A 72,089-nucleotide genomic window follows, 5' to 3' on the forward strand; every position below is an offset into this window, starting at 1 on the left:
GATAGATTTCTCAGTTAAAACCAAAAATTAAAAAAACTAAACTCAAGGTTTTAAAATTTACTTTAATCGGTAGCTGTTTCCAAAATTATAAAATACACACCACAAATTAATAAAACAGGGTCTTCTTATGCTATTTTTAACTCTTTCACTTCACTTCTGATAGATTTCTCGGTAAAAAAAAAAAAAAAAAAACCTCAAGTCAAGGTTGTAAAATTTACTTTAATCGGTAGCTGTTTCCAAATTTATAAAATACACACTACAAAGTAATAAAGCAGGCTCTTCCTACGCTGATTTTTAGAAGAAGTGGCGATTTAACCCAGCGGACTTGCTAGTCCTTCAATCAATAATGCAAATGTACATCACATGATTTTTTAATTCAATTCAATTCAATTCAATTTTATTTATATAGCGCCAAATCATGAAACATGTCATCTCAAGGCACTTTACAAAGTCAAGTTCAATCATATTATACAGATTGGGTCAGATTATACAGATTGGTCAAAAATGTCCTATATAAGGAAACCAGTTGATTGCATCAAAGTCCCGACAAGCAGCACTGTTTTTTTTTTGTTTTTTTTTACTGTTTAGAAAATGACCTTGTTTTATTAATTTGTTATGTGTATTTTATAATTTTGGAAACAGCTACCGATTAAAGTAAATTTTAAAACCTTGACTTGAGTTTTTTTTAATTTTTGGTTTTAACCGAGAAATCTATCAGAAGGGACGTGACAGTGTTCAGCCCAGCCTCCCTTGCTGCAATGCGCGCTCTCGACACAGGGGAAACAGATTTCCATGGGGGAACAGAATTGCGCACAACACCGGCCGCCCACTCACCGCCTCGCCTAAGCAAATTCCTGCGGGAAACACCGCCTTCCACATGTCAGCTTTGTTTTTTTCCGGCCAGCACCTTTCTTCCTCTTTGAATCTTAGGTTTGGCTGACAGCGAGGTTATCGGCGAATTATCGCCACCTACTGTTCTGTTTCAAACCCCTACAGCGCAGCAACAGACCTTCAGAAAATAAAAGCGTGTGAGCAACATGCGTTAATGCGCGTTAAAGAAAATATTGCCGTTAATAGTCTAATGAGTTAACGCGAAATGAACGTGTTAACTTGCCCAGCCCTAGTGTATTTATATATATATATATATATATATATATATATATATATATATATATATATATATATATATATATATATATATATAGACAGAACGAGCCTGCCTGCCCTTGTTCAGTCTGTCTGCTGATCTGTGTATCGAACCTGGAACTGTGACCTGACTCCGTCCTGGATTGTCCTTCGGTACCTCACTGGCTCTCTGATCTCCTGCCTGTCCTCCGACCTCTGATACACCTGCCTCTGGGACTTTATGAGCGGCAATCGCCGCACCGGATTGACGACCCACCAGCTGGGATCTACTGGATCTGAACTGAACATTAAGACCAGGTTAGTGACCGACACGTTTGTGTGCAAATACCTTCAGATAAGTGTGGTCACTAACCTGCTGTCTCCTCCTGCAGAGGATCCCACTGTAGACGCTGACGCCTCCCGCTCTGCGTCTGATCTTAATAAACTGTTAAACCCTAACGGTTTGTCTGCCTTGAATTATGGGTCCACCTGTTCTGAGCCTAACAGAAGATGCTTGAGGAATGGAGATGTTTGCTGGTACCAGTCTTCAAAAAGAAGGAAGATATACAGAGTTGTTGTAACTACAGTGGAATAAAGTTGATGAGTCATATAATGAAGTCATGGGAAAGAATAGTGAAAGCTAGACTGAGGACTACAGATGCAGTATTTGCTTTGAGGATGCTAATAGGAAAGAACAAAGATCCCAGTTCTACTGGTTTATATCAGCCATGCACCGTACGGATCTACACACTTACAAGTGTTTTTTGAAAATAAGCTTTTTTAAGGGCCAACCCGTGTTCCTCAGGCTCTGCTGAAGGTTTTCTCCAAGGAAGTCCATAAAAACTGAAGAGGGACACATTATTATTATTATTAAGCACCACTATGAATTGAGTAGGTCAAACCGTAATACAATTTTATTATTTTTAAACCATGAACTACGCCTGAAGAGGAAAAAAGAAAAGGGAACATTTCAGCTTTATATACCCAGACAGGCTGTATCAGTTCTGTTGATTTATCAATACTTTTGCTCATTTTACAATGAAAGCTGTTAACTTTTGGTACAAGGCAGGGGCTGTCTGCCTTTCCCTGCTGCCAACCCATCTTTCTGTGATGTCTCAAAGTACCTGGAGGGGAGCAGTGAGTTGCTCCGCTGAAAAGGGCTTGAGCTCGGTCAAGCCTATTTCTTAACCACTGACAGAGCAGCCTACAGCCTGTTAGTAGGTACACAAAACTATAAAAAATATCACCGCTGTTAAAATCTTTAAGGTTATTAAAGATTAAGTATTAACGTACTCTCCTCACTTCCGCCATGGCTGAGGCAAAATATCTAATATAAAGCTTTATATTTGAGTACGTGTCTGATTACCCCAGGAGAGGCGATGGCTTTCTTTGGGAAGGCTGCCCACTTTACAGATCCTTCAAACTGGGGAAACGTTTGAAACACATTCTGCTCCCCTGGGACAGCCGGGGATTAAGCCTGAAATTAAAACCATAAAAAATTATTTCAGTGCGGCTAAAAATCCTTACAGGAGGCATTTCCCTCTGTCAGGCCTTTCTGGCCTATACGAATGACTAAACAGGGTAAGAATATTCTTACCAGGGCAGGGCGGGCCAGTGGAAATGCGCCTAAAGAGGATCAGTGGGAGCTGCATTGTGTTTTTATAACTCTAGAGAAAACATGCTGACTGTTGCAAGAGGAGTGGTGGTATTGCATGAGGGAGTCTGGAATTGCAGAGATGGATGTTAGAGTTGTGCAGGACATGTATGAGAGCTGGAAGACAGTGGTGAGGTGTGTTGTAGGTGTGACAGAGGAGTTCAAGGTGGAAGTGGAACTGCATCAAGGATCGGCTCTGAGCCTCTTCATGATGGCTATGGGGATGGACGGGTTGAAAGATGAGGTTAGACAGGAATATCCATGTTTGCAGATGACATTGTGATCTGTGGTGAAAGCTGGGAAAAGGTGGTGGAAAATCTAGAGAGATGGAGGTTTGTCCTGGAAAGGAGATGAATGAAAGTTAGCTGTAGCAAAACAGAACAAATGTGTGTGAATGAGAGGAACCCAAGTGAAGCTGTGAGGTTACATGGAACAGAGATAAAGAAGGTGGAGGAATTTAAGTACTTAACGTCAACAGTCCAGAGCAACGTATCCAAGCAGGTTGGAACGGGTGGAGAATAGTTTAGGGTTTGTCGTGTGATAAAAGAGTGTCAGCGAGACGGAAGAGAAGTGGTGAGACCAACAATATTGTCACTGAGGAAGAGACAGGGGCAGAGCAGGAGGTAGGAGAGATGAACATGTTGAGGTTTTCTTTAGAAGTGAGAATAATGACAATGATCAGGAATGAGTATATGAGACGGACAGCTCATGTTAGTTGTTTTGGAGATAAGGCCAGAGAAGTCACACTCAGATTGTTTGGACAGGTACAGAGTAAGGATAATGAGTGCATAGAAGGATGTTGAGGCTGGAATTGCCAGGCAGGAGGCCTAGAGGATGACCAAAGAGGAAATTATGGGTGGAGTTAAAGAGGAAATGAATGTAGTTGGTGTGAGAAAAGATGTGCAAGAGAAGGTTAGATGAAAAGAGATGACTCACTGTGGTGACCTCTATAAGGGAAAAGCCAAAAGAAGATTGTATCCCATACACCAAGTAATAAGTAATAATGATATTGATTAACTGAAATGATTTATGTATCACATCTATAGGATGCATATATTTTAGTTTCACTTATTGTTTTCTCTCATATGTTTATCAGCATCGATTGTGTATGTGCATCATTTCATTACTTATAAATACAATAAAAAAAACTAAATAGATAGAGGTAAAAGCAGCTGCTTATCAAAAGCAGTTGTTAGGTGTGACGACCATTATGAAAGCAAAAGTTCTGTCAGTTTAGCAGTGAAAAAGATTATTGACAAGCAGGAAACATTTAACACACTTTTTCATTTTTACATGAGTGCATATTCAACCCAAAGTCTAACTCCAGAATTTACTTCTCAGATTCTATAGGCTTCAGTCGACCTGTAAAATCTTAAAATTCATTATGGCACAAGTAGAAAAATACTGAAAAATGAAGACTTGTTTAAAAAAAATATATGGAACTATCACTTAAGATTTTGAATCTTAATGTTTGACCATAACAGCCCAAGAACATGTTACATCAGACTAAGATAATCCGTAAACAGCTTTCACCACCTGGTGGGGGAGGACTGATGATTTGGGCTTGTTTGTGAGTCAAAGGGCCCTAGGTTCCAGTGGTGCAGCCCCAGAACCTACAATGGATTCCACTGTACCCCTGCATACACCTTCTTGAGTCAATGGTGACACCATCTGTCTAACATGTTAAGCTTGGCCGAAACTGGACCAACAGAACAATGATCCCAAACCAAGATAATCTAAGAAAATCAAGTGATCTAGACAGAAGTTCAGCTTCTTGGAAAAATTGAAAGAAAGGAGGAAAGGAGCACTGAAAATGTTATATACAATCAAGCATAAAAACATCAGGACACCCTAGGACAGCATTTCTTTGTCTGACATATAGCGCCGACAACACATGTCTCAGGGCACATTACAAAAAACGTTGATTCAATCCAATCATATAACGGAAGACAGCAAGGTCAGAATGATGTATGCACTGTAGTAAGGCAAGGCAAGTTTATTTATAAAGGACTTCTCAGTAACAAGATGATTCAAAGTGCTGTACTGACTGCAGCTAATTTTTTCTTACTTTATGTTTGAGTATTATTATTAGCATGTGGCACCTGTTATGGTTTTTCAAATGAATAAATTTAAACAGGAGCTCCTGTAACAAAGATCCTTGACATTTATTCACACAACCTGTGAATCCTGCTGTAAAACATTTAGAACATTGTCAGCAGGGTTGCAAAAAGTGAACCAAATCCATCTAATCAGGAGTGATCAGCGGCATTCCTTAGAAACGTAGAAATCTACCAAAGTGAAAGATGTGGAGCTGTGTGAGGTCAGGGTTCTGTTCTTTGAAAATCCTCTCTCTCTGTGCAGAGAGAATATAGGGAAGCTGCAGTTTGAAGCATGAAGTGGGGGGGAAATCACAGGATGGCCTATTGTAAATTGTGCTGAGCGGGAGATGTGGGGCTTGCATCGTGACACCATTATCTTTCCATCTGGCACAAGATGGGCCACATTATTCATGGAGAATGAATAGATGGAGGATCCCAGAGGGTTGGGTGAGACGAGATCGCCAAACAAAACAACAGATGAGTATTTATACAGCCGCGGTAGTAGAAGTGCAGCCTGGAGATTACTTACAAACTGTTGTGTAAGATGTATTATACGGCACCACTTTGGTGATGATTAGAATGTGCCGATTTCAAAAATTCAAAAGACAAGCAGCAATAGTTAACATCTGTCCCTCGCCTGATTTACTTTGTGCACATTTGCAGATTTGATTCTGCTGCCTCTCATATCAGGCCCACTTTACAGTAATTCTGATGGTGGTAGCCTGGTCTCAGTGACAAACAGCTGCGCGCCTGTTCTCTCACAGGAAGCTTGAGTTAGAGAAACACAGCTGATAAACAGCATACAGTAATTACTAATAATAACAGTGCATATGGTTAGAATGTAGGAGATGGTAAGAATATATATAAGGCACCCCTTTAAAGGATGCGGCTCAGTGGAAAGGGATGGCCCGCTGTAGTTGGTCGGATCTCTCCACACCAACTGCAGTGGATGGGTCGATGCTTGGTGGCTGGACCCAACAGGGGTCCCTAATGGGACCTCTATCGATCTTAGCATGGTGTTCACCCCATGGGTCTAATGGAAAACTTGGCACAAAAATAAAGAAAAAGTGTTCCCCACTCGCTGAACTTGAATGACATATTGGAGCTGAAATGTTCACTTTGTCTTGTCTTTTATATAAACCCAACTGCTGTGGAACAATTCTTCTGGTCAGTGGGAGCAGGAATATGTTTGAAAGAGGAGCTAATATAGTAAAATGGTAGCTATGGGGGGCTTATTGGAGAACAGGCAGTCCTTTAGTGCTTCATTCTACATTTGAATAAGCCCTTCAACTCACCAGGAACATGTTCCTCTAATATACTTGCTGGGGTAGATTGAATATAAACTTGTTTTAGGAAAATGCTTTCAAATGAACAATGGTACACAATGCTAAAGGGGTCATCATTGGCCCTGAGGGTAGATAAACAGATAGCCCTTATGGACCTGGCCCTGGCGGCACAGATGTGGTACTAGACAGAAAGTAGTTTAACCCTAGTGACAACCAAACAAAACAACCTGAGGTGTGAGCTATAGATCGTATTAGCTGAACCTCCTAAACAGCTCTTCGTGGGATGATGGCTGATGATGTGGTGAAATTCAATGAAGGCAGAAAAATGGGATTAAGTCAGTTGTACGCTTCATTGCAGGGTTAAGTTCCTAGAGAGATTGCAAGAATTTTACTTTCTTATTGGATGAGTTTAGCAAATCCCTGTGATTTTCCCCACAAACTTGTAAAAGCTTTATAAGTTAATTATAGGTTTCAGTTTGCAATAAACTGTACAGTACGTTGATTACATGGTGAATCAACGTACTGTAAGTATTTTACAATTGATGCAGCAAAATAACTGTAATGTTTTAACTAGGTTACCGTAACTTTTAAAATTCTAATTGTGGCAAGCATTTTTGTACAGTAATATTTTAACAACTCTACTGTCTACACAGAGGAAAAAAAAACATTGATTCAAGGTGCACAGCCAGGCTCAGTCAGAAGAAGCTTCAGGAAGCCTTGTCCACAAGGACTCCTGATGTCATGGTGGGTGCGGTGTGAGCTGACCTGCAGGTGAAGGCTGAGCGTTCCGGTTCCTTGCATCATAATTTGGCCTAAATTAATACAAGAAAAAAAAATCCCTCATAATGCTTACATCAGGAGTATAACAGTACCCTTTTCTGTTCTTAATATTAACTTATCCATAAATTTACAAAGCTTTGGAAATAATCTTTGCTTTAGAGTCAAGCACAAATGTTTTAAATTGTCCTAATTCCCAGCAGTGATTATTATTGCAGATTTGTTGATTACCAAATTAACCTTCAAAATAATTCAAATGCAATTGTCATGTCGTTGAGTGTACTTACAATTTCTCCCTCTATTTTTGCCGCTGGTGCAGCTGTCAGCTGCAGAGCACATCTGCATAGAGAATACAGGACAAAGACGATGCATGAAGTAACCAAGACAGAAAAGCTCCCTCATCCCTGACAGGATGTTGCATTATATCTAAAAGTACATACTCGATCATTACTCTGATAACTGATTTACTTTTGTCTGCTCTTTCTGTATATGCCAAATAACCCAAAATAAGTTCATCTTTAACATCTACTCGTTCCATTTTAGCAATGAAGGTCTTTTGGCATTTACATGTCCAAAACACAACTGGTAAGCACTCAAGGTAATCCAACTGACTTCAATTTGCTGTTACATGTGTATGTGTGTTCATGAATGTCTTATACATATCTGTCTCTATGTGTTAGCCTGTCCTGGATGTAAACTGAAACTCACCCAATGACTTATACGATAAGCCCAAGCCCAGGGCTCTGCAGCCTTTATGATCCAAAGAGCTAGTTTTGCCATTGGTCTAGCTGAATAAAACTTGTTTAGAGACAAATATCATACGACCTTCAGAAAAAAAAAAAACTTGTGGTTTTCAAAAAAGTATTTACTCTAGGACATTTGTCATTCTTAAAGAACCCACTTTTATTAGGTGTTAAAATAAAGAAAAACATTACACTTTTGTTAAAAAAAAAAAACAAGCAGTTTAGATCCTTACAAATATTATTCACACTTTAAGTGTCATGCTGTTGTGCAATATTCAATGAGAGTATTACATGAAAAACTGATTAAGAACCTACACTTGCTCTTAGTTGTTAAGAAATATTGTGGAAGGTGTCTCTTAATATCACCTCTGGAGCTGCAAGTGGCCCCCACTTGCAGCTCCAGAGCCGCAGGTAGCAGATGCTTTAGCCATGGTCCAATTTTGAAAAGACAGAACATGATTGCATGGTCAGATGTCAAAAAGGATAATTTCAGGTAAAACCATAGTAAATATTTGAGTGAGACGTTATTCCAATCAGTATTCATACCGTAGTATGCACCCAGCTTTTGCTTGTGGTTTTTTGTCATTAGTGATTCTTCATTGAAGCTGGAGTATTAATAGCCAAAGATAGCTCCTTCAATAGGTACAGTATAATCTGAAGTAAGGAGCTCTCGCCACACAAACTACATTTTTGAAACATTTAAAAGGGTTTATTACAAATTTCCTGAAGCTGGTGATAATTTGTATGTTTTAGTTGTGTCCATCCATCCATCCATCCATACATACATACATACATACATACATACATACATACATACATACATACATACATACATACATACATACATACATACATACATACATACATACATACATACATACATACATACATACATACATACATACATACATACATACATACATACATACATTGTCTTCTGCTTATCCTAAAATGAAGCCTAGGCGCAAATTCAAGCTGGAAGACTTCCGCCTACCTGTTACTGCGTCATCTTCACCTCCGGACCTCGACCCACTTTCTCCAATCTTCAATCAAGCTTCCGTTTAAAAGGCTCCACACCCACGCCGCCTGACGCTTTCCAGCCGTGCTCGACCCACCTCCTCCCCTTCTCCACCAGCATCCCAAGACGTCATCTTTTCCAACCTCCACCACCAGTGTCGGGCCCCGGGGGAGCATCCCTATTCAGCGTTGATGGGCTCATCTGAATTCGTCGGAATTCACTGCTCAAATCTTCAGCTGGGGCCCGAGCGCCAAAGAACTGTTATTCATTTTGTCAAATAAATTTGTTAATCGTTTTCTCTTTCTCCGTCTGAGTCTCTCCAGATTGAATTGGGTTGTGGAGCCAACAGGTCCATGAGAGAAACCCAGACATCCCTCTCCCCACTGACCTCCTCCAACTCATTCTCCAACACCAGAACTGGACTGGGACAAAAATTGAGCAGAGATAGGCCCACCATGTATTAATGGAAAGATGTTAAAGCCTATGAATTAAAACAAACTTTCTTGTGACAGTGCTTGTACACTGTCATATTGGTATATATTTACTTGTCTAATAAACTTAAAACTACACCATCCTCCCAGTCCAATTATTGTACAAAGGACAGAAACCAAAAGGCTGTTTGGTCTAGTTAACCTCCTGAACAATCTACAAAATATAACAGAATCCTGAAAATTGGACAGAGAGCAATAGAGACAAGGCATGATTGTTGAATATTAAAACATATATCTGCCTCGGTTATCTGCCTCAACCGTTGTAGATGACCGTTCACACTTAGCCTGGTTCTGCGGGAGGTTTTCTGTCCACTGTGGCTCTATGCTCTTTCAGGAGAAATTAATTGAATAAATGAGTAATTGATAGACCATGCACTCATCATGTCAGTAAAAAGTCACTCTAAACTTCCACAGTAGCAACATTAACCGTAGCAACTCAGAATATTTTGTCAAACATGGAAACCTTTAGGAAGTGAAAGGAGTAAGAAGAAAAAAGTGAGAAAGAATGACACTTGATGGACTTGTTCAGATGATCACAGTAAGTAGAAATAGTTGAATCATGTATTGTATACAGTACTTAGAGCAGTGCTTCTCATATAGTGTGGTCCACCCTATAAGGGCCTGATTTAAAATAAAGGCCTTTTAAATCATTCTAAATGTGACAACAGCACCCTTGCTGTTTGGTATGTACCTGCAGTCAGTAGCATGATGGCTAAAAACCTTTTATATTGTTGTTAATAGTTTAATTTGAAAAACTCACACGGAAAGAAAAAGACAGAAGAATTTTATTGATACAATTATTTTAAGACTTTGGTGCTCAGACTTCGGCAAGGAAACATTAGCACTGAATTTTACTTTAAGGAAGTGTATGAGAAGAGGGATGTTTCCCCCCAGGCCTGAAACTGGTGGTGGGGTGGAGATAAACGAAGTTGGTTCAGTCTATAGACGCTGGTTGGCGAGACGATCTGCTTGAGCTGTATTGGTGAGATCCAGTAGACTGCGAGAGCTGATATTAGTGCTTCACTCGGGGACCCAGAAAGATAGATGTCCAGCTTGGATAAACACAGGTTTGCATGAACCTGTCCATGATGAGCAAGCATGAATTGACAGTGGAGAGGAAAAACTCCCCTTTGGAAAGAAACCTCTGGCAGAACATGGCTCAACATGGCTCAACATGGCGGTCTTCTGCTGGACCGATTGAGATGTGACAGGGAATGCAGTAAGAGTCCGGGAGGAATTACACTCTTATAGGGACGAGGTTGAAGGAGTACCATGGAAAAACCCAATAGAGCTTAGCTACCATTGCACAACCACTGCTTGCTCTTTGGCTGGGTAGCAGGCTAAGTCATGGATTTGAAGACCTTTTAAATTGAACTCTGGATGCTGATTGGGCTTTGTGGAAGTGTGGTTCAAAGCTGATTGGCTTGTGTCGGAGGCGGATGAGCCTCTGATTGGATGAAGGTAAGTAATTCAGTTTCTTCAGTTGAATTTCCGCCTAGGCTTCATTATAGTTAAAAAGTGTGGCAATGTTGAAACATTCTATTTTAAACCATTGTTATATATTACAAATTAACCCATGTATATGTTGTAAATTTTGAAAAGGATTCTGGGTAATCTTCAGATAAAGTTACATCTTGACCCATTTTGTTGGGATGGGTGGCCTTAGAGTTTTTCCTTCTTCAAAGGGGCTCGCAACAGAAAACTTTTGAGAATCACTGACTTAGAGGAACCCACAGCAGGCTTAAAACAATTAGTGATGGCCTCCAAAATATAATGAGAGGTTAAGCTTGGAAGAAAACATCTTATATAGCTCAGTTTATATACAAAATACCACATTCTTATATTTATATCACCTAATGTCTTGTGCATCAAGACCTATTAATATGTATTCTTCTGTCTTGTCTCTCATACAGTGATCAACTGGGATCATGGATAGTGGGCCTGTTTCTGAGGTAAAAAGGAATGCATAGTACGCAGACTCCATATGCGACTCCATATGCAATCTACGTGAACCTCATAATATGCATGAACATGTCCAGCTTGAACTGCTGCTTGAACAGTGTTTTTAAATATTAGTCGCGTCTGACCCAAGTTGGCTTGGTTTTAAAAGCCCAACTATGTACTTTATGACAGTAATTTAAAATAAGTTTTAGTTTGCAAATTTTAATTAAATCATTTTGATCAGTACCATATAAGCAAATTAAGCATGTACCTCTATTGTTATTCCTTTTTTAATTAAACTGAGTATTATAAACAATCAGAGCCCCAGGAGTTGCAGAATATGATGGGTTGAAGAAAACATGCCCTGAAAACCCCAGAAGGGAGGCGTCTAATCCACTTCCACTGACTCCTTTCAATGCGGTGAAGCAGCGGCTCTATTTTGAGCTCACCACTGATGACAGAGCTCCTCACCCTCATAGGTTGAGCCAGGCCATCCTCTGGAGAAAGCCTGTTTTGGCAGCTTGCATTACAGTTTCACAGTCAATCAAACAATTTCACACATGTTCTGATGTTTAAACTGATTCCATTTGAGTTGGTTGATCCAGTCTTAAATACTTGACAAAGCTTTAAGCATTCTCTCCAGGCAGATTGCTCCAACTCCAACCACAGCATGGAAGTCTCATCTGTCTACTTAGATGTGCCTGGCACAAAACCGCTTTGAAAAAATAAAATAAAAAAGTGAAATTTTACATTGAGGGAAAAAAGTTACCTGGGAGACAGGTGATGAAATGAAAAAGTATAACTTTGACACAATTAAAACTGTCTTTGTATAGCATCATAAAGTGTACTGTTTGTTGTGTTCATAGAAATATGTCTGGAGGATCAGTTGGTCTGTGCTGTATTCTTTTTACCACAGACCAAACTGATAAAAACCCACAACTATACATGAACACAAACATGTGATTTTGGCATTTGTGCATTAAACTGGAATCACATTTCACATGACAAGCTGAACTAGAATTGCAGAGGGCACAGACAACCGAATTAACACCCCATAATTGTACAATTTATCACACACAAAGGGTAAAGGATAATAGATTCCATGTGAGAAGCAGCAAGAGTCCTGATCTGTGCTTCTTGCTTTGAGAATAGGTGAGGAATGGATGCAATTAGAGCTGTGTCATTGCTTGCATTATCATAACTATTGCAAGGTTGCAAGGTGAGGGGACAATTTATATGACTGATAGACCTTTCTGAACAAATGCTTTTCCAAATATTAGTTCCAGCACTGATTTGCAGTGGAATGTTTGTCAGAGTGCTGGGATACTTCTTGAGCAACTTGTGAAGGAGGGTTTGTTGTTACCTAAAATTGATTGTCTTCCCAGCCAGCATATTTTGTCAAAAATGCATCTAAAATGTCGAAATGAGATCTACATTTTTTTGTGCATGTTTTGGTCTGTCTAAAAGCAGAAATAATTTAGCTGAAAATAAAGAGCGCTTAAAAACAGGGCCTCTTAAAGGGGCCCAGCCATGTACTATGACTTTACGAATGAATTTCTACATCAGCAGCTCACTATGGTTGCATACAAAGGTTTTCTGATTAAATTATTGCACCCCGTTAGCCTGTTATATTTTATTTCTGCGTTTTACACTTTGTTTTTATCTATTTGTTAGTAAACAAAGCGATTTTGTGTATATTTAAAACAACAAAACCACGTAATGTTATATATATATCTATCTATATATCTATATATGTAATGAATATGGATGGACCCAAGAAATACCCGAAAACGAGTGAGTAAAACTTTAACAGTTTATTAAAGATGGTGGTGGCGCGGACCCCCCTGGTTTGTGCAGCAGCACACAGCCTCTGGCGGTTCCTGAAGGCAGAGTGGTGGGTTAGTGACCAGCGGGGCACAGAGGGAATATTACTCAGAGCTGAGTCACTAACCTGGGGCACGAGGACGGCTGGTTTAGCAGCGTCTGGTTTACAGGAAGCAGCAGGGTCCGTGAAGGGGTTATCCAGTTCTTTGTCCAGGTCCAGTCCGGTTCTTTGGCGGGGGGAGATCCGTTTAATCCAGCAGAGGTATCCAAGGGAAAATCCAGAGACGGGTCCAGGTCCAGGTCCAAATCCAAATCCAGAATCACAATAATCAAAGGGAAGGCAATCTCAGAAACTTACAGGCTGGCAGGGTCCGAAACACAGGGAGGCAGTCCAAATCACTGAGGCTGAAGAACAGAACTCAGGCGGGCAGACAAATCCAACGGGGTTCAGGCTGGCTCAAAAAACAGGGGCAAAACGGGTCGACAGGCAGACAGGCAGACAGATTCTCAGAAAAGATGGCTGGAAGTTCTCACCGTGAGGCTCGAGACGTTCTGGCACTGGAGACTGCGAGGAGCAGAGCTTATAAACCGGTAGAGGCGGAGGCAGCGCAGGTGCGCTGATTGCAATTAGCAGCTCCAGTGCCAGAAACGTTACAATATATATATATATATATATATATATATATATATATATATATATATATATATATAGATATGTATATATATATAGATATATATATAAATGTGATGTTCATTCTCACCTGTGAAAGATAATGGCAGCACACCTGGTTTGTACTAGGAATTGGTGAGTACAATTTCATGCAGCACATGAATAGGGCATCTTATCTGAATCATTCCACTATATGCCACTTCCAATATGGCAGTGACGTCAACATGTGATTCGCCGCTCAATGAGGTGTCTAAGTAAATATGTCTGTGATGGAGCTGAGCAAGTCAGCAATGCCCAGCAGAGGTGCGAAAAGAAAAAGGTAAAGTAACCCTAACCCTGTACAACGGGTTGGTCTTTGCCCGCGCTGAGCTGTCACTTTACTCTGAGGCATTGCAGGACAGTCTACTGGCTCTTACAGTACCTGCGTTAATTGTTGCCATCTTGCTTTCTGATTGTTCCGAGGTTCTGCTGGCCAGGCAAGCAGACACAGCAATGTATACTGTATGTTTATGTCTGCTGATCATCCCTGGTGCAAAATACATTTCAGACTCAAGAACTACGTAAACTATCTCAGGACAAACGCTTGGGGTATATTGTTTTATTTGAAGATGAACATATTTTTTGTTTTCTTTTGATGCTCAAAATATGTGACTAGGCCCCTTTAAAATCATTATTTTGTCTTTAGTTAATCAACTACATAACACATATTTTATAATGCACAAATTATATTCAGGATTTCATGAGCTTGGGACTTCTTGTGGGTACCACTTTTTTAAATTGTGAAACTCTATTTTTTGTTTAAGTCATATTATTATATTATTATAATTGTGCGGGATGATGGACCAATGAGTGTGTATGTGCATTCTTACAGTTGTGGCTGTCATTGCGACGTCACGCTGGTCTCTAAGTGGTTAACTTAAAGGTTCTCCTTAGGGCACAACTCTCATTTGTGGCCAATTCGTGTTTTCTGTCATTCTTCCCCCAATTAATTCATGATACTGTTGTTGTCACATGAAGTCTACTTTACAAATATGGAGAAGTAGTATTATATGCTCCACAAATCTGGAATGAATTTCCAGAAAACTGCCAAACAGCTGAAACTCTGAGTTCCTTTAAATCAAGACTGAAACCCCACCTGTTTAGAGTTGCTTTTGACCCATAATAACAGGAACACTGACCAATATATTTGATGTGTATTGATGTTTTTCACTTGATAAAATGTAATGCTTGTTACTGGTCTCACAACCGATAACTGTTTCAATGTGTTTATGATGTTTTATGTTTCCATGATGTAAAGCACTTTGAACTACCTTGCTGCTGAAATGTGCTATACAAATAAAATTGACTTCACTTCACTAGCTTCTCATAGCCTGCTTCAAAGTGTCACACTCTGCTTCTGATTGCAAAATAGTCACAGAGTAGCCTTAGCAGCAACTATCCTTCACAACCCACACTCATTAATGGCTACTATTCCTCTATTTCACAATGTGCGCTTCTTATCTGAGCTAGAAAGATTTTAGATACTAGGAATAATTAAGTCCAAGGGTGTTGTTTTAAAATATTTGGTCAAAGGCAACCCTTAAAACTTCCTAATTTACCACTATCAAAGACCTCAATAATGACAATGACTCTAATAACTGAAATTCCACAAATTCTTTAGAATTGTATATGCTTCTTTAATTAGTGCTGATTAGTTCTAATTAAAGATGTTTACTGCTGAACTCATGCTGTTAAGCAACAGCATGAGTTCAGCCATAAAGAATAATCAAATTATAACAGAATTAATCTAATCAACATAACTATCAATGATGCTGATACCAAGGGACTCTAAATGGTGGCTTTAGACAATCTTCCATACCCCATATGGATTGGCTCTTATGACAATTTTGTAGATTACGTGGATGAGAGGCCAACTGTGATCCACGGTCTCCTTCTTCAAACTGAAGTGTTCTGATGTCCCATTTATTGATGATCAGGGATCTGCTGAGTCCCAGGTGTCGTGAGGAATTTTGTAAGTAGGCAAGAGGCTCACCCAGACAGTTGAGGGCTTGTGGAACAGCAAACTTTGGAAAAGTCAGGCTCTTTCTACTGACCAGTTGCCTGTCTTAGGAAGGTTTATCTTTGCAAAGCTGCCGGAAGAGAGTAACCCAATCTGGAACCACTGCTTTCTTACATAATCTGTCCTCCTTTGCTCCAATGTTGACTTGATGTCTGCCCTTAGGAAACAACCACAATCTTTCTTAAGCTGCTCTCTTAATACCCTTTTTCAGCAGCTGTAATTGGCCTCCTGCCCATCCTACTGTCCACTTGACAGTCACTGATATGTCAGTTTTTGCTACAGTACCATGGACTTGTTAGCTTTTATTGCAAAACCTTCTTTGGCTTTCCTGCCCTCAGAGGTGACAACTTCTTTAGGATTGACAGCTTTGCTCCTCTTGGACAAAATGTCACTTTCAGGCTTGCTGTTGGGCCTGGAGCCTCTTATTATATTGTTTTGGTTAACTCCTTCATGTCATCGGAGTCCTTTTCCAAAATATAACCTTGAGCTACGTTTTTATATTTCAACTTGTTGCTTGTACAGAGAACACTGCATTAGAATATAAAACTCATTATAGATATTTTCAACCTTTCTACATATAATTTTGATTGATAGATTTCTTGATTATATGGCTGATTTAATTCTGCAAAAAAAGAAAACAAATTAATACAGACAGCAATAATCTATTCCTAAAATGAAAGCCTCACCCCACAGGCTTCCATTTCAGGCCTTCAAATCAGTGAGAAAATGATCAATTCAGCAGATCAAACAGGCTTTTTATCTCAGGCTTTTAGATGATCTTAATGTAACTATCATTACGCTTTAATCTTTCATTTATTTCTGCATGAAGACATGGAACACTCTTACCTCTCTGTGGTCATTCAAAAAAACCTGTCAACCAAAGTCACATCCCTAGTAGTTTGGATGTGCGGGTGCAAATGTCACTCAAACATACAGATGCAAACGGAAGAGTCAGTAAAGAGCAACAACAAGACAGAAGAGAATAGCACAGCAAACAAATATTTGGTCATTTACATACAAAGGAATGAATTCACAAAGCTTATACTGGAGGAAAAAACGTGTACAAAGGAATTTAGATCAGACAGACCAGACTAGCTGCAGGCAGACAAGTGGCTGTGGAATGATTTATTTTGAAGTTGAGTATATTGTTGTGCTGTACACATTAATCTCTTTTTGCAGACTTTATCTTAAAATTGTACCCTCTCTTACCCAATCCACCTGAACAGTGATTACACATGTAAATGAAGACATACTTTGACAAGCACAGTGAACATTCAAATTGTGTGAGGAGCCTGCTTGGGTACAAATCTCTTCTTAAGCTCCATCTGTACATGAGACAATATAAACGTGTCTCCCAGCACGTGTTCAAGCTGCAATTAATCCTCTGAATTTAGTTTTCCATATTTGCATATGGGATTTCATCAGCCTGGAGCACCCATATGTACCACCTGTAGTAATTGCATAATAGCTCCATAGTGGGTTTTGGACTCACATAACATACTTTCTTGAAGTGAATAAGATAATTGCAATGTCGTCAGCAATTCAGAGTGGCATTTTATCTGTGTATGTATCTTCATCAGTCGTCTAAGGCCGACTGATAAGTTGAAGTTTAAGAATCCTACACCCTGTGTCAGAGTTTTAGCACATTTCCCATGCAAAGTCTTTTTAATTGTGCAGCCAGGATCAGTTTTATTCATGTCACATAACCTGACACTGCTGTCTTGTACTGAGTCTGGCCGCTCCATCCAGCTGTCAGATCAGTCTAAACCACCCATGTGGAAAAATCTCCAATATTTTCACCCCAGGTCAGTAATCCTGTAGCTTCTGACATGTTTAAAACGACCACTATAATATTTATATGCACAAAAGAATCTACAGCACATTTTGTATACTTCCCTGTCTAAACAATGGTTTTGGTTCAAGTTTTTCATTGTTGGATTAATCTTTAAAAAAAGGAACGTTTTGACATTAAGGTTATCTGAACATTCTTTTATTGTGTCCTTTAGTATAAAAACAAGAGCAGAGAAATGCCTGCTTCCCTAATTGATTATTTGAATGCCAAACTTGTTGACCCCTATTATTCACAAATCAATGTTTGTTACCTGATTTTATTTCTGTTACTCCTATAAACGCTCACTTAGAACATCTGGTCCATGTAGTCTCCCCATGTCAACTCCTTGCAAAGCAAATTTGATACACAAATTTGCCTGTGTACCAAATCTGGGTAATTTCTCCTGGCTGTTTTTTTTATTGTGGTAACTATTGTGTGTATGACTTTGAATAGAAAATCACAAATGCTGTAGGACAGATTTTCTTTGAGAGTCAATAAAAAAGGAAGCTTAAGGGTCAAAATTGTAAAAATTGAGTTGTCTCGCTGAAATGTTGACAGCATATAGGATGTAAATTATATAGATTTAAAGGTGGCCTTGCAAAGTGATGCAACTATATGCTTTTATCCTCTTAACAGCCCAACTAAAACCACACACTGGGGCATGTGAAGTGGTGATAACTATATCTCAGTGGCCTTTTGTGTAAATGTGCTTTGCAATGTGAGAATCAAACTGGATGTACATTAATTTCTACCGATGTCTGCCATACTGCGCATGAGCCAGGAATTCCCTGGAAAAAAAGTTCCATCTTTTCCTGTTTACATGACAGCAGAAACAGTGCACAGCTGTGTGAACCTAACCCTTTAATTATTTATTTTATTTATTTATTTGAATTAGGATAATGCACATTTATCAACATGTCAGCATAAAGCATCAATGTAAATATGCCAGAATTAGCACAACAACTAATTTGCATCCGCTGTCCTAAGCCAGGTAAGAACAGTGAACATTAAACAAGACACTACAGGAGAGAACAGAGTGGACACAAACAGATAAGATACCAATAACATAAAATCACAATAAAATTCGGTTAACAGGCCCATGGAAACAGATCAATTTAGCTGTGAACACATGTCTGGTTAGTTTTCAACCAATGTTTCATGAGCTGGCAGTGTGTTCCATAACTGTGTTCCTCTGATGGATGCAACCATTTGGCCAAATTTGGTTACTTAAAATGTTACAATAATGATAATGTACAGGTTTTTTATCTAGAACTTTCAGAGTTGTCTTGAAGAGAGACTGTAGGGGTTTCAGAATGGCCTTTGAAGTGTGAGACCATGTGGTATGGCAGTAGTTTATATGGCTAAATATCATGGCATGCATATAGGTTTTTGCTGATTCAGAAGTCAGAGAGGGTCTTCTATGTTTAAAGTTTGAAAGATTAAACCTAATTATATTTGAGATTCTCTTTACATGCTGCTTGAAATTTAAATTGGAAACAAAGACCACTCCAAGATATTTAAAGTGTTCAACCACACCCAATCTCTCTCCATTGATTAACACAGATGGTTCATCACCCTCTACTGGCTGTCGGGAGAAGAACATACAGACTGTTTTTCTAATGTTAAGGTGTAGGCAGGAGTCCTGGAGCCATTGAGACACTGATACCATAGCGCTGGAGAGAACAGCAGCAGCTTCACTTTTAGTTTTTGCATGGACATATAGTACAGTGTCATCAGCATATAATTGCATTTTTACAGTTTTGCAGATATTGGGTAAATCTTTGACATAAAGGCTGAATAAAATTGGTCCGAGTATTGATCCCTGTGGAACTCCAGCAGAGCAAGTGAGGAAGGTGGGCTGTGAATGATCAATTTGAACTGCTTGTTTTCTGTTAGACAGATATGATTTCATCCAGCAGATGGTACTTTTCGAGAAATTAAACTGAGTTATCTTAGCCAGCAGAACATTATGGTTGATTGTATCAAAAGCACATTTCAAATCAAGAAATACAGCACCCACAAAGCCGCCCTTATCCAGCTGTTGTTTTAGATTTTCTAAGAAGTAACAAGTGGCTGTCGCTGTTGAGTGATGCTTCCTAAAACCAAACTGCCTGGGATGGAGAGCATTTGAACAATTATTTAAGTATTCCACTAGCTGTGCAACAACCCATTTCTCTGCAATTTTTGAGATGGTTGGCAAAATACTTATAGGACGATAGTTCTCTGGTTTGGTTTTGTCTGCTGTCTTTACCTGTCTTCAAAATTCTTTCAGGCCTATTTGTGAATATTAAATCAATTGCTGTTTGTGACCCTATTGTTATCCTTGTTAGCCCATTTATGACTTGTGTTAAATTATACTTATCAGTCAGTATTTTAAGTTTTCTCCTGTCCAGTTTGTTGTTCCAGTTGATGTTTAGGTCACCCATGAAAATGATTTCCCTTTTAGAGTTGCAGTCTTTCAAAAATAGTCTCCAGTTGATCATAAAATTAGTCTTTTGTAGATGGGGGTCGTTACATACAGATCAAAGTAAAGGACATTGTGGTAGACAGTGTTATGTTCAGACCAATACATTCAAGATCATTGCCCAAAGGCCAAGTTATAAATTCACATTTAAGGTGTTTTTTAACATAAACTAATATACAGTACCCCCACCTCTCCCTGCCTCTCTATCTCTTCTAAATACATTGAATTCTGGCTTATACACAGCTGCAGATGGTGATTTTGCATTCAACCAACTTTCTGATATGCCAATTATATAAATATTTGAGTCACCTAAAATATGTTCTATTTGTTTCCTTTTATTAACAATGCTGCGAATATTAGTATGTCCAATCAAAATTCCTCTTGGTTTAGATTGTGGATCCCAAATTACTTTTGCACCATTGAGAGTTTGGAGAATTTTGATCTTTTTTTGTTTTCTAATTGCTGGATTCAATGACTTTAGTTTTACAGTGGATGGGAATTTCCTTATGACAGTTTTTAAAAATTTAACCTCCACTTAGCTATCTGTGGTTGCAGGCCAACAAGTTGTGGTAGACTCTCAGGTGACTGTGGTTTTTGCCCATCTTCTGGCCCAGGTTGCTGCAGAGGAGTTGGCCCAGGTAGCTGCAAAGGCTAACACCTTTGCAGCTACCCACTAAAGGTGTTACACAATTAGTAGTGTAATTAAGCTTTCTGGACTTGGAGCTGCTCTCTTGGGTCGCCACATGGCTCAGCTGACTCTTATTTTTCCAACACTTCTGCAGAAAACCCCAAGCTAACCTGTGGCATTCCTTTAGGGTCATTCAACCAGAATGTGTAGGATATGAAAACATGTTTCTAAATAGCAATCAATCCATCCATTTTCCTACAGGCTTTATCCCTTTTGGGGTCGCGAGGGGTGCTGGTGCCTATCTCCTACACAGCAATGACTAAACCAAATTTTATTTATGCTTTTGAATTCAAAAATAGTGCACAATAAATATAACAATATTGATGTTATAGCAATAAGTAACCCGAAAAGTCATGATTTATTGCACCTTAAAGAGCCAGAGGGGGAGAGGAACCTCAGTCCAGTGTTCTAGGCTTCCAGCAGTGTTGCCACTTCCGCTTATTATCAGCAACTGTGGGCTTGTTCATTTACACTGTTTACAAGGTAGAGATAATTGAGCTGGTTGCCTGTTTCTCTTGCAAGTACTGGCAACACTTGCTTTCAGCACACAGTCACACTGTTTATTTCTCAAATGGAGCGGCCTGGGCACAGAGGTATAGAATAGTCTTCCAAAATGCTTCCATTGCATAAGTTTAAATTTAAAGGCAAGGCAAGGCAAATTTATCTATATAGCACAATTCAGAACAAAGACAATGCAAAGTGCTTTACATGATTAAAATATAGCAAAATAAAACAGAATAAAAGCAAGTAGGAATAAAATGTAGATAGAAAAAAAGAACAAAAAAGTGGTGGTTCAGTTTGTCATGGTTTAGGTTTTGTCTGGTTTCTTTTCTTGTCATTTTTTGCAGTTCACTCGGCTCACCCTCCTTCAGCAATTGGTCACACCTGTCTGGACACTAATTAGCCTTCATTCTCGTCACCTGTCAGGCTCCCCTTATAAACTCACCTCGGTTGTTTCCTTGTCGCTGGCTCGTAGTGTTTGTTCCTGACCATCATGCCTGTCTGCTCCAGTTTCCCCGCCTTGGTTCCTGTCTCGTCAGGTTTGGGTTTTGTTTGCCTGCGCTGCTAACTTTTGATGACTTCGTCTTGGTCTCGTTCCTTGTTTCGCAGCAGCCCAGCTCCACTTTGCCTTGGGATTATTGCTCATGTTTTTGGACTCTGTACCTGCCAGCCAGCTCTTGCATCCTTCACCTCCGACTGGTAAACTCTGGTTTCTCATGTCACCACCATCCACCTGCAATAAACTGTCTTAACGAACTCCTCTGTGTGTGCGTGCTGTGTCCGGGTTCATCCACAACAAAATCATGACACAGTTAACTAGAACAGTTGAAGGCAATCCTAAACAAATGTGTTTTTAATCTTGATTTAAAGGAACTCAGGCTTTGCGCACCTTTACAATTTTCTGGAAGTTTGTTCCAGATAAGTGGAGCATAGGAACTAAATGCTGCTTCTTCACGTTCGGTTCTGGTTCTGGTTCTGCAGAGAAGGCTGGAGCCAGAAGACCTTAATGGTCTGGATGGTTGATACACTGATAACAAGTCTGTGATGTATTTAGGTGCTAAACCATTTAGGGATTTAAAGACTAACAGAAGTATTTTAAACTCTATTCACTGAGATCCAGGGAGCCAGTGTAAGGACTTTAGAACTGGGGTTATGTGCTCTACTTTGTTAGTGATAGTGAGGACTCGAGCAGCAGTGTTCTGGATCAGCTGCAGCTGTCTGATCCACTTTTTAGGCAGACCTGTGAAAACACTGTTGCAGTAATCAATTCTACTAAATATAAATGCATGGATTAGTTTATCCAGATCCTGCTGAGACATTAGTCCTTTAATCCTGGAAATGTTCTTCAGGTGATAGAAAGCCGACCCAGTAACTGTCTTTAGATGCTTTTAGAGGTTCAGGTCTGAGTCCATCACTACACCCAGATTTCGGGCCTGATTAATGGTTTCTAGCTGAAGCGACTGAAGCTGGGTGCTAACTTTTGATCTCTCCTATTGGTCCAAAAATTATTACTTCTGTTTTGTTTTTATTCAACTGAAGAAAATGTTGTCACATCCACGTATTGATTTCTTCTAGGCATTTACTCAGTGCTTGAACTGGTTCAAAGTCACCTGGTGACATGGTGATGTAGAGCTGTGTGTCGTCTGCATAGTTATGGTAGCTGATGTTATTTTTTATTATCTGAGCTAGAGGGAGCATGCAGATATTGAATAGGAGGGGACCCAGGATGGACCCTTGGGGAACCCCACATGTGATTTTTGTCATCTTTGATGTAAAGTTACCTACTGATACAAAAAGTCCCTCATCCTTTAAGTAGGATTTAATCTAGTGGAGAGCTGTACCAGAGAGGACGACCCAGTTCTCCAGGCGTTCTAACAGAATGGAGTGATCGACAGTATCAAATGCTGCACTGAGGTCCAATAGAACCAGCACGGTGGTTCTTCCACAGTCTGTATTTATATGGATGTCATTAAACACCTTGATAAGGGCGGTCTCTGTACTGTGGTGAGCACGGAGGCCAGACTGGAAAACGTCAAAGGGGCTGGTCGTAGTAAAGGTGTTTAATTGTTGAAACACAGCTTTTTCAATAATCTTACTGATAAAGGGGAGGTTTGAGATGGGCCTATAGTTCTGGAGTAGTAGTTTGTCTAAATTTATCCTGAACCTAAACAGCTATCCCCTCAAACATGCAGCACTGCATACATTCTTCATGCACTGTGTGTAAATGCAGCACATAAGGTGCATCTTTTGTCTGAAGACGTGTGACATAGACAGAGTGACAGCTATTTCAAATTTCCTTTAACAGCCTAAAATATTCCATATTTATCATCGGTTTAATATTTTTGTTTGCAGAATATAAGGTTCTGAAGCTAACATTTTGGTTAGCTGTGCTCATCTCTGCTATTGCTGCTCTATATGTTTTCTCAGGAGGGAGTTCAACAAATTCCACAAAAAAGGGGTTGACCTCGGTCATCCACAATTAGGCCTTTTGTTTAGTTTACATTTTGTACAGTTCTTCCAGTTGTCTTTGCTCTTTTATTAAGAAAAAAAAGTCCAAATGGGTTGTTTTAAGAATTTATTATAGAACTTGTAAAGGAAGTAAAGGAATCACAATTGTTCTTTTAGTAATAAAAACACATCAGATGTGGTATTTCAGCTCTGGTTATTGACACTTTTACCAGCAATGAAGCTACCATGACCTGTACCTTGCACTGTAAACATGCACCAGGCAATATCCATATTTGTAATACCATGATCACCTGGAACTCTGAAAAGCGAAATAGAAAGTCATATTCACATGTAATGATGCTGTGAAAATGGATGTGAAGCTGTTCGAATATATGAAGAGGATGCAGATGGAGACAGAAGAAGTCTGAAAGGGAAAACCTGAAAGAAGACGTAAACAAGAATTGCAGAGTTTGTTGTTCCTATATCTATCTTTTGTATTATTGTTTTCTATTATCTATAGTTTGCAAATGCAACTGATATTCAAACAAATTATCATACAATTAAATCATACAATTAAAGCAGCTATAACACACTGCTTCTCACAAGGTGAGAAGTAAATATTCCCATCGCTTGTGCAAACACCAGCAATCAAATATGTCATTTAAAGCTGTGAATTGCTTTTGGTTTTGTCTCAGTACACATTGGTTAACAAATTAGAAAATCAATTTGTTAACCGATGTGCTGTTCTGGGTTTTCAAACACAAAAGGTTTCATTGAAGAAGAATCATTGTAATTAAAGGACAGTCTTCACAATCTGTGTCATCTTCCAATTTTAACCCTACATTAATTAACTTGCCTTGATCACCATCCAAGTTTTTGAACTCCACCCATGAAGAAACAAAAGTTGTCTCAGCTTTGTTGTTGTTAGCCATGTCCAGGTAAAAGATGTGTAGGACACTATCATTCTGCGGTTGTTTTTGCTGACATGCGCAATTTGTGTCCATGCTGACCAATAGAAAATGTTGCCAACACCCATGGCAACCGATAGAAATGCATATTCGCTCCTCAATCAGAAGAAGCCCTGCACAGAAATTGTAATATGTAAAGATAATTTGAAAAGAATGGAGCTCAAACAACTCAGTCATAAAAATAAAAACATAAATACAATAAAATCTGACAAGAAATTGCTGTAGTTTAGATAAAATTAGAATTTCCCTTTTCTACTGAATGCACCTTCCCACTCTCAAAGTTTTCTCTGAGAGCTCTGATGAAATTAGCTGCTTAACAGAGCTGAATATGGCAATTCCAGCAACCCGGAAAACTGCTGGTGAAGGCAGGGAGAAGGATGATTATCAAAGATAGTCTGCCTGCTGGCCTGTGTAAGGCCAATCCATTTTTTATGAAAATACAATACTGGCAGCCCCATCAGCATGCAGCGCAGCATGCAGCAATGCAGGCTTCTGATCTCTCTGCTATTTCTGTCTTGTGTCTTGTCTAAAGCTGACTTTCTAAAGTACTCTACCTTTTGCTCAGTGGTGTAGGTCAGTCCAAATATTGACTCAAAGTGTTTTCAAGCATATTAAATCCAGTGACAGTTCCTGCAGCAAGTGACTAGAGAAGTTGTTGCATCCTTGTCACATTGGATGATAATACATATCTCTTTTCTTTTAACCAGTGACTTTTCATCTGCTGAAACAATCTCTCACTGGAATATGAATTTGCTTGTGTGTGTGTGTTTGTACTTGTAGCTAAGTGAGAACATATTTTTTATATATTACCACCAAAAATAAGGAGCTTTTTTGGTTCTCATTTTCTTTTTAAGCGATGGTTTGGGCTTAGGACGAAAGTGTCAGTTAGGTTTAGTCTAGGGTTAGATACAAATATGTACTGGTTAGGGTTGAGGTGTGGGGTTAGGGTCAGAGGTAGGCCATAAAAAGGGTTGAAAAGGAATGGAAGTCATGGCAAGGTCCTCAGTAAGTATTAAAAAAGAGGATGTGTGTGTGTGTTTACATTTGCATACACATTCTAGGTGAGGGTGTGTTATCAAGGAAAGGAAGGCCAAGTAAATCAAGTTTTTGAAAAATCATTTCTTTTTCAAAAACTGGAGCTGCTTTGTATAAAGAACTTCTACCCTTCAATTTACAACTGAAGCTTTAATACAGTCTTTAAAATACAGCAAAGCTGCTATACCAGAGGGCTAGGGGAAAATTTGTTAAAGGAAGTAATTTATTCCCCTTTACATTCTTCACAGGATGCAGACAGTTGTTGTAGATATTAATGGTAATGTGTTTTAATTTCTCTTCAGAGATAAACCAGTATATCAAATGACAGTAAGAAGGGTTTAGTGACTGAATGGCCCTATGGAAGATCTAATTCAACTGTCAGAAGAGAAAAAGGGTTCTGAAAAGTGCCGGATTTCCGAACAAATACAGATAAATTGCTTGATTCCCGGGCTGACCACAATATGTTCAACAAGGAACCATTAAGCTCCGAGGCCCAGCTTATGAAGGCAGGGCATGATAGAAGCGCCATGGAAAGGATCCAAGATTTCAGATCATTCCTGGGTGGATGCGGACAATACTTCCATTAAAGGAGATGAGCCGGGATGCGAGGGGCTTTGAATCAAAATAAGAAGCCAATCTGTTAAACCGACAGGGCATCTGCAGGTCAAGCAGGGCTGATTTCCTAAATGCAACTGAGACAGTGTGTGTGTGTGTGTGTGTGTGTGTGTGTGTGTGTGTGTGTGTGTGTGTGTGTGTGTGTGTGTGTGTGTGTGAGCGTGTGTGAGCGTGTCCCAATGACATGCCACAGCTGCCATCTTCAAATCAGTGTTACAAAGAACTGAAAGGGTCTAAGAGAAGATTTTTCCACTAACAGCTTTTGAATGATAGGAAATCAAACCATCTGGCAGGGCACTTATTTTAGTTGACTGTAACATGACGCAATCAAGCAGCTAATCTGTTTAAAATCATTGTCCATCTTCAGTAAAATAAATAAAAAATGTGTTAAGAATACCACATTACAGAAAAATGCTTGGGATAACAACAATATCAGCACATATCTTAATACTTAGTCAAGCCAACTCGATCTAAGTAATAATTTACTTATTAATACACATGATTTTCTCCTAATACAAGCTGTTGCAGGATTGCAGGAGTTCTTGTGGCTTTTCAGAACACAGTAGGCTTTTATGCTCACAACAAGAATCATGCAGATGCGGTAGGTGGAGTTTCCAAATGCAGCAACCTATGAAAAAGAAAAACAGGACTGCAGAAATGGCTGTGTTTTAACCTGCCTCAAAAGCCCTGGCAAAACTGGCACAAGGGCCAGAAAAAATATTTATTTAGAAAGAAAAGTTAACAAAGAATTCTAATTTTCTGAGATGTGTAGAAGGAAAAGACAAAATACTGGCAGAAGTAATGTTGATATATTTAGTGGAGAACCAATAAGCCAACTGAACTGAGCAGGGTGACAGCATTGATGAAGGGATGAGAAGGTTCAGGCAAACTGTAGAGGGTTCTGGACAAACAAATCTATCAATCTAGCTCTCTGTATCTCTATCACTGTGTCTGGCCTGTCTATCTAGTCCCATTTGGAGCAGCTTTGATTTTCCTGTTTAGATGAGCTAAATAGTCTGTTTACCCAAATGACCAAACGTGATTTACTCAGTGTGGATTTATATGTTAGCTCTTCTGAAATGTGTGCCTCTGAGATGCCTGCTGTTCTCCCAGTAAAAAGGATGAATGTGATTAATTTGCTTGATCAAAAATCAAAGAAACCAAATTACTGTGAACATTGTTTCTCTGTAGATGCTAGATGCCAAACAAATACTTGCACAAATAGAACTGATACCACAAAACAGCTCTGCTAGGACAATATTCTTTATATTCATTGATATCACATTTACTGAGTGAGATATGTAAAGACAGGAACCACCACATTGAGACATAAGATTATCAGAATGAATGAAGAATAGCAAACTTGACAGACCCGTCCTCCCAAACAAGCATACATTGTGTGCATTTCATCTATGGCTGGAAAGGTGGAGGATAAGCTGCTGAAATCTTCCCGTCAGACGTGGCTGCCCTGATCTGTTGTTTTAACAGAATTAGGAGGATCTGAGGTGGATTATTGTTGAGGCTGAACTAACACTGTGTGGGACTGTCGGGCTGTGCTTAGATGTGCCATGCATTTTACACTGTTGTCAGAGTGATGTGACAGGGAATGAAAGGCTTTTCTGTGCACACAGGCTGAGATGTTGGGGGGATAGGAATGTAGGTTGCTATTGAACTCTGCTGGAGACACAATGATTAAGGAAAATATATATCACTATTCACCATATGAATCAAGGGATTATATAAATTCCAAACTGATTACATTTTATAAGAAACTTTTTTTCCCCTGAAAACTCCTGTTGTTTTGGAGCCACATTGAACTAACCCTGGCATATTGTAATATTCTGTTCTGGTTCATGTTTATGATTTGGTTTTGTTGCTTTTTTTCTGCTTTATGGTTATGGATTTGTCACGAACGAGAGATTGAGGGCCCAGTATTCAGCCAGACAATCAGAATCAGATTTAATCGCCAAGTAGGTTTGCACATACAAGGAATTTGACTTGGTGATGATGGTGCAGACAGAAGTAAGAATACAATAAAATAAAGTAAAATTGAATAAAATCAATATATATACAGAGAGGTATAAGCAAAAAAACAGGATTTATTAATAAACAGGGACAGGCAAGGCTCAATGGTGAAAAAGGCAGTCCAAAATCCGGTACACGAAAGGCAGTCCAAAACAGGCAAAAGTACAGACAAGGACAAGGCAAAACTCAAAATATCCCAAGGCAGGTCCAGGTCAGAGAAACAGGTAAGCAATCGTACAGGGCAAGAAAATCAGGTTCAGGGATCAGGCTGGCTCAGAATCAAAAAGACAATCGGGTCGGTATCAACAGTGCTATCATAATACAACGCTGGATAAGACTCACCAAGTGGCTCGAATTGATCTGGCAGATTGCAGGAGGAAGAGGCAGGTATAAGTAGGGGAGTGAGCAGGTGAATGGAGTGAAAACTAACTACTGGCATGGGTGGAGCTTATCAGGAACATGGAAGTGATTGGAAGTAATTGAAACTGATTGGATGGTGACTGGAGAAGAGGAGTGACAGGGTGTTGACTAGGAGGTTAGCTGGCAGATAGCTGGCAGATGAACTGAGTGACTGATTAAAGGCTGGATACAAAGAAGTGAACTGAGCAGGCCAAGTGACTTAATAACAAACTACTCCATAAACCAAAACAGAACATAAACCTAAGACTAAACAAAACACAAGCTATAATATAAACCAAACAAGAAATAACCCAAAACCAAAACTGATTTTAAAGGCCGGAGAGTTAATTAATAAATCAAAACTAACAAACAGCCAAAACAAAACCCAAATCCTGACAGGATTCCTGTTTAGCCGGTTCATTGTTTGTTGTCTGTTTTCTGTATTAATTCTGATTTTAGCCTGCGCCTTGTTTTCATTATTATCCTCGGTTTTTGGTTTATTCCCCAGCTCCTGTCATTCTCCGCAATTGCTTCCTCTTGTCTCTGGTTAATTAGTTTTCATTCCGCTCACCTGTTTGTCCGTTTATTTAAGCACCACTCCTTCCTTTGCTAGTTGTCGGTCTGTCTCGTTACTTACGATTCCTATCACTCTGTATCCCTGAATGTATCCCCTGTTTTAGTCCCCTCAGTGTGGTAAGAGCTCCCAGCACCTTGATTCTGTTTTTAGTAATCTGTTCTGTCTGTTCTTCCCAGTCCTGTCTGCCCATTTCCCTGTTCAAGTGTTGCCTGGATGTCTGCCTTTCCCATCATTGGATTTTTGTTCTGTTTACCTGCCTGTTTGCCACTCATCATCATCTCCTTCAATAAATCCTGATCATCATATTTTTGTGTTTGGCTGAATTCCGGGTTCATCTCATCAGTAAATCATTACACATGTTTCTCCCAGACAAGGAATGTCTCGCTGTATGTTAATCCTACACCTCTCTGTGTGCCAACGCCATGTTGTAAAAACCCCCTTGCCTTTTCTTTTGTTTCTTAACCCCCATGCTGTGAACTCCTGACTCTGCTTGCCCCGTCTTTGATGTCTGATAATAAAGGCAAAGAGACAGAGGTAACCAGGGCAGTCAAACTCAAGCTTGTGATAGAACAGGCCTCATGCTTCTGGTTCTTCTGCCCTCTTTCTGACGGAAGAGTCTAAACTTGTGTATGTGTTGGTTTTCTTTCCAGAATAAAGGGGTTATTAAACTTAACTCTATCAGTGCATTTAGTGCACAGTGGCTAAAATGGAATTAAAAGTAATCCGATGGCTAACTTATTTTTTATGGAAGCACCTGAGGATGGATTGAGTTTATTGGAAACTGCAACCCCAATCCAATGTTATTTTGGGTTTATGCATTTTTATTGAATGCTTGGCCAATTTCTTCTATTGACAATAAGACATGTTCAACTAGTGACACATGGAACAACAGATTAGAGGAACAATGGGATTCAGTGCCTGACCCGTTGGTAGCACTCACTATGGGTGGTAGTGAGCTAGGACCAGGCTCTAGGTTGGTAGCCTGGACAGCCAGACAGACTTATCCTATAAAAATGGCATATTAGTCTAGAAAGCAGTTGGTAGAGCCCAATTTCAAAGTTGGGACCAGGGCAGAACTAACTGGGTCTGCAAAACGAAAAAAAAAAAAAAAAAGGTTAGAACCAATCAGATAACTAACAAACTTTATTTCCATAGGAGTTTTATACACCGTTGGGATATTAATGTTTGCGTTTTCCTGTCTGCTCATTACGACGAAATAGCAATTTAAAGTCATTTTAAATTAGCACAGAATTTCCACTAGAATAGCGCTAGTTAGCCCCTCTTAATAGTTTACGTCTTCTACCGAGTAAACGTAACCACGATTAATTTGAAACTGTTGTGATATTTTTCTAGGATGAACCCAGACACAGCACACACACGCAGAGCTAGTTCTTAGGAGTGAGTTTATTGAATAGAGTGGAAGATGAATGATGATGGAACCCAGAGTCTTACAGCAGACGGAGGTGAAGGGTGCAGAAGATGGCCGGCAGGAGGCGTGTAGAAAGACTGACCGGGAGGAACTCTGGAGCCGAAGACTTGAGACCAGGACGGAGCATCTGAGCCTAGGACTTGAGACCACAACATCAGAGCGGAGGACTTGAGACCACAACATCAGAGCCGAGGACTTGAGACCACAACATCAGACCCGAGGACTTGAGACCACAACATCAGAGCCGAGGACTTGAGACCACAACATCAGAGCCGAGGACTTGAGACCACAACGTCAGACCCGAGGACTTGAGACCACAACGTCAGAGCCGAGGACTTGAGACCACAACGTCAGAGCCGAGGACTTGAGACCAGAACATCAGAGCCGAGGACTTGAGACCAGAACATCTGAGCCGAGGACTTGAGACCGGAACAGCTCCCCAGGAGTAGTGAACAGGAGTTGAGAACTTGAGTGGGAACAGAGCTGAGCTGGATCTAGGCAGTGACTGGAACAAAAACAAAACTGAATGAAAGTCTATTGGCTGACTGGAACAAAAACAAAGTTGAAGTAAGTCTTCTGGCTGACTGTAACAAAAAACTGAGCTGACAAGGTTCTGGCAGAGACGGAGCGGGAGTGAACACTATGGACCGGCGACAAGAACACAACTGAGGTGAGTTTCTAAAGGGAGCTTGACAGGTGGCGGGAATAAAGACTAATTAGTGTCCAGACAGGTGTGACTAATAGCTGAGCGAGGGAGAGCTGAGTGAACTGCAAAATAACAAGAAAGAAACCAGACAAAACTTAAACCATGACAGAAACATAATGCTGGTTTTCGTTTCTTTCTACCATCGCTCAATAGTGCTATGAGCATTAGTACATCATTAATATGGTACATCAATGTCAATTTAATGGTGCTTAGGTAACATTAGGATTAAACTCAAGATAATGTAAACATTGCCAACAGGAAGCGCCCGGACATGTTATTTCCATAATTCCTAAATTACCAATTTGAGCCTTAATCATTTACCAGAGAAATAATTGCATTAATAAAAGTGTCCTAAAGGTATTGATTTTACTGATTTCACTTCTCCAGGAGTAAATACTGCTTGTCTGGACTTTGATGCAATCAACTGGGTTCCCTTTTAATAGGACGTTTTTGACCAATCTGTAAAATCTGACCCAATCTGTATAATCTGATTGAATTTGACTTTGTAAAGTGCCTTGAGTTGACATGTTTCATGAATTAGTGCTATATAAATAAAAATTTAATTGAATTGCCTGAGAGAATCATGTTTTAAAATGTTATTTTCTTGAATAGTGTTTTGTTTAACTCAGGATTTGCATGGTGAATGGGTTGAAACACATACCAAATGTACTAAATTAGTCAAGCTAATCTGATCTCATTCCACATTATTCAAGATGAACTTTAGTTCTCTAACATGGATCTGCTGTGAATGAAATAGGATTCACTGAATCATTCTGAAAACGATTTTAAACTATTTCATTTCTCCTTTGTACAGTCCAAAAACATGACCGTTAGGCTAATTGGCTTCTCTAAAAATTGTTCTTAGGTGTAAGTGTGTGAGTGGATGGTTGTTTGTCCTGTTTGTCTCTGTGTTGACCTGCGACAGACTGGCGACCTGTCCAGGGTGTACCCCACCTCACGCCCAGTGGATGCCGGAGATAGGCACCAGCAACCCCCGCGACCCCATGAGGGATTAAGTGGGTTGGAAAATGGATGGATGGATGGATTTCTCCTTTGTTTCTTTTGTGTGTACATAGTTCCTTTTTCTCTTTCTTTTTTATCTTAATTTTGCTCAGTAGTTTATCGTATTTTTGGACTAAAAGGCACACTTAAAATCCTTAAATTTTTCTCAAATAATTATGGTGTGCCCTATAATGCGGTGCGCCTTTTATATGATACTTGTGCTTACTGACAAATTTTATATGGTACAATGCACTCAGAAATATGTTAAAATGTGTAAATACGACTTTGGTTAGCAATGAAGCCGCTCCGCTAAATGGATATTCGGAGCATTACTTCACACTGCCTGACTGTAATGACTAAACTAGAAGTGCACTGATGTAAGGCATCCCAAGCACGGAGTACTCGCTAGCAACAATAAACCATGTAAGTTAATTCAATATAAAAGTTGCATTTATTTTAACCTTGTGTTAGAAACAGGGCAGTGTAGTCCAACCACTTTGTCCTCCCGACAGAGACGGATAGCTCTCCCTCTCAGGAGAGAGCTGTGTACTTGGAGAGGCTTGTGAAGATTATTTAATGCGCCTTATAATCCGGTGTGCCTTATGTGTGGACATAGATAATTACAGACACGTTAATTCACAGTGCGCCTCTTAATCCGGTGCATTTTACGGTTCGAAAAATACAGTAGTTAAGTTTCAATACTTCAGTAGAAGATTTGTTCATTGATATATACTGTATTGTTAATTCAGATAAGCAACATTCTATAGTGGTGTTCTCTGGATGTTCATTTTATTTCTGTTAATAAATTCTTGAACTCGAAGAGAAGTTGTCACTCATTTATTCTATATGTGTGCAGAGTTTGCTGTTTAAAGCATTCCAGTACTCGAATCACCCTTTCAACTGCTGTCCTAATATCAGCAGTTTGGGCAGATATTCACTGGACAATACCTAACAGACCAATAGTTATTTATTAAACATTAAATAACTTAAAACAGTGCATAATGGTACAACACTATTTAGGTCCAAAGATAATACTTTCAGTTTTGTTTCTGTTCAGCTGGAGAACATTTTAGCAGATCCATGCACTGATTTGTTCTAAGCATCCGTTCAGGGCATGGATTAGAGTCACCTGGTGACATCGTAATGTCATCTGTATAGTTATGGTAACTAATCTTGGTTGTTGTTATAACCTCAGATAGTGGAAGCATATAGATATTTAATAGAAGGGGTCCCAGGATTAAATGTATACTATGCAACTGGGGTTGATTTTCCAGCGAGGCTCCCCCCAGAGGGCGAAAGTAAAAGTGCACTGTCATAAAGATGCTCAGCTGTTCTGGTTTCTCCGTCAAGCCAGGCGCGGTTGTTTTGAGCTTAGCAGACAGGCGAACGCAACGAAAAGTCGAAAAAACGGCAGTACAAACAATGACTAACACAGTGAAAGTATGAACATCAGGGTCTCACGCTACCGCCTCGCCAACATTCAAAAAAATAAAAATAAATAAATAATAATAATAATAATAATAAAACTCGATATGCTTGCATGTTTATTTGACATTAACACGCGGTTCTTTGTTGTTGCTTTTGCGCGTGCATATAGTGAATGGCAGGGCAAAAACACATGGAGTTCTCGCCGTAAAGCAAGACCGACTCTCGCGGTCTTGCACGAGACTTCTGAGCCTGTGGGTGCGGGCCGAGGGCTCCTGCAATGGCGTACCGCGCACGTGACGTCACCGACTCAAGAGCAACGCCCCTTTTGCCGCTTAGGTAGGGCATACAGGTAGAGAACGCCCGTAGCAACCAGCTATTACATGCACAACAGAACCAGCGATATGACCGACTTTGCAGCCATTAAACTTTCCCAAGACGATGTTCCAGGCGCACGGATTACTGGTCGCACTGTCAAAGAAAACACCAACCTTCAGCTCAAACGATGGCTTGAAAAAAACGGAAAACGGGCCGAGTTGATCGAACGGTAAGCTTTGTTGTTGTTTTTTCAGCACTGCGGTCATGGCGTCGTCGGCCGTTTTTTTGTTTGTAATCACCGTCCAGGGATCAGTATATGTTTAATGTTTGTCTTATTTGAAATGTTTTTGAGTAAGCTATCCTGGTAGCAGGGTATCAAGTTAGCGCCTGCTACCATGATAGCCTATATGCTATCATGGTAGCAGGCGCTTCAATATTAACATGTCGGCCACCAAAATACTCTTACCTGTTCACTACTTGATGTCGCTGGAATTGGGTCAGGATGTTCTTCGGTTGTGCCCTTTCCTCCAACAAAATGTTTGCTACATATGTAGGTGAATTTGGTAACTTTTTCCGGGTTGAACTGTTGTGTAGGGTGACCGCACCGGTGTACCCAGTGCACACATTTCTCCTTGGCAGTCTTGAAGAAAACATCCTTCATATGCGGCCGATCAGCGTACCTCGAGTCGCTGTTGCACGTTCCATAGCAACAATGTTTAAAAACCATGGTTTTAGAATTCGAAAAAGCAGTCTTTTACCGAGTAAAACCAAGGGTAACGCACGTCTCTTTTACAGCGACACAGCGGCGGACTATGCAAGCTTGCCCTACTGCGTACCACGTGATGTGACGTCATCGTGACGTTACGTTTCTAAAAATAGCTCGCTCGCGGTACGCCATTGCAAGTGCGGTATTTCCCCCACAGACCACCAGGGCGGCCAAGAAAACCTTTGTTCGACCTGAAATGACTCATTTAATCATCCAAAACGGTATGGAAAACATTAATTAACTGAAAAATGTTGCATAGTATGCCTTTAATCCTCAGGGTACACCACATGTGACTTCTGTCTTCTCTGATGAGAAGTTACGAATTGACACAAAGAAATCTTTGTTTATTTGGTAGGATTTGAACCATTTGAGAGCTGTACTAGAGTCCGACCTAGCTCTCAATCGCTTTAATAATATATTGTGGTCAACAGAGTCAAATGCTGCACTGAGATCCAACAAAACTAACACTGTGGTTCTTTCAGTCTATATTTATGTGGATGTCATTGAACGCATTCTCAGTACTTTGGTGAGCATGGAAACCTGACTGAAAAACATCAATGCAGTTGGTCATTGTAAGGAAAGTATTTCACTCTTGACAAAGCTTTTTTCAATAATCTTACTGATAGATGGAAGGTTGGGGACTGTGATTTTTCCAGATTGCTCTAGGAACTATTTGGATGAGGGAAGTAGCGCACAGTTATGCAAAAGTTATGTACAATCCTGCACAAAGAGGTTTTCCCTCATTGCATTCCAGTGTATCGTATTTCCATGTGGCAGCATTGCCTCTGTTACAATGAAACACAACAGATTGCAACGAGTGCCCTGCAATAGGAGTCGATAGGACAGGGGCCGATCTTATTAAAAGTTACCCGTGACATCCTAAAGTTCTAAATTAACTCGGTCTCTGGGAACTCCCCGCCCCATCATTCCTGGCCATGTCCCCACACCCAAAGAGATCGCTGTGTATGTCTGTAAAATACCAGAAAACAGAGTTTTATCCGCTTTTTATTTGTGTTTTTCCCTCAGGATCCGCTGATACAGTAAATGGCTTCTGTTGGACACTTTAAACCATAAAACCTATTTATTCCATGTTTCCCGGACCAAAGCGGCTGGGTATGAAGTCATTGTTATTGTTATTTTGCACATGTGGGTTAGTTCAAGGCCACAAGCAGTTCCCACTGGACTCAGATGTAGGCAACATTTTAAAAGTAAAGTGAAAAAATATGGATTCCTAAGAAAATCTGAACTGAGCATTACAACCTACAGTGGGAACGTAGGCTTAATTCTTTTAAAAGTTTGAAATATCCTTTGATCATTTCAATACTGTTCAACAACACACAAGCAAACAAAAAACAGAAAAAAAACAATATGTAATATTAGGTCAGTCCTCAAAAATTTGGGGCTTATTTCTCTCTTTTTAATTAAAATTGAATATTGTGTTTGGTCTTACCTTTATTTCTTTATGATGTCCTCTCCATCCCCATGAATATCTCCATCACTAGGTTGTAAAAATCGTTCTTGTTTGACTTCATTTGACTGCTTCAATGGAGATTATTAACAAGGAAGAGTTCTCCTGGTCCAGTCCTGGTCCAACTGGACACTATCAGTCTTTTCAGTATGGAAAAAAAAAATCTAAAAATAAAATATGAAAATAAAAGCCATGGGACGTAGAAAAGCAGTCTTGTCGATTGTACTACTCCTGTTAAAAAGAGCGGATTATCTTTGCCCTCTTCTTTGAAGGAGATTGTTTAGCTGTGCAGTTAGCCGTCCTTTCTCTAATAACTCATTTAGACTTGAAATCCGTTTGAAAAATCATCTAGTTTTGAGATGTAGTTGGAGGAAATTTAAACGAGTGTTCCGTTAGTCTTGTCGGTGTAATACCCGTGCCCTTATGTCACATTAATTATATTTTTAGACAGACTGTGGAACATCAGCATGTGCAGTACATGTGTAATGTAAAGAAAGACAACAATGGGCATGCCCCAACTGCCTGCATCAGTCAGTGTGAGTGGCAAGGCGCCATCAGAGGTGAAGCACAGCTCCTTACTGGCTCACCTCACTCTTGTCCTATGTATTTGAAAAGGCAATGCCAGTGGTGGGCCCAACTAACCCAAAGGTTAGTTTTGCAAACTCATACTCCCCAAACAAAAATATTAGCTTTGGTGCTGTTAAACTGATGATAAATAAGGATACTTGAGGAATCTAACGCTGACAGCTAACCGCTAACCACCGGCTGTCACTACTCTGTGTCACACGTCTTCAGACAAAAGGCGTTTGTGGGGTGGGCTCTGATAGACTGGGTTGTTCTGACTGGGTTTGGGGGTGGTCAGGGCTGGGGTTGGTGCAGAGGGTTGGAGTATGGACCAAGTTTGCCCAGGTTGGGCCACTGCTTGGCCCTGGTCTTGCCGGTCTGCTCTCCTCCACTCTGGTGAAGGGGATCACCTTCTGGGTCTAGGCCTGGACGCCCCCTATATAGGATTATACAGGATGTGTGTAGTCAGTGCAAGTGTGTTCTTTCTACATGAATAGAAGCATACGAGGATGTTATCTTGCAGGATGTTTCTCTTCTACTCTGTTTTAGACCCCTTAAATCCCCTTTAACATTTTTCCTCGCCGTTCCTTTCTTTCTCTTTCTCTTATGAAGAAATAATCCCAAAATAATGTCCAAAAATATGTTCTTGCATATGTATCAAACGGAGTACTTCAAGAAAAGCAGCAAGACTCAGCTTGTAAAAGTAAATCTTTTGGGCTCTCTTTGGAACGAAGAAAGCAATTCTTAGTTCTACACAACACATGGTAAATGGCTTGTACTTTTATAGTGTTTTAACTAGTCTGACAACCCCAAAGCACTTTACACCACAAACAGTCATTGTAGTTCACATTCACACACTGACAAGCTATGTTGATAGCCACAGCTGCCCTGGGGCAGACTGACATAGGCAAGCTTATGAGAATAATTAATTTTCTATCTAGCCCTCTGTGCGCAGGCAGCTGCTTCATGAAAAAAATGCTGTAGGCAGAAAGCTAGTGTTGCCAGTTCTTGCGAGAGAATCAAGCAACCAACTCTACTACTTCTAAACAGTATAAATAAGAGGACCTAGTAAAACTGCTAAAGGTCTGGAAGGACTGAGCATTTCTATAGGACCCTTTTCCCTTCTGTCATCAGATTCTCACAAACATGCAATAAATCATAACTTTTTGGGTTACTTATTGTTGTAACAGCAATCATATCAATATTGTTATATTTCTTGTAATCTATTTTTGAATTGAAAAGCATAAATAAAAATCGCTTTCATTTTTGTTGTGTAGCAACAAGTCTTTCCTATTTTATTCGTACTGGTTAAATGTCCCTTAAGGATTGCCTTAGCAGAGCAGGCAGTAAGCTGCCCGGTGTTTTATACAAAAGTGTTTTGGGGAAAAAGGATCTGCTGAACCATGTAGCGATCCAAAAGCCCAGCTCCGAGTCCATTCTCCATCCACCTCAGGCAGTGCTGGTGTTACAAACCCTGAAAGCTCGTTACACTACTTATTAAAGGGATTAGGGGCACAGAGTAGCGCATCGAACAAAACACGGATACCAACGACGGAAGCTGACCACATCATAACAAGAAAAAGAGAGGTAAGAAGAAAGCAGCACAGCTATTAACAATTATAGGAAATCTATGGTTGACTCAATAAATGCATGAATGGATGAATGAATGACTTTATTTTCAGTGTACAGTGAAACAGTATAATTAAATTAGAAGCACCTCTCCAATAAAGTCATCCGCGAAAGTGTAAAACTACGTATCACAACCTACAAAATTAATATGAGTACCAGGCATAAGCCAATTGATCAATGATCAAATAAATTGTAATCAGAAAAAGTAAAAACTAAGTCACATTTTTGTCTTTGTGATAGGAACATTTAGGAGCATTGTTTTTATGTGATAGGAAGAACCTCTTCATGTAGCCCATATTGATGTAGAGAAGAACAGAACAATTTTCACTTAATATGGTCTTTTATCTTTATTATGATATGTTTTATTCAGATTTATGACTGTTGTGTATTAAACAATCCTATTTAATAATCTTATCATGATACATAAATGAGTAATTTAGTTTTGGAATTAAAGAGTGCCTAATTCTTTTGTTCTGGCCTCCTGTGGTCGCAGTTTGGTAAAATGTTACACAATGTAGCTTTAGAGGTAAATGCTTGCTCAAATTCACAACTCAGGTAAAGTTTTAAAAAGTCCTTTCTATTTTCAAGTATGAGCTAAATTGAGTGTGCAGCGTTGTGTGGAAGATGACACGGCAATAGAAAGCCTTTAAACTCTCACTGTGAGAGCTTGGAGTAAAATGAAGCTACATGGTGGCCCTTAATTTGTGTTATTACTTTGCTGCTGCTAGTTAGGATTATTTTAAACAATGGGAAATAAGCCTAATGAAGAGCATTTAGGGTAATGTAATGGTCAATAATTGGAGAATTTATGGACGGTGGATGAGAGAAAAGTGTTCATCCATGAAAGAAAATACAGCAAATGAAGTCTGAGAAGAAATCAGGACAGAGTACTTCACACACACTGAGCTCTAATGTCTGTTCTGCTCAGATCTCTTCTTTTCTGCCCTTAGTTAACTAAAATACAACTGAAAGCAGAAATGAGTTGAAAAAATGGAATAGAGATAAAAAAGAAGAAGCAGTAAATCAAGGGTAAGAAACAGGTATGTCTGTATATAGTTGTAATTTATGTTGTCACCCCACAGCAGTGTGTCCCTGTCAGAGGCTTTATCTGTCACCTGCACTCTTGCCCATGGACAGCTCTGGGCCCTGTGGGGGACTTCACAGTGGCTTTTTTTTCCTTTTTCCCCACAGCTGCCAGTGGCAGGTGTGGAGTCACCACAACTCTATTAGCTTCACCGTGGCAATAAAAACACATTAACCTGCTAAGCTGAAGACACGCTAATTACATTGCTGGATCTCTGGGAACCTCTGTAGATTGAGTCTTGCTGTCAGCAGAGGCTTGTCTGGTACCTTTATAACCATGTGAGGCTCCTAAAAACAGATAAAGCACAGATAAATCAGCCATAGGTGGAAGTCATGGGGGGAAACCCCCCCCCCCCCCCCCCCAAGTCATTAGAGAACTCATATGTTAAAACGATATAAAAAACTAAATAAAAAAAAAGAAATCTTCCTTTCATTTAGACGATGTCCCTTTCAGTTTAATTTATACATTACACCCCCCCCCCACACACAGACACAGATAACTGACAACTAGTAGCTACTTAAAACAAAAAACATGTTACGTGTTTTATTTACTTCGACTCAGTAGAAGGCCATTACTATGTGGAATAAGACTGCATTTTGTTCACCTCATTAGTTCCCTTGAAACTTTAGAAAGACTGCCATGCAGAGAATAAAATTCCTTTTTTAAATGGTAATTTCCGCATTTGTGCCTAACTGTTCTCTTTTGTCTCCATGCTCTACTTTTTTGCTGTTTTTGGATTCTCTGCTGTAACTCTCTTCATTGTAGCAATTTTGTTGAAATACAATTCTTAAATTGCTCACATGACTTCTGTCTTTGCTGATCTGGCTTCACAGATTATCCAAGCTATTTACATTGCTGCAATTTCTTGTCATCCCCCCCCCCCCCAACTCTCTGGGTTGCATCTTTAATCCTCATTTGTCTCCATTCTTTGCATTGTATCCAAATATATACATTGCTTCACTTTGTCATCTTTTTTTTTTTTTGCTGATATTGACTCATGTTTTCTCATTACTGCAGAATAGGAAACACCATCTAAGAGGTGGTGCAAAGTAGATGTTTTATAACATTGGCTAGTAAAAGCCACAGCACCCCATGTTATACAAATAGAGCAGTTAATTTAATTGGATACAGTTGCTTGCAAAAGTATTCATACCCTTTAAACATATCCATATTTGGTGTCATTACAACCACAAATAAATATGTTTTATTGGAATCTTATGTGGAAGACCAACACAAAGTGTTATACAATAGGGCATTTCTCAAATGACATCCGTCAATCCATCCATCTTATTCCGCTTATCCGGGGTCGGGTCGGGTCGTGGGAGTAGCAGCTTCAGTAGGGATGCCCAGACTTCCCATTCTTCCCCTGGGCCTCCTCCCGGTGGGACGTGCCCGGAACACCTCACCAGGGAGGCGTCCAGGAGGCATCCTGACCAGATGCCCGAGCCACCTCAGCTGGCTCCTCTGGACGTGGAGGAGCAGCGGCTCTACTCTGAGTCCTCCCCGGATGACAGCTTTGCCTTTTGGCTCAGCTCTCTCTTCACCACAACGGGCCGGTACAGCGCCCGCCTCACAGCAGACACAGCACCAATCCGCCTGTCCATCTCCCGCTACATCTTCCCCTCATTTGTGAACAAGACCCCAAGATACTTAATTCAAATGACATAAAATTACTACATTTAGAAGAATGTATCGTGGCCATCTTGTGGTCGTACAAGCAGAGCGGTAACGCCTGAATATTTTACTTTTAGGAGTCAAATAGTGAACAGATCTATCCTGAATATTGTCTGAACAGACAATATTATGGCAACAACAAAACACTGCTGGAGTGACTAGCGATATGGTGATCGTGACCATATGAAGGGAGGGTTTTTTCCCTTTGATTTTTCAAAACCCTGAAGGATTGCAGAGAAATGTCAGTGTTGGATACGAGCTTGTAACCGAGAGGCTCTTACTGTGGATTCTGACCAAAGACACCTAAACATTTCCTCGGTCGTAAGGAGCCAACACTTGAAAGTCCAGACCTGAAAACAGTGACTGCAGTATCTGGGCAGGTTTTAAAACTTCCAACAATCCAGGAGGGCTGTTCATGTGAGCTTCAGTGTAACTTTCGTAAGTGCTGTTTTTTGGAGTTGGTTTTGACTGTACAGTCGCTTTTTTGGGCTTTGCTTTTTTCAGACAGAACGCCTGTTTTCTGGTTAACAGACTGCACAGCAAGCGAGTGGAACTCAGCCCCTTCCCCTCGACAACTACTTTATGAGCAGTAAAAGTTCCGGTCTGTATAAATAGCAGCTAAATATGTGCATTGGTGATGATTCGAAGTGGTATATGGTGGTTTTCTTGCTAGTCTTCCGCTTCTTTTTATGGATCAAGTCAGTGTTTCTCTCACAGAAATCTTGTTTGTGTGTGTCTGTAGAGGTGTGTGTGAAACAGGATATGTTCTGCAATGAGCTCTATAATAAATTAAAACATAGGCCTGCAATAATGCATGCATTTTTCCTAGTATCAGCTGTAATTCTATGCAGATTCAACAGGTTTTTCCTCAGGTTTGATCCTTAGTAGAAAGGTTGGAGAGGCTGTCCTCTCCTCTCTCACAAATACTGCTTTTGTTCCGCTCATGTTGAGCCCTCAACATTTCAAACAACGTTTCAGCTGTTCTATGCTAGGTCTCTCCATTGAAGAAGTTTGAAATTTACCTCCTGGGACATTGTCATTTTTCAAAATGATTAGTATTGCAGTTGTTGCCAATGTAATTTTCACTCTTCCTGTCTGATCAGCTGGGAATCCGGGCTGTCTCGGGAAAATTATGAAGTAGAAAGAAAATTATACATGATTTAAATTTTTATTTATAAATAAAATAATGAAAAGTGTGGTCTGTAAAATAATTCAGCCCTCTTTTCTCTGAGTGCAACCAATTGCCTTCAGAAGATGGTTGCTAATGACTGAATAGAGTCCACCAGTGTAATCTAATCTCAGTACAAAGACCGATGCTCTGTGACGGCCTCAGAGGTTGATTAGGAGAATATTGGAGAGCAGACAGCATCACAAAGTCCAAGGAACACCACAGACAGCTCACGAATAAAGTTGTGGAAAAGTTTAAAGTAGGCTTAGGCTATAAAAAGATTTCCGAAGCTTTGAACATCTCATGGGGCACTGTCAAATTCATCATCCGGAAACGGAAAGAGTATGGCACAACTATAAACCTACCAAGACAATGCTGTCCACCTAAACTTACAGGTCGAAAAAGGAGAGCACTGATCAGAGATGCAGCCATGAGAACCATGGTGACTCTGGAGGAACTGCAGAGATGCACAGCTCAGGTGGGGGACTCTGCCCACAGGATAACTAATAGTTGTCCTGTGGGCAGAGTCCCCCACAGTCTGTCTAATTCTGCAGTCTGTCTTATGCGTAATCAGATACCGGAGTAAGGAACCAGCCTTCACAGAAATCTGCTTTTGTAATTTTCCTCAGTTTTTGCAGGAAGCTAAACCAAGACCACATGACAGTTTTCCAGAGGCTGGACGGTGCCTAAACACTTGGACATCCCCTCCACACCTGTGCACAGTCTCCCAGGAAGCCTAAGGAAACATTTCTGCTGCACAGAGGTCCACACGCTGACGCTTCCACAGCCCGAGTACAACCCCTCCCTGGAGCCGTGTACAGCTCGCCCAGTCCTGGTTTCCCAAACGATGGCTGTTTTCCCCTTCGAGCTAGCCGCCTGATCGCTGCTCACATGACTAGCTTCACCCTGGAGCAATTTCTTCCAACTGGATGGCCCAAAGTCAACCGAACTGACAGAGGCACAGACAGTAAAAATGGATCTAAAAATAAGAAAAATCTTCTTAAAATTAGTGTTTTTGTCCTAGATTTGAGCAGGTAAATAAGATTATATGCCAATGGAATGAGTATTTTTACCCCTAAAATAAGATAATTAGATATACTGCACTTGAAATAAGATGATGGAGATGAATTGTTCTTGTTTCAAGTGTAAAAATCTTATTCCATTGGCAGATCATCTTTTTTACCTGCTCAAATCAAGGACAGATAGAATTATTTCAAGACAATATTACTTGTTCTTAGTTCAGTTTTTGCAGTGCGTTATTTCCGATCGATCATCCGCTTACAGCACCTAACTTTCGAAGTTAGCGATTCAAGTCTTATTCATTTCCTGGAGAAATAATCACATTAATAAAAATGAAGTGTCTTAAAGGTTATTGATTTTTACTGAGCATTCTTTAAATGTTATTTCCTCGAATAATGTTTTATATAACTCAGGATTTGCATTGTGAATGGGTTGAACACATACCTAATGTTGTTCTAAATTAATTGAGCTAATTTGATATGATTCCACATTCTTTAAGATAAACTTTGGTTCTCTAACTTGGATCTGCAGTGACCCAGGATTCACTGAATCATTTTATTAGTGGTTTAGTTTCTTTTGTGTGTACATAGTTCATGAGCTTCTTTTTATCTTAATTTTGCTTAGTAGTTTAGTTAAGCTTCACTAGCCTAGTAGAGAGGTTTTGTTGATTGAAATATAGTGTTTATTTAGACATTCTATAGCGATGTTCTCTAGATGTTCATTTTATTTCTGCTAATAATAAATTCTTGAATTTAAAGAGAAGCTGTCACTTCATTCTATATATAAGATAAGATAAGATAGTCTTTATTGATCTCACAATGGAGAAATTCACAAATCTATAATATGTGAGCAGAGCTTGCCGTTAAAAGAATGCCATTGCTTGAATCACCCTTTCAACTATTGTCCTAATAGTTGTTTGAGATGATGTTCGCCAGACAATACCTAACAGCCCGAGAGTTATTTATTAAACATTAAATAAATTAAATCAGTGCGTAATGGCACCTTCTTTGTTTATTAAGCCGATGTGTGACAAGTGAATTTCTCCACTGTGAGATCAATAATGTCTATCTTATCTTATCTTAATGACACAACACAAGCCGCTGTATTTTCTGAACCATTTAGCCTGGAACTTGTTTTTGGGCCACTTTGTAACATTACAGGCACTGAGGATCCAGAAGATTTGGGTCATTCCCGACATCACTGGCTTCGGCACCGCCAGCAGCTCTTTCTTGTAGAGTTTGTTTGGGAGTGGGTTCCCCTTCAGTTGATATATTAGATTTACGTTTTAACCAGCGGTTAAATTCCACTCTGAATTTCAGTCCCTGGCCATGTATTGCTTTGTAAATCAAAATGAGCTAACCTAGCTAAATTTTGATGGACAGATTCAAGCTTTTTTATTGATAGTAACAAATATTTCTAAGATATGTAACTTTCTAAGGATAGGGTTTTTTTAAGTTTTGAAGAAGAATTTGAGGGAGGGGCCAAGCATTGGAAGGAGAGAGCAGACCAATAAACAACAGAGAAAGAAAGCCAAAAGCAGGCAAAGTACATAAACTGTTGAAACAATTTAGACTATTTATCTTTTATCATTTCAATGAAACATATAAGATTAGGCTAATTTACATCTAAATAGTGTTTTAACAAATCTATAAATGTACTTCTCCACGGGCTGAAGCACAATTGAATGTATGCAATGTGCTGAATGTTATTTTAGGTTGTTTCACTCAGAGTGACTGCTTAAATTGCAGCCTTATTTACGACAAGAACCACAATATTGTTGTGAAAACTAAAAAGAAAAGGAATGCTTTTCTTTTGTTTCCGTCATCTGCATATGATCTGACTTCCAATTTTCTTCATCTCTTGTGTGTTCAGTGCCACCTAATAAAGGGAGTTTTATAGTTGCTCTCAGTATTCACAGTCCAAACAGTCACACAAATCTACACTGTTCTGGGACTTATATAGAGGAACCTGTGGGGAACTGAATGAGCAAGGAAAGATAGTACACGACACAGGCAATAAGGCCTTCCAACTCCAAAGATTTAGAGCTCATCATTAAAGAGCAATATCTAGTAGAAATACGCAGAAACCTAGTCAGCACCTACCGTCACTTTAAACTTGACAATAATGCCTTCAACCAAACTGAAGGCTCATGCCCTAACCATCAAAACATATAGCTTGAAGAGTTGTGTTAATGTTTATTCTCGGAAGATACAGCAGAGAGGAGATAAGCATGTTGCATTCTGTTACACTTCTCTCATACCTTTGTGTAGGTACATAGATAAAATACTTTTCCTAAACCGAACCCGGATTTTATTTAGAACGCACGTAGTAGTGTTTTTACTTTTTTATGACCTCATACAGTCATATTCAATAAATTTTTGAAAATAACCTTTAAGCAGATACTAAACATACTTTTTGCTGAGTCCCAATTTTTGCATTACAATGTTTTTTAGTGGTCGGATGTCATATTCTAATATTAAATGTTGAATTTACATTGGGTGTAACCAGAAAATCAATATGAATATGATACCCTATGTTATGCTTAGTGATGAAATAAATTAATATTCTACTCTACTGAATATGATTACTAGTGATGGTGAGATGAAGCCTCATGAGGCATTGAACCACTTGAGCCAACTGGTTCGAGAAAGGGTTCATTTCTTGGAGCTTCATGTGCACACGAAACCACCTACTGGCCAGGTGTATAATCACAGCCAGCTGTATCTTAACACGTGTGATGCATTGATTTTTTTTGTCTATTATGGCTCTTGGGAATGACTTCACAAAAGGTGTAGGACAAAATAATTTGTCTACATAAATTATGTATACACATATGTGTATAATAGAATATTGATTGAATGTATTCTCTGTGTGTAATTATTCCCAAAATAGTAGTGTCATGTGATATGGCATGTTGTGTAATAATGTTTTTTTTTTTTTTTTGTTTTTTTTTCTTCCCAGTGTCCTGTCTAGCAATGTGGCAATAAAAATTGATATCTTAATGCCAAATAGAGCTCGACAGATTTTACTTTCACAAGTGGAGCAAACAGCTTTCGCCATAATGCTCCGCTTGATTTGTGCGTGTAAATAGCTTTATTGTGATTCCTGCAGGGAGCATTTCAAATTATATGGACACTACAATGGGAAAGTAGGAGAGTAAAAGAAAAACAAGAAGAGAAAAAAAAAGAGAAAGAAGAGGTGAAAGAAAGAAGAGATAAAAGGAAGAGAATGATAAAACGTCCTCTGTCTGCTCCATCACCTGGAAAGAGGCACAAAAAGAACAGCACAACCAACAGACATAAAGCAACAGATACAATCGTGTAACACCTTGATACCATTGCTAAATCATATGTATTATTATTTAAGCTGACATGTGTAATGTGATACCTAAAAAAGAAAGTAAAAGAATGTAAATAAATAAATTATAGCCTTTCTGTATATAAGTGAACATCAGCCGCCGCAATGCTGACGCCCCCAAGAGCCGCGGGGACGAGCTCGTGGGCTCAGCCGGCCGCGCTGAAGTGGTCCTGGCCATGGGCCCTGGGGGCCAGAGGCCCCAGGGGCGCCCCGCCCCCGCGGCAGGGGCCCCGGCCGCCCCCCGGGGGGCCAGGCCCGCGAAGCCACCGCCGGGAATGGGCCGGCGCCCACCCGGGGGGCCAGGCCCGCGAAGCCACCGCCGGGAATGGGCCGGCGCCCACCCGGGAACCCGCCCCAAACCCGAGGACCGCCAAGGTGCCAGAGGGCCAAGGCGCCCGCCAACGAAGCGGATGAGGGCAGGACGTGGGGGGATGGGCTCCGCACCTATCGGAGACTTGAGATGATCTTGGGAGAGGGAGCGGACCGGACCCGAACCTGGGAAAAAAATAAAAAAAACTCATTCATACCATCCCTCCCTTGTGCCCCACTCGCCACACACAGACACAAAAAAAAAAAAAACCTCATTCACACCATCCCTCCCTGGTGCCCTACTCGCCACACACAGACACAAAAAAAAAAAAAAAAAAAAAAAAAAGGGACGCTGTACACACATTCCCACATAGCATTCACATCCAAAAATCCAAAATGGGGGTGGGGGGGGGGGGGGGGTCCCCACAATTCAACAATACGACTGCCTGTGCCCGACCCCCGGCCCCGCACCCGGACCAGACGCCCCCCGGACCAGGCCCCCAAAGAGGGGGGGCCGACACGACCCGTACGGGCCATCCGACCAGAGCCCCCCCTCACCCACTATATACCTAATAAACCCCCTCCCACCCCGACCTTACCCTAGCCACCCCTGCCCCCCATCCCTTCCTGGGGAGAGCAGAGGCGTCAGCCCCAGACCCGGTAAGCCACTGGCTAGCCACAGCAGCCCCCCGCCAAGACCCCGGACCCAGTAATAATGTTTTTCTGTGACTCTAGAAAAATGGCATGGGCTTAATCAGGCAGAGGACAGTGAAAGTGCTTGTGGGACTAGGGAGGGGGTAGTGAATAGGCTAATGCTTGTGTAACTTGGATGATTTCATGCATTTTTATTAACAACAATTTCTCCACAGTTTTTGGTTTCAAACAATTTCTCTTTTTTGACACTACTTCTCCAGCCTTTGAAAAGACACGCTCACATGGCACAGATGATGCCGGGTGCATAAATAAATAAGTGCAAGTTTGTACAGATTGGGGTACAGTGACCGATGATTAGCCCAGTACTCCAGGGGGTTCTCCAGCCTTCTTATGTTTGCCTCTGTCCTGAATCCAACATCATCCACAATAGTGAAAGGCTGGGTATCCTTCACTATCATGGAGACTAGAGCTTCATCCAGCTCTTGTTTTCTGGTGGCTGGTTAAAAGGGAATAAATACAGTGTCTGTTACCTGTCTTTATTTGCAAACATCAGCATACAAAAATTGTGATAGTGTGTTTGTAATATAGTAATGCGCCAGTCACCTGCGCGGTTTTGTGGGGGGGTGGGCGTCGGTGAAGTCGCTTGTCGCTTCAAAGTATCCATGTATTTTTGCATGTTTCTTCCCTGCCATTCACTATATGCACGCGAGGAAGCAACAACAAAAAAACGCGTGTTAACGTCAAATAAACGTGCAAACATATCGACTTGTTGTTTTTTTTTGGAATGTTGGCGAGGCGGTAGCGTGAGATACCAAGATAGTGCTGCGGGAAACACTGCTGTGGGGTTTCTAAAGCTGTCAAACCCCGCGCCAAAATCTGAGCCACTTCCCGAAGCAGTCACGTGGTACAGCCGGGCAGCGAGGCTTCGGACGTCATCGTTTTCAGCTCCTCCCCTAAATGAAGCAAGCTTTGATACGCGCATTACGGAAACGCCCCCTCCATTACTCGACACACGCCTCGAAGCCTCGGCACATCACGTAACATCACTATTGTATACACATGTATTTTTTAAATAAAAAAAATATAATGAGTCCTTCTGGTACTTTTCAAGACAACTTCAGCTGTCAGTGTCTGGGAGTTATTCAGTGATACTGTGAGGTTTTGACTGTAAAATAATGTTTTAAAGGGTAAGACCAAAACCTATTGCTGTCACGATTTGTCTACGGATGAACTCAGAACCACACACACGGGACTAAAAATTGAGAGTTTTTATTGAAAGATAGTGGTTGATGTGATCGGAAAGTCAGGTTTGCACAGGTTCATAGAGCCAGAGACAGGCAGTAATGTCCACAACTTCTCAGAGACGACAGGCAGACTTCAGAGCTTCTCGGAGACAACCGGCAGAGTTCAGAGCTTGTCAGGGAAAGCCGGCAGAGTTCAGAGCTTCTAAAGGACGGCTAGCAGAAATCACAGTGCTTCAGAGACAACAGGCAAAGTTCATAGCTTCTCAGAGACAGCTGGCAGGACTAACCTTAAACGAAAAAACAGAAGGCAGGGTTTCAAAGGCACACAGATGACCGGCATGGAGAGGGTGTTGAATGATGACGGACCAGCGAGGAAATCAGAACAGGTCTCAATAGGGGAACTAACAGGTGGAAAGAGTCTGACTGACTGCAGAGGGAGTGAAGTGAAGGCTGAGTGAGAAGGGATGATGAACCTGAAAACTAACAATAAATAAAGTCAAAAACATAACTAAAAACCCAAACGAGGAAGGAAAATGAGAACTAATGGAAAACAGAAGCCAGACCAAAAACTAAACAATGACATTACCCCCCCCCCCCCCAACCCCAAGGCCGGTGTCCGGACGGCCTAAAAAAACAACTAAATAGTGACCAAACCAGGGTGGGTGGAGGGAAGGCAGGATGGAGTGCTAGGGTCAAAACAAAAACTGATCTAACCAGGGTGGGTGGAGGGAAGGTAGGATGGTGGGCTAGAAACAAACAAAAAGCTACCCATCCAGGGCGAACCAAAACAAAAGAGCATCTAACAGATGCTGGCCGAACAGCAAGGGCAAAACAGGCAAGATTGGCGACCAACACCACCGGGCAAAATGGGCAAGATTGGCGACCACCGCCACAGATCAAAACAGGCGACCAACGCCACAGAGCAAAACAAGCAGAGCAGGCGTACGACAACGCCAGGGAACAGGCGGACTGAAATGCTAATACTCAACAACGTACGGAAACGCTGGAGCACAGCTAGCATATCACCACTGTCATATGAAAATTTTTATTGATTAATCATGAACATGATTACATCTATATTTTTAACCAGGCTGAACTGAATTTAGAACTACTTCTTCTTACGGATGAAGTGACAACACTGATCAATGGTGAGACATGTGGCAGTATCATGCTGTGGGGTGTCTTTTCTTCAGCAGGGGCAGGAACGTTTGAGAACTGAAGGGAAAATGAATGGAAAATGTTAAACATACAGCCAGTTGACCTGTTTCTAATGGGCATTGTGGGTACAAAGTAGGAATGAAGAAATATCATGAAGAAAGGGTTTTGTTTAAATAAGTGAGCAATGTGCAAACATATCAGTTCAAGATGATCTTATTATGAGTGGATGATCATCAGGGGGTCACTGAATGCTTCCCAGATGTCAAGGTTGACATGACTCTAAAAAAGCTGTTTTTGAACATGCAAGACCACTTGTTGATCTTTCCCATGAAAAGGACAAGAACGAATATTGCATATATATATATATATATATATATATATATATATATATATATATATATATATATAGATATACTGTATATACATACACACACACAGGATGTAAGACCTGGTTTACACCAGTGTAGATAAAGCACAGCTTGATTCGTAAGACTTGAAGGCTTTCACAATGAAATGTTCAGCAGGAATGAGTTAGATATCACTCTACTCTGAAAAGCCTGCCTTTGAAAAAAAAGATGAAATCCCCCTGCCTTCTCCCCACCTATGCCATCTTTTTACAAAAGACAAGCATAAAAGGTAGTCACACAACACACTTGGGCACTTTCATCTGCACCATGATAAAGAGGCCCATTGGAGCTCTTGTCGGATGGGGTAGAGTTCAGACTAGATCACCGCAGGGGATTGTCCCTGGCTGTCTCCACTAATCTCGGGATTGACAAACCATGAGTGGACCAGTTAGAAGATGCCTGGCAGATCCTTCAAATTCACCAGGTCAGGGATAATTAGCTTGTAGATTTCTCTTTTTCTCCACCATCTGACTGCATTTGAGAACAGGCCTGGTGTGAGACACAGTTAGTTGTTTTCAAAAGAATCTCGGAGGTGCAGATTGGTGTGAGTCGGCTTATTGTGTCCGGCCTCTCAGGAGATCAAAATGTGGCCTCCGATTTTTGCATGAAAGTCTGGTGTGTGTGCCTGGAGATCTGGCAATGATTAAAAGCCCTGGAGCTCTGTTCAAATGAGAACACATTCCATTAAAATTCAGCTTAACAACCTTCTATGTTCCATTAGGTTTTTGTGCTGTTTCATCAGCCAAGAAAAGACTGATGGAAAAACCTGTTTAATTTGGATGAATCCCAATAAGACCATGATGTAGATGGAATTTGGGTGAAATTACGAAAAGGAAATGTTACTTCTAAATCTCATTTTGGTAACATCCAAACAGAACCATTTCTGTATGATTAAAGTAAATGAAAAGCATATTATTCAAAGACAAACTTTTACAAGTTGGCATTTAAAATTTGAACTCACTTTATTTTAATAATTTTTTATGTGTCATGTCTGGCAATGTAGCAATAATAATTGCTGTCTTAATGCCAAAGAGAGCCCAACATATTTTAGTTTCACAAGTGGAGCATTACTGCTTCCGTCATAGTGCTCCGCTTGATTCATATATGCAAAACGTTTTAGTAGATTTTATTCTGGGACTATTTCATGTTCAATGAACACAAAGATGGGAAGGTAGAAGAGGAAAAAAGGAGAGAAACAGATGAGACAAAATGCAAAAAGGGAGAAAAGGTGAAAATAATAGAGGAGAGGAAAATGAGAGAACAAGATATCTTTGGAGTCTGCTTCTACACCTGCAAAAAGAGATAAAAAAGAACTACAAAACAAAAAAAAGGATTACAAACAACCAACACCGCTATACCATCATTGAAAAATATACAGTATTATTTAATATGAGATGTATAAAATGTTGCCCTGCGACAGACTGGCGACCTGTCCAGGGTGTACCCCGCCTCTCGCCCGGTGAATGCTGGAGATAGGCACCAGCAACCCCCGCGACCCCATGAGGAATTAAGCGGTTTGGAAAATGGATGGATGGATGTATAAAGTGACAGCTAAAGCTAATAATAGGGATTTTTTGTATAGAAGTAAATGTGTAAGCACCTGAATCCAAATACCTATAGGTGTTTGCGAGAGTGCACTTGTGTATGTAAGGTTTATCCATAAGAAAAATGACCCACCCCCACAGAGCACCGTGGCAGACACTGGTGTTGTGCAATTTTACCAGTTTTATTATGAATATTATTAGTAATTATAATTGGCAATTATATTTTAAAATATAAGGATAGCTACAACGAAAATTGTTTCAAATGGTTGTGATCAAAGGCTATGAGCCTTTAATGATTAGCCCTAACAATTGCCTTATTAATTAACAGTTATTAACTTTATTTAGCACATAAGAGGGGTGTTTAACCATTTCTAGACTGGGTTAGACTTGTTCAGCAAACATTTATAACTTTAATTACAATTGCAATTGGAGTTTTAACCATTAGTCATTCACCATAAGCCAGGGAAAATCCATCCATCCATCCTCTCATCATCCTCTTATCTGGGATAGGGTCGCGGGGGTAGCAGCTTTAGTAGAGTTGCCCAGACGTCCCTCTCCCCAGCCACTTGGGCCAGCTCCTCCGGGGGAATCCCAAGGCGTTTCCAGGCCAGCTGAGAAACATATTCCCTCCAGCATGTCCTGGGTCTCCCTCTGGGTGTCCTCCCGGTGGGACGTGCCCAGAACACCTCACCAGTGAGGCGTCCAGGAGGCATCCTAACCAGATGCCCGAGCCACCTCAACTGGCTCCTCTCAACATGGAGGAGCACCGGCTCTACTCTGAGGCCTCCCTGGATGACTGAGCTCCTCACCCTATCGCTAAGGGAGAGCCCAGACACACTACGGAGAAAGCTCATTTCAGCCGCTTGTATCCGGGATCTCGTTCTTTCAGTCATGACCCAAAGCACATGACCATAGATGAGGATAGGAACGTAGATCCGCCAGTAAATCCAGAGCTTCGCCTTTTGGCTCAGCTCTCTCTTTACCACAACGGACTGGTACAGTGCCCGCTTCACAGCAGACGCCGCACCAATCCGCCTGTTGGTCTCCCGCTTCATCTTCCCCTCATTCGTGAACAACACCCCAAGATACTTAAACTCCTGCAATAGGGGCAGTACAATCTCCCCAACTCAGAAAAGGCACGCTACCCTTTTTGGGCTTAAGACCATGGTCTCAGATTTGGAGGCACTGATCCACATCCGCTTCACACTCGGCTACTATCCACTACAGTGAGAGCTGTAGATCACGCCCTAATGAAGCAAATAGAACCACTTCATCCACGAATAGCAGAGACGCAATCCTAAGGCCATCAAAACGGTCCTCTCAACACCTTGGCTGCGCCTAGAAATTCTGTTCATAAATGTTATGAACAGAATCGGTGACAAAGGGCAACCTTGGTGGAGTCCAACTCTTACTGGAAACGAGTCCGACTTACTGCCGGCAATGCAGACCAGGCTCTGACACCGGTCGTGCAGAGACCTAACAGCCCTTATTAAAGGGCCTGTTACTCCATACTTCCGGAGTACGCCCCACAGGATCCCCGCGAGGGACACGATCAATTGCCTTCTCCAGATCCACAAAACACATGTAGACTGTTTGGAGAAACTCCCATGCACCCTCCAGGATCCTGCTGAGGGTGTAGAGCTGATCCAGTGTTCCATGGCCAGGATGAAAGTCACACTGTGGTTTTGAATGAAAATGTCTCAGTATATTCAGTTATTAACTCAAAATGAGATAACTAAATTACTCTTAGAAGCCTTTGCATTTCTGATTCAAAATAACCACAAACAACTGCAACTGAGTTAGTTGGAGTTTATGAAACCGATAATTCTCTGTTACAGCAATTATTCTGTTTAACAACACTACTAGAAACACTACTTACTGCTAAATAAAACACGAAGAATAGAAAACAAGTGCAAATAAGTCAGTAAAAGTGGATTAATTGTAGAGGTGGCAATTTGTAATTAATTCACAGTTCTGTTGGACACAACACTGAACAATCACCATCAAAATAGCAGCATGTTAATATAGGAGTTTTGGCTAATAGCTTTGCGGTAGGAAAAGGGCTGGTATACACAACAGGGCTGAAGCTAAGATGGCAGACGTTTCGGTGAAGCTAGCTGCTAGCAGTGTTAGTTCATGCAACAGTTAGCTTCCAAATCGTTCTAACTCACAGCCTTAAGATGACGGTCGGTTAACGATGGAAAGCCGGTTATCAACAAATGACTTCACATTAGCCTGAAGCTAAGGGACTCGAAATAGCTTCGGCCGATAATAAGCCAGCGCTAACACAGATTAGCTTAGCTACTCTGTGCCACACACAAAATAGCAGCTCTGATGACGTAAGGACTCCGGGCCCAACTTGCCGTTACAAGATGGTCTCAGGCGAGACCACAGGCTAACTCGCTAGCCTAGCGTGAGGGCGGACTTCGAACTGAAGGGCAGTTACCAGTCGAGACAAAGAGCTTCAACAAAATCCATGGGAAGATTTAAAGACCGGCGCAGGAAACAGAGAATGGAGGAAACAGAAGTGTAGAAAAGAGTTCTAAAACCAATCGCCGAGGCTTTGTTCTCACAAAATCAAACACAGCACAAATGACAGATCACAACGCATATTCAATCACATGTTGGAAATATTGAGCACAGTTCAAACAAAATCCCTTTGGAGTACTTAAGCATTAAACCTGTTTGAAATATGCTCTGCCCAGGCACAAAATATCTCTGTTAAGATATCAACTGTCAAGTGGAACGGACCGCTTAACCCGGGAACTGCATGGCCCACTTAGATAGTACCGACACAAATATGTGGCACAAATCTATCAGATAGCACCCCGGAGGTGACACATTTTCTCCACAAAACAGATGTACAACAACAAGGCTAGTCAGAAAAAAGCAGAAGCAGTACACTGCAAAGGACTCCAACTGGAGCTGCTAATGCCAGTGGAGCAGCAGCTCTCCAGAAACAAACAGCAGGCGTAGCGTTTAAAGGGTGGTGGGGGGTATGGCTCCACACTTAGTGGAGACCTGAGATGTCCCAGTAGAGGGGACAGTCCAAACCCAACCTGACAAATTGACAAACAGAAAACCAGGTACACGGCCAAATTCACACATTATCATCCTAGTGCCCCCACAGGCATACACTCTCATCAACAGAGAAAGGGGATGCAGTATACACACTTGAACTCACCACACACATCCTATACTCCTAGGTGCAAGTACCGGCACTCCCAGAGGGCTATCCATCCCCCAAACCCAAGACATGAACCCCATGGGGGGAACCATCATCAAACCCAACAGTGCCCAAAACGCAACCTCCAGTCCTAATCCCCCACCCCGATCCCAGTCCAGACAACCAATGGGCCAATCCACCCGGAGATGGGGCCAACATAAACCGAAAAGCCCAGCCAACATGAGCCCACCCAACGAGCCATGCCCTCCATACATAAGCCCTGTGCCCATATTCCAGGGCTAGAGCAAAAGCGCTAGCCCCAGCCAACCCCCGGGACCCAACGGCCATCCCAAGCCCCCCAGACCCCGACCATGTGGCCCGTTCCTCCTCCAGGCCCCAAACTCCGGATAGCAATTGGAGAACCAGGGTGTGAGAAAGACCAAGAGTCTGCCTCCGCATGTTTTTGCACCCCTCCCCATGCACCCCACCCATAACCCTCAATGTCTAAATGAGAATGGGGCCAGAGAAAGCCACCGGGGTTGAAGCCTACACAATTAGCCCCCCCCCCCCCCTCCAGATGCCTTACCCCTACCACAATTCATGCCCTTCATATGTGGGTTGTGAGAATGTTATAAATGAAAGTGTGAAGTGTCTAATTAAATTAACAGGTTGCTTCAAACCTTTGAAGTTGTCATTAATCATGGGAAAACATGCGGTGACAGTAGTAAGGAATGCCTTTATTTTAACAGAAGGGAACCTACGATTTTAGGATGAACAGCCATCTGCAACTCCGGTTGCGAGTGTAGAGGACAGAAAAACATTCACTGATGCCAAAGATACTGTGGGGAAAAAAGCAGAGAGAAACAAACTTAATGGCTTCCAAGGGTGCAGATATATACATCATGAAAACCAAGCATGGCAAGAGAAGATGACCTTTAAACAGAGAGCAGATTTGGCCACAGTTTAATTATAAGGTTAGCCACTCTTTCATGCTTCCATCTTATGTTTCAACTGATTTAATCTCTGGTTCTCACTATTCAACTGCTCTCATCAATTTCTCATCAACTACTTTCATCTCTTCATTTGAACATTTTGTATCCTTTGATCTACTTTGCACTACTCCAAACATGTTTTATTTCTCCTACTCTTATACCGCAAGCACCAAGCAGCTCGTCTGAACAGAAAAATACCGCTCTGCAACTCTATAGAATTTGAAAATGTAAACATTGCTTAAACAAATTCAAGCAATAACACAGTGTCTACATATGGCAAGATTTTTTTCATTTTGTCACATTAAAACCCAGTGAGTTTTTAGTTCACCCAATACAAAATAGTGTAAATTGTGAAGTGAAGTGGAAGTAAAATTACACATTTTGTCACAGAAGATATTCTCCACAGAGTGGTATCCATTATTATCTGTCCCATCTTAAGTAAAAAAAAATCAAGAATCACTTGTCACTACAGTTACTGGTGCAAGTGTTATACAGTGCCTTGGAAAAGCATTCACCTCCCCTTGGTATTTTTCATGTGTTGCATCACATCCTGGAATTAAAACTGATTTAACAGTTTGCGGCATATAAGAGTATGATGGGGCTTCAGAGCTAATTATAGCACTTAAAGAGCTCTGGTGAAGGTCACTAATGATATTCTCATGGCCTCAGATACTGGACTTGTGTCTGTACTTGTCCTCTATGATCTCAGTGCTGCATTTGATACAGTTGATCACAATATTCTCCTAGAAAACTGTAGGGCTTAAAAGAAGAACATTGGACTGATTTAAATCTTATCTGTCTGACAGATTCCAGTTTGTTCATGTTAATAATAAATCTTAGGGTCACTTGTGGAGTACCACAAGGCCCAGTCCCGGAACCTGTGGTACTCTGATGGTGTCAATTCTAAGTCTCCCTTCTCCCACCAAATAAATCGTAAATAATCCCGATCTTCTTCTGTGATGTTGAACTGGTGAAACATTCCCTTTATACCACACATGCATGCCAAAGAACTATGAAAACTACAATTAATGCCCATCAACGTGTTCGTCTGGTTAACAGATGGTCGTTGAGAGAGGTGTCTTGGTACTTGGCAGAGGTATTAAATACAGCTCTCATCTTCCCTGGTTCATGTGGGTGAAAGACACCTTGTTGTGGAGTGTACCATGCAGGACTGTTGTCTATTTCTTCGTCAGGGATCTTTTCTGCGTCACCTCTTGAGATTATGTTATACATAAAGTTTGTGTAGTCAATGTAGTATGTTGAGTCTTTCTTAAGCCTTTATTCGCCAGACACTTCAGATGATGCATCGCACATATTGTGTTGTCAGGTAACTTTGATCTGCCATCTCAAAATGGTATTGGCATCTCATAGTGATCCCTTTCATTTCTCTTGATGTTCCCTTTAAGGTTTGTAAGAAACTTCAAATCTTCTTGCGAAATAGGATTGTCATCAACAGTCTTTACAGAGAGGTCCGCCACTAGTGCCTTGACAATATCTGATGGAGTGACATCTCTTACTTTTGTTCTGTTCACATATTGAATGCTTTTCTGAAGCTTTACAGAAGGCTTGAGTTCTGGAATGACACCCTTGACAATAATTTTATAACTGATTCCAATTGCATCTCTGTAGTTCAAACAGGGGTTACTTTGTCCAACGATACTCCAACCAAGATCTGTGCGCTGAGCATACGGTTGCTGTTCTCTTATGAAGAAAAGATCAACTAGTGCGCTAAATTCAATAGATATACAATTAAGTTAACTTTTTTTTGGTGTGTGTGTGTGTGTGCGTGTGCGCGTGTGTGTGTGTGTGTGTGTGTGTGTGTGTGTGGTGGCTGCAGGTGTAGAGGGGGGGCCCCAAAAAGACTGCGTTGTCCCGGGCCCTGGCAAAGCTGTCAGCTGGCCTTATGGTGTCATTATTGTTTTGAATTAATAAAAAGTGTTAGACACAAAATATAAATTGACTGTATACTTCAGATATATGTCCTAATAGCACGGTATGTGTATGTCGTGCTGAAAGGATGACAAAGACTCACTGCACAAACAGTCGGTTTATTACACAGCGTGAGAGATTACTGTGAGTTGTTACATTTAAAAAAAATCACTGAAAAACATGTCGGTACTCGGTAGAATTCCCTGGGCATGAAGACGCCACAGGAAGTGCCACTATTACCTCCAGCTTCCACCTGAAATGCCACCGGAAGGGTCACTATTAGCTCCAGGTTCCACCGGAAGTGCCACTATAAGCCGCCGCATATTGAGCCTGCTGTGTCTCAGCTTTTATTACAAATAATATAAATAAAATATGATTATTTGGAAGTGGTTATAGTCTAACAGGCGTCTATAACAAACAGTTTGCCCAAAAACAGAAACAGCAGTGTGGGAAGAGCCGTGGCTCCTTCTTGGCAGGTGCATGCCAGTGAAAGTGCTACCGGAAGTGCCACAGCTGCCACCGTAAGTGGCAGTATCAGATGCCTCTGCCACAAATTGAGCTCGGCCCTGCTGCTAAACTGAGCAACAGAGGGCTAGAGTTGTACCACATAGGTAAAACACTCAGGCATTGAAGGGCTAGCAGCAGGCTTCTTAAATGCTCCACTCCTGATGATGCAGATGGGAGACACCTGTTGCTCCACCAAACCACCATGCTCCCTGATGCCATCAGAGGAGTAAAAAAATGAAACAGAAAAGAAAAAGGAGACCAAGTCTCCCAGACTCCAACAGCTATAACTTGTTCTTGAGATTCATTGTTCCGACTTAGGGTTAGGTGGGTTTAGTATTTGTGTTCGACTTATCTGGTTGTTTTTTTCCTTCCTTATTTTGGACTCTATCTTCATGAAGACAAGTAGGATGCTTTTTGGTGCTCTTCTCACAAATGTTGCGGTTGTAAAAGTTCTTCGAAAAGTGACCTGATTTAAGACAATCAAAATACAGCTTTTCTGACTGAATGAACTTAACTCTGTGTGCCACAGCTTTCTCCAAAAAACTTCTGCATTTGTGTAGTTTGTGCTTGTTTTTTAACAGAATATGTATGCTAGTGATATCCTTTCTTTCCTTTAATGGGGTAGTGGTGGCCTAGTGGTTAGAGCATTGTGCTTGTGTCCCGGAGGACACAAGCACAATGCACAATGTCCCAGAGGACAGACTGCCATTCTGGATCCCTGAGCACCACACCCCGGGCACCACACAGTGGCAGCCCACTGCTCCCCAAGGGGATGGGTTATATGAAGAAAACAAATTTCATTGGAATCTACGTTGCATAGACAATAGAAAATAGTATTATTATAATTGGGAAATTATCAGTATTTTAGCTCCAATTTGGCTGTGCTTTTCTGCTTTATCAGACTCACCTTGCTTCCGTGACTGCAGTGACGTACCTGGGTTACATGCAATCTCAGCTTTTCTTGTTGGAAATGCAACAAATTTGTTAAAATTGGGAAACTGACTTATTTGTTATTCTGTTTCCATGAACTTGTGGTTCCAGCTGCTCTTATTGCAGTCATTAAGAATTTCTAAGAACTTAAGATAAACCATTGCCCTTTCAAAACAATGCAAGAAATCTGTTAAATCTCAGAGCTAAAAACTATCCTTTGTGGTCATCTATGGCCATGCTTGTAACATAACTCCATAAGCCTTTGCAATTGTGAATGAGTTTCCATATCTTTTGTCTAGAATCTTCCATGCAGCAGCGCATGCGGATTCTGTTCCGAGCAGGAAGTATCCTTCAAGTGTGCTCTTAGCTTGTCCACTCACATATCTCCTAAAATAGAATATTTTCTCCTTGTCCAGGATGTTTTTTTTTTTGGTCAATCGGGGTTTCAAATGAATGTTTCCAGTCGTTGTATCATATATGATCCCCACTAAACACTGCAGGTTCAGGAACCGCAATGCAGTGCACTTGCTTAGCACTTTAACAAGATCCGATGTACCATCACTTAGAGGTTTGCCAGTAACTTGAAGTGGTGCATCTTCTTCAAGCAGAGATGGGAAACTTACATGTGTATCACCTTTAACGTCTGTATTGATCTTTGTTACATCTTTTTTGGTCCCCTCTTTAACACTTGTCTGGTCATATACCTGCATTCTCACTTGTGCTGCTTTAAGATCTTTAACCTTTTCCAGGTGCTGAATCTTTCTTTAGCAGACTAATTTCCTCTGCTTCTCTCTCTGAACACGTTTATTTGACTAGTGCGTCTCATTCTATATTTTCTAGTATAGGATATTCTTGCTGTTCCCTTTGTTGTTCTTGTAACATTATAAGAACAGCTTGACTGGCAGCTGCTTCTGCTGCTGCTTCCTGATGTTTTACAGAGGATCTGCTTGAATGTTCAGACATTTTCCTCCTTGTGTTAAAGAAGCTCAGCTTGTTGTTTGTTGTCTGAAAGAAGGAGCCTGCTTCTGGCCAATCTTGTTCCTTTTCTTTCCCATCCAATCGATGAGTCGCTTTCTTGACAATGATGTTTGAGATCTCGACACATTGATCTACTCTGTGGCATGTCGCCTGATCTTGGTGGTGTAAGCTTACGTAACTCTACGTATACCTTTGTAAAAATCTGTCCAAAGACCTGTAACATCACCAATAATTTCCTTAAGTAATTCTTCACTTAATGTGTCTGATTGAGAGAGGGGCTGAATGTGTTCTCCACTTTTCATAGTTATAGTTAAATCTTTGCTGGATTTCTTGAATCCTCTCCTCCTGCATTCCCCTTCCTTTTTCTGTGAGTGTTTTCACCCTCTGACTTCTCCTTAGTTGTATCTGCTTTTGCCTTTCATTAGGAGCAGTACCTTGTTCTTCTTCAGACTGCAACTGAGGGTCTGCAATAACTTCAAGCTCAACTGAGAAGTCACCTGGCTCAGTCATTGTAAAGATTTGTAACATGTCACTAAAGTGAATTACATCCAATTTAAACTGTTTAAAAGTTATCTTCAAACTGCAAATAAGGTACTTGAAAATATAAATATATTACAAAAGGCTGTAATAAAAGGTAGAATATAAACCATAATATATCTTATTAGCTTAATAAAGAATAAATGTAACTTAAAGAACTGTTGTCAACCTAAATATTCCCAAAATATTGTTCTAATGTTACTTTTTCACATTTTGAACCATTCAAACAGTATGCAGTATTAATTCTACTGCTACCAAAGTCTGCAAATGAAGTAAGATAATGTTTGTGCTTAAACCTACAGTATGTGCCTTTAAACTTTAGCTGGATTAGCTGGAAAACCGAAACCAGGTACCTTCTTTTGTCTAAAGTTCAATTAGTCAACCTTTAAACTTGTACCCTTTTCTTAGACAAACTCTTAACTTCTGAGTGTCCAAGTTACTTATGGCCTTATCTTAAATGTTGCTTCTCAGCCACATGCCTTTGGTCCCATGCGCTCCTGGCTCAAGTGTCCCTTCACAGCTCCACACTGTGCACACACTGATCATGCTCGGATGAGGCTGCTGCTCCTTCGATCATGCCCGCCCACATGTGCTCCCCACCCGTACAGATCAGTTTTTAGTATAATTCCTCCAGGTACCAACAGACATGAATGGCGTTCTCTACTGATTAATTTATTGAATCCATCTTAGTATAGATTCAAAACTTAAAACACAGACAATACAACAATTAGCTTGATTTAAATGAAGACAATTAGCAAATACAATTACTTCTACAACACAAAACCATAGAAAATACCTTGATGGCTCAGTACCAAGTAAGGAATTAGGAAAAAAAACTTGGTTTTGCTTCTTTTCTTAAACTTTTGTCTCGTGTAGAAACAAAGCTGTGGCATTTACAAGTCCCTGTGCGATGTGAATTACTGTGATGTTGCATGACTTAATCCCTTAGCGCCCCTTCAATGATGCCCTCCTGTCTGCACTAATATTTGCACTGTAATGTTAAGGCTTCATTTATAGAAATGTGCTGTTGTATGTTCCCTAAGAGATAAGAGTGTGCAAATAGGCATTACCAGTAGTGTGATTGTAACATGTGACAGACCACAAACCTCTCAGCAGGTGGCGATAGCCTTTATAGCTTTAGGAAAGAAACTGTTTCTGAGATTATTAATTTTGGATTTAATGTTACTGAAGCGTTTACCTGATGGAACTGGGTGTGCATTGGGAGTGCATTGCCTGGGTGTGTGGGATTAGTGTTAGCATGTCTGGCCCATCTCTGGATTCGAGCAGCATAAACCGTGTCCAGTTTTGCCAGACCACAATCCCCTGTGCTTTCCTGACCACCCATGCACTCCTGCACTGTGCAGCTCCCATACCACACTGTTATGCTGAGACCTAAAATGCGTTTTTATGGTAGTTCTGTAAATGTTTTTTAGTAGGTTAGTGGAAAGTCCAGTTTGTTTCAGTTTCCTGAGGAAGAAGAGCTGCTGTTGGGCCTTCTTCACCAGGTGGGACGTGTTCACAGTCCAGGAGAGGTTGGAGGACATGTGCCCATGAATTTTATGCTGTACATACACTCCAGCACCTCCCCCTGTATAAAGAGAGGAGCATGTTCGGTCTTCTAGACCTCCTGTAGCCAGTTATTACCTCTTGGTTTAGCTGGTGTTCAGAATCAAATTGATCCTGGAGCACCACTGTGTGAGATTGTCTACCTCCTCTCTGTAATGGGCCTCATCATTGTTGGAGATGAGACCCACCACAGTTGTGTCATCCGCAAACTTCACCAAAGTGTTTGTGGAGTGGATAGCAGAGCAATCGTGGGAAACGATTGAGAAGAGCAGGGCTTAGGACGCAGCTCTGTGGTGTGCCGGTGTTAATCATCATTGTAGGGGATGGGGGTTTCCCCATCCTCACCACCTAAGGCCTGTTGGTAAGGAACTCAGTGATCCAGGAACAGAGCAGTAGAGATAATGCCAGCTTGTGGAGCTTCCAAGCCAGCATGTCTGGGAGCACATTGTTGAAGGCTTAGCTGAAGTCCATAAATAGCATCCTGACATACGTGTTAGGATGCTGGAGGTGAGTCAGAGCTGAGTGAAGTGCCAGCGATTATTCCTGTAGGCAAACTGCAGGCTGTCCAGGCCCGCAAGGATGGTATCCTTGATCTGTTGCAGAAGGATCCTGTCACAGCACTCTATGATGACAGGGGTCAGAGCAACAGGACAGTAATCGCAGAGGCAGGTTAGAGCGGGCACGATGATGGATGATTTCAGGCAGCCAGGAACCATTTAGGGCTGCAAGGAGAGGTTAAATATGTCCAGAAAAATCACTGCAAGTTGGTCAGCACACGATTTTAGCTTCTGACCTGACATAATGTGTGGACCAGCAGCCTTGTTGATGCTGACCTTTTTTAAGGAGGAGGTCTCTTGGAAAACTGCAGGACCAAGGGCCAATGCTGAAACTCTGGCAGGGGAAGATGTTTAGGCTTCCTGTTGCTTGGAGAGTCAATGTGTGCGAAAAATCAGTTAAAGGTGTCAAGGAGAGCTGGGTCGTTGTTGAGCTGTTGGTCACTGCGCTTGTAGTATGTGATGGTTCTGATGTCTTTCCACGTGTCATGTCGCTATTGCTGCTGAAATGGTCCTCTTAGTGAAAGCACCACCACACAAGTTACTCAGGTAGTGCAGCTCATCTAGCATGGCACATCAAGGTGAGCTGTGGCAAGAAGGTTTTCTCTGTCTGTCAGCGTAGTGTCCAGAGCATGGAGGCGTTACCAGGAGTCAGGCCAGTACATCAGGAGACGTGGAGGAGGCAGTAGGAGTGCAAGGAGGAACAGGAGGAGCACTGCCAGAGCCCTGCAAAATTACCTCCAGCAGGCCACAAATGTGCATGTGTCTGCTCAAATTATCAGAAACAGACTCCATGAGGGTGGTATGAGGGCCTGACATCCCTAGGTGGGGGTTATGCTTACAGCCCAAAACCGTGCAGGATGTTTGGCACCAAGATTGGCAAATTCACCACTGGTGCCCTATATGCTCTTCACAGATGAAAGCAGCTTTACACTGAGCACATGTGACAGACATGACAGAGTCTGGAGACAGCGTGGAGAATGTTCTGCCTGCAACATCCTCCAGCATGACTGGTTTGGTAGTGGGTCAGTAATGATGTGGGGTAGCATTTCTTTGGGGGCCGCACAGCCCTCCATGTGCTCGCCAGTGGTAGTCTGACTGCCATTAGGTACAGAGATGAGATACTCAGACCCATTATGAGACCATATGCTGGTGCAGTTGGCCCTGAGTTCATCCCAATGCAAGACAATGTTAGACCTCATCTGTCTGGAGTGTGTCAGCAGTTCCTGCAAGATGAGGACATTCATGCGATGGACTAGCCCACCCGTTCCCCAGACCTGAATCCAATCGAGCCAGTCGGCGACATCATGTCTTGCTCCATCCACCAATGCCACATTGCACCACAGACTGCCTAGGACTTGACAGCTGCATTAGTCCAGGTCTGGGAGGAGATCCCCCAGGAGACAATCCGCCAGGAGCATGCCCTGGCGTTATAGGAAGGTCATACAGGCACACGTGCAGGCCACACACGCTACTAAGCCTAAGTCTGACTTGTTTTAAGGACATTACATCAAAGTTGGATGTGCCTGTAGTGTGTTTTTCCACCTTAATTTTGAGTGTGGCTTGAAATCCAGACCTGCTCGGATTAATACATTTGATTTCCATTGATAATTTGTGTAATTTTGTGTCGTTTAAGAAGAGCAGATCCCTCCTCTCCCATCCTCTCAATTTTCTACAGAGGGACAATAAAGAGTGTACTGACCAGCTGCATGTCTGATTTCAGGCCAGCAATTCCTCAGACTGGACTGAATATGTAGAGAGAGCGGTGAGGACAGCAGAGAGTATCACTGGGACAGTGCTTCCCTCCTTACTGACGCTGCATGACCAGGGCTCAGACAACAATAAAAGACCCTTCTCAACCCCATCATGGACCGTTCTCCCTGCTGCTCTTTGGCAAGAGGTTCAGCAGGGAGCAATTAAACAACCACATTCCACAACAGCTTCATTCCACGCGTCATAGGACTGCTAAACTCCCAATAATCCCCTCTACCATGCATACAAAACTACTCTTTACTTTCACTTTACTTGGTCACTGTGAACTCTATTGTACTATCTACAACACAGAAACCTAGGAGGCCAACAACAAAATAAACAATACACAAATGAAGGCCTAACTCAGTTACCTGGATTTGATTGTTGACGATTTGGCATGATCTTGGATTGTTCGGTTCTTCAAAACTCATCTTGGACTAGCTGTCATAGCAACATGTGCGCCAGCTTAAGCCTGCTTGCGTGCAGGCTTATTTCATGTAAACAGGATTAGATTGCAGCTGTATAAGCGGAGGAGATAGGGAAGTCTGTCGTACCCATGTCCATTTTTACGACAGCAACCTGTTGTGGAAGGTGCAAGAACAATTTGCAGAGTTTTTCGAATTAATCGCGTATTGCGCAATAGACAGGATCCTTTGGCGTAGAGAGATTTTTCTTGGAAAAAGGAAAAAGTGGTGTTAGAGCCATAAATAGAAAATATTTAAGTTATTTGTATGATGGTTTGCTTTTTATTTTCATCATATTCAGTAAGATTTATTCAGGCCATTTTATTGTGAAGTTTAGTTTTACTTTAAAAGGCTTGCTTCCTGTCGAGCCGTATATTGTATTAGAAAAAACTATGGATGGATTATCTAGACACGGAGCAATACAGTTTTTGACCGTGTAAACTGTGTATGACTTGGAAAAGGAAGAACTTAATTTTTTATAGATAAAGAATTGTTTTTGTAAAAATTCCCCATGTTCTATGACCATTGCATGGCACTTTATGTATATGTATATGTGTGTATATATATATATATATATGTATATGTATATATATATATATATATATGTATATGTATATGTGTGTATATATATCATTATATATATATATGTGTGTATATATCTATATACACATATATATATATATATATATATATCTATATATATCTACACAACAATATATATATTATATATATATATATATATACTATAATAATATATATATAGCCACACCTAATATAGTACATATATACATATATATATATATACACATTATACCAGTATACAAAAAAGTATACATATATATTATAATATCCTTATACATATAGATATATATATATATACACCATAGCCAATACATATATATATATATTTATATACATATACTATATATATATCTATATATATATATATATATATATATATATATATAAATGTGTGTGTGTGTGTGTGTGTGTGTGTGTGTGTTCTTTTTTTTTTCTTTCTTTTTTTTTCCCTTAGGGAAAACTAACTACAGAGGAATCACTCTCTTAGGCCTCCCTGTTAAGGTTTATGCCGGGGTACTGGAGGGGAGGGTCCGACGGACAGTCGAACCTCGGATTCAGGAAGAGCAGTATGGTTTACGGCCTGCTTGTGGATCACTGTATCAGCTCTACACCCTCTGCAGGATCCTGGAGGGTGCGTTTGAGTTTTCCCAAGAAATCTACATGTGTACAAGCTCTTTACCGGTCGATCTACGTTCCTACCCTCCTCTATGGTCGTGGTGGTGAGCTTTGGTGGTTAGCTTTGGGTAATGACCGAAAGAATCAGATTCAGGATACAAGCGGCCGAAATGAGTTTTCTCTGTAGAGTGTCTGGGCTCTCCTTTAGAGATAGGGTTAGGAGCTCAGTCATCCGAGGAGGACTCGAAGTAGAGACGCTGCTCCTCCAGGTCAAAAGGAGCCATTTGAGGTGGCTTGGGCATCTGTTAGGATTCCTCGCTGGTGAGGTGTTTCGGGCACGTTCCAACGGGAGGAGACTCAGAGGGAGACCCCGGACACGCAGGAGAGATTATGTTTTTCGACTGGTCTGGGAACGCCTTGGGATTCCTCCTGAGGAGCTGGCCCAAGTGGCTGGGGAAAGAGAAGTCTGGGCCTCCCTACTGAAGCTGCTACCCCTGCGACCCGACCCCGGTAAGCGGAAGAAGATGGATGGATGGATATTTGCATTTTAGTATGCAAATTGGCAAACTTACGCATAACCGCACCTAAATCCAAGAAGTACATAGAGACCTATATTATTTTTCTTTACCCCAGCTCCACAAATGAGCTCTACAAATCCCAGCTACAAATTTAATTCCATACAACATTTTCCCTGAATGTCACAATTCGGGATACATGCAATAACACATGTCCCTATAAAATACATTGTAGTTTGTAGCTGAAATGTGACCAACTGTACAACAGCCGAAGAAGTATGAGGACCATTGCATGGCACTTTATATGCATGTACAAGGACATTTTCAGTTATATGACTCTGTAGACACTGTAAATAAGCTTCTCGAAGCAAATTTCAGTGATGTCAGCAACTGTGTAATTTTATGGTTTATACTAGTGGTTGTCTTTGTTGGAGAAAATAATAAAGATCCCAACCAGACGGTCGTATATTCACATGTAATTTAGTTCTCTGAGTCCACAGGCAGCTATTCCAAAACTCTGTGTAGACAAGCTGCACTAAGAGGAACATTATTGAAGCTACATTAGCACTGCTGTTATTACCCAACTTCAGGCCCTCACTTTATTCCCCACCCATTCAAGAATCACATTAAGGTTGCAGAAAGCTGTTTTATTGCTTTTGGCTTTTCAATTAGTCTGGATAATTTGTGTCCACCTTCTTTAGATTAGATTTTAAATTAGAAACATGATGTGCCATTAATTATCACACTTCTTATTTGTGGACAAAGCTCTTTAAGGTCCAGGGAAGGAGGAGAGAAAAGCTTGAAAACGGGGGGGAAAGATGAAGAGAGGGCAGAAATGTAAATGTGATGAGCTGCACAAGGGATTGCAGGATGTTGGACAGGCTGAGTTATTAGGTCAGTGAGAGCAAAGGGAAGTGTGACAGTGACAGCCCTGAACGCCTGGCAGTGTCTGTCAGACCATCTGACACCCTGATGTTTTCTGTTCACAGATGACGTGTGTGGCTCCAACTTATCTTGAAGCTGGGCCTTGGAGGATGTTTTTTTTTCCCTCTGTCCAGTTCCCCCAACATCCCTCTCTCCCGCTCAGCAAACACTGAGTTGATTGCAAACACTTTACTCCTGGTCAGCTCTAAAAGTGGGTCAGTCTTCTGTGCAGATCCCACAGAGGCTGCTGGTATAGCAGGAAACATTTCTGCACCTACAGTGTCTTCGCCAGAGGTTTCGCAGGAGTTCGAGTACACTGCTGGTAGTTCCAGTAGCATGTGGCGTTATGATGCACCTTATGACATGTGAATTGACTTCTAAATGTAGAATCAATTACTGTATTCCAAAAAATTCTAACCCAACAAAAATTTGACCTTTTAAAACTAAACTTGTGAAATCACCATGAAGAAAAACTGTAGAAAATTGTGCATAACTCAGAAACTTTCCCCTTTTTTTCCACATTTATACTGATATTAAAGTGCCCACAGGTGGACTCTATTTACTCGATTGGAGATATATAAGGACAATTGGTTGCACTGGGATTTATTTAGGGGTATAAGTATAGAGATGGCCAAATAAAAATGCGTCTACCTACTGTTCTGTGATTTTAGTAAGGAATGTCAATGACTCATCCAGAAGGTCAAAATAGAACAAGAACATTATTTAAAGCACTGCTGGTGTCTCTTGGGTTTTTACTTCTTGACTTTGTTACTTTTAATTTAAAGCTGTTTTAAAGTGTTGGTTTATTATTGGTATCGTTTTGGAGACTGTAACCTCGGTTGAGGCTTTGTAACATTTTGAAACGTCACAGAGCTACACTGATGTTCACCTGCATTCTGTAGAATGACTAAGGGACCTTAAATCCTTTATGTGACAGATTTGTACATACAGTAAATGTCTATGTCCTCTATGTCTCTATCTACATGGTGTATGCATGGAATTCCTCTCAAATCCCTGGATGCATACTGCGATAAAGGTCTTGCAGGCTGAATTTATATAAGATAACTGCACTCTCTTGGGACAGACTGCGTGAGTCTCTTACATTAAAAAGCTGTTAGAAGCTGCTTCTTGCTGCAAGATGGTGAATTGCTGCAGTGAAGCAGAAGCTTGTAAAAAAAAAAAAACAGGTAGGGTTCTGGTGTCTCAGAGGTGATTAAAAGCACCATCTGAGGGTATGACTCATATGAGTTCTGATTTCACAAACGTGTGAGCGAGAGGTGGCAGACAGTGTTTGCCACAAACATGCTGACCATCTTGATTGTGAGCATGTAAATATATAGTATAGTAATATGATGTAATGTTATCTAGCACAGCCAAGGTGATGGTTGATGTAGCATCTCTCTGTTCTGCATGATTCCATACCTGAATGAAATCTCATCATAGTCCTATTTCGGTCAGCTCAACAGCCCCTATAGCAACCTAATCTAACTTTGAGAAAGCCAGTAAATTAATATATGCTGTATAAATATATTAACTATTCAGGAAGGTGAATTTATATAAATTGGTGCAAAGCAGCCGTCTTAAAAGAAACCACACCCTTAGGGTCTTCTGTTTTACATCTGCAAGATTCCAACACCGTGACCTGAATGCAACCTGTTCTTATGATCTTTCTCTATATTTACACCAATGCCTTTTTAAAATATCTTGAAAAAAGAATATATGGTTGAAGGAGGTATGCATCTTTTAAATATATAACAAACTTGTAATATTTTTCTGTCTATTCCTCTAAGAGTCTAAACTGACCAAATCTAGGTTTTATAGCTATTCTGGAAAGTAGTTTTAATGCCAGATTTCTTAATCTTAATATGTATACTATGTACTAATTAAAGTTTTGCAATAATAAGTAAATGAATAAGCTCAGTTTTATTTTTGTTTTCAAATACTATGGGCTTTAAGATACTATGGGAATAATCTCCTTTTTTTGTTACCATGAAAATCAACAAAACATACTCAAGCCAGTAAAAAAATTATTGTTGTGAACACAGCTGCATGATTTGGATTTGTACATTAATTAAATCTTTCTTCAGAAGTTCATAGATTAATTAAAAATTTGTATGCGGTTTGCTTCTTGTGACTCTCAGCTATGTTCAAAGTATACAGTGAGAGCAGTGGAGCTACAATGAATGGCTAACACTGAAGCTAACCGGATACATAAACATGCACAGCCAGCAAGCAGAAACCAGCAAGCAATGTGAATGCACACTGCCGTTATGTGAGCACATCAGAATGATTGGCATGTGGAACAACCAACAGTTACAGCAATACCCCCAGAACTTGAGGGACAGAGGGGGGTGAGGCAGGACCAATCCATTGACTAATTCCTGCCATTTGGCAGGTCATCTGCCAATAGCAGTGAGAGTCAAAATTTTTACAGGTCTGCAGGTCTCACAGAGATGTAATTCTTAACATCCTTTTTCTGAATACATAATGTATTGATTACTGTACGGACCATTTCACCCAGTATAACAAAAAGTGTTTCTGAACAGGATTACCAACTATAACGTATTATATGATTACCATTTAAATGTGTGTAAAGTACTTCCATATTTAAAGCATATACAAATAAGTATTTGTCATGGACAACAATACTACTTATACTAACAATACTAATAATGATAATAATAATAATGCCAATCAGTGAGCCTAAATACAGAAGCCATGGTGGAGAGATGACAAGCAAACCAGAAAAGCAATCAGAGGAGATGTGGAGTAACTGTGGCAGAAGGAATGTGGAACCGTTGAGGGAAAGAAACTAATTACTACAAAGTAAGCTCAGCAGAGACCCAAGAACTATCAACCAAAGATCAGAACACAAGAATAAAGTAAAGCCCCATTTATACTACCCTTGTTAAACCGATCCATGCCGAGCTCGGTCCGAGCTTGGATCGGTTAACCAAGCCGAGCTTGGTTCTGACGACCGTTTACACATCACGCTAGCACAGTTCCTTGGTTTCCTCGCCTCCTAGTGACGATCTGCGGTGCTACTACTCTTTAGGATTAAAGGAGGGACCAAGCAAATCAAAATGGCGGTGCCCGTAACGTTCAGGTAGTTATGTTTGGTTATAATTGTGATACGTCGTTGTTTGTGGAGAGACAGGCGAAGACGGCAACTTTTGGTGAATTTACTTGACAGAGTCAGCTTTTGGGAAGTGGATAAGACAAACAAACGTCTAATCAGGATTTACAGACGCAGGAAACAACAACAGACGCTAAGGTTCATCACACTGCTAAGCAGAATCATCACTGGAAATCATGTGTCACTGTAAGGAAGCTAGTAATTTTATGAGTGTCTGAAATGTCAGCTGACCGCACAGAGATGACGCAGTCTGCTCATGCGCTCTTTGTTATTAGAGAACCGGGCAAGAGAAAAACCAGGCCGACCCCACCCCTGGAACTGGTCTGCATTTAGCGCGGTCCGGTTGTGTCTGGCTTGGTTCAGTTCAGTTTGTGTTCCATTTACACTCAATAGTTATCTCGGTTACCGAGCTCGGACTGGTCTCGGCTCGGTTAAAAAGTGGTAGTGTAAACGGGGTATAAGAAACTGAACATCAAAAATTAACTAATATGGCAAGACCTAAAAAACATAAATAAACTAGAAAATGCTGCAATTTTGTGCCCAAAAGTGGAATGACTAAAGCTGATCAACTTCTGTGGGAGTGCCCTCAGCTTGCTAGTTGAGAATGAGTGCCCACACAGCTGTAGCTGAAAGCTAAAACAGACGTGAAACCATACAAAGGAATGAGACTGTCTTCAAATAAAAGCACGTTTTTTATGCAGAATAAGCCGTTTTTTCCTTCAAAACAATTACCTGAACTCCTATTGAGATTGGTTAATTGGTAAATAGGTTTATTTCA

Source organism: Fundulus heteroclitus, chromosome 15 (assembly GCF_011125445.2).
Source record: "Fundulus heteroclitus isolate FHET01 chromosome 15, MU-UCD_Fhet_4.1, whole genome shotgun sequence".
Taxonomy (NCBI): Eukaryota; Metazoa; Chordata; class Actinopteri; order Cyprinodontiformes; family Fundulidae; genus Fundulus; species Fundulus heteroclitus.